Source organism: Mus musculus, chromosome 6 (genome assembly GCF_000001635.26).
Source record: "Mus musculus strain C57BL/6J chromosome 6, GRCm38.p6 C57BL/6J".
Classification (NCBI taxonomy): domain Eukaryota; kingdom Metazoa; phylum Chordata; class Mammalia; order Rodentia; family Muridae; genus Mus; species Mus musculus.
In genome coordinates, this window is record NC_000072.6 from 26,724,760 (window position 1) to 26,796,848 (window position 72,089).

The following is a 72,089-nucleotide window of genomic DNA, read 5'->3' on the forward strand; positions in this document are numbered from 1 at the left end:
TATTTTATTAGGTATTTTCCTCATTTACATTACCAATGCTATCCCAAAAGTCCCCCATACTCTCCCCCCCATTCCCCTACCAGTATTAAGTTTTATTATGTAGACTGGGATTGGGATCAATGACCCAGGATTATGTTCATTTTTCTCTCTCTCCATCTGATATCTTCTTTTATGCTATATTGATTGGGACTGAAGAATCAGGGTAGTGTGGAGGAGTGACATAAAACTCTCCTTCCTGCCATTTTCAGTGCATCTTTTCTATAATTGTGCTATACATGTTTTATGATTCTAAGCAGTTTACCTATCTCTTATTGATATAGTTTGTATATAATTAGATGTTAAAACTGGTGGTTGTAAGTAGAGCTGGTAGGGCCTACTCTGACATCTTGAACTACCACTATGTAGATTAATTTACTTGGCTATAGAAAACATTCAAATTAATCTTAAATTTCATTTTGACTTGTAATTTTCTACACCCTGAACAAAACTTAATAAAATTTGGTTTAATATCTATTCAAATATATCATATTGACTATTGATTAAATATGCCAATATTTAGCCATATATACTTATGTACTTGAACTTTTAAATCCAGATCACATATCATAATTTCATAGTCACTGAAAAGTGTGAATGTTATACTATCTTTTGGATATACTATGGACACATTCAGAAATATTTCGAATAAGCAATGCATATAAATGATAGAACATTTTTAAGAATTTTATATGATAAAATATTTGGGTATCTTTGAATATTTGTCTGAGTTCATGATATTTTAAGTATGTGAAAGTCACATGGATTAAGGAACAGGAATTTTATATTGTATACCAAGTGAAAGTTCTCCCCTCAGGGATTCCTAATCTTGGTGTGTTAGGACTCTTTCAATCTACAGTGCCTTTGATGATGTGCAGTCTTCAGTAACAGTGAAAAGTTAGTTTCACAAATATTGCAATACTTGTAAAATGTTCTGAAAATAATAAACAATAACAAATAACTATATAGTGTCTGAATCAGGGTCATGGTTTATATTGCTGTGACAAAATGGAATGGAAAGGGTTTATTCTGTTTAAACTTCCAGATCACAATCCATCATTGAGAAAGTCATGACAGGAGCTCAAGCATGGCTAGAACCTGGAGGCAGGAGCTGATATACAGGCCAGGAGGGTGCTGCTTACTGGCTTGCTTCCCATGGCTTGCTCAGCTTATTTTTTTTAATAGAACCTAGGACCACTAGCCCTTGGATGACACCACCCACAGTGGGCTGAATCTTCCCCCATTAATCACAATCTTAGAAAATACCTTACAGCTAGGTCTCATAGAGGCATTTTCTGATCTGAGGCTCCTTTTATGATGACTCAAATTTGTGCCACTTTGACACCCAAACAGCAAGTGCATACACTTGGTTCATAGTTTGAGTTTTATGCAATTGGAAAAATAATAACGACTATAATTTGAAACTGTCCATTATATTGAATAACAGGCATAAACACCATTTATTAACATGCTTATTTTGTACCAAACTTGAAGATGAGGCTATAAACTCGCTGTCTGTAGTGTAAATCAAAGCCCTTATAGGTAACATTTAGTACAATATCATCATAAACTTAGATTTTTATTTCACATTTTGTCATTTCTATATCTGTACCTGATTTCATCACATGAAGTTTTCCTAAACTCTGGTGTAGCAGTAAATGCATGATGTATCAGTTGAAAAGCACTCTGTTTTAAAATAATAGGAAAACACTACTAGCAAACTCAATTTCTGATATTTCTTATAAGTACTTAAAACTAAAATTCCCAAGTGAGTTTCATATTGGGTCAACTTCTATGTAGCTCCTTTCATTGGGGGGGGGGGGAGAGGGGGAGAGGGAGAGGGAGAGGGAGTAGGAGAGTCTGTGTGTCTGTGTCTTGGTTTGTGGGAGCTTCTGGAAGGAGTATTCTATGACAGAACAGTGTTCACAGTTGATCTAGAGCAGAGTGCTTGCCTAGTATAGCAAAGCTCTGATATAAATGCTCAGCAACTCATGGTTCTTGAATTCCTAATTATAAAATTCAACTTTTAGGATAAATCTTGCAGTTCAAGTTATTTACCTTGAGTCTAAAGTTATGATTGCTTTGCACACAACAATTGACTACCCAGAACTAAGCACGGTCTTTATCCTATTTTAACCATTAACTCATTTTGACCAGATTGTAGCAGAAAGCTCTCTTTCTTTAAAACAGATGCTGACGACTTTTCAAAATATAATGTAGTGTTTTTCTTCTCTGAAGTGCAAAGTTTTGATGAATCTACTTTAAACCCAGAGATATTTTCTGAGGCAGCTGGCAGTGTTACACATCCCTTTCATCTCTCCTTTGGGCTTCTGACCTTTGTTAGTAATGTCTTTTTAAGTAGCAGTACTGTTATGGTGAGATGGGCAAGGTCAGATGGTGACATTATGTGCAGGACCAGAGATGGAATACACTCTGATGAGAGTAGGATTTGATGAGAGATGATGGGGAAAAATTGACATGAAGACTTCAAAAGATTTTACAAAGTTGTTTCTGGACACTGGCCAGAACGCCGGGTAGCCTGACACATTTTAAAGTTTCTTTGTCAATAAATGAAGTTTAATTCCAGTATTATGATGTTTTCCTTTCCCTTCCATGTCATTCTCTGAAATCATAACAAACTTTAAGTGACAATAACCACCAAATAAGATCAAAATATTTCATTCAGAAAATGTTTTGCCTACTATTGTATGCATTTTTGCCAATACAAGTTTGTAACTTACTTGGTAATTTGATAATATAACAAGATGGCATCTTATTTAAAAATTAGTTTTGAAAGAATAAGAAAAGTAAGGATATGCATGGGCTATTACAATTCATGTAAAATTTCTTTAAAATTCAGAGATGCTACATTCTAATGTAGCATATAATATGTCTACATAGTTTTAACTAGTATTTAATTTTTATATTATTTAAATTGTTGAGCATTTCTCTCATAATTGAGGTTTATTGGATATTGTAGGTTATTACTTGTTGTTCCATTTATATTTTTATAGAATATATTATCTTCTGTAAATATTTATGGGTTTTGTTTTCCTTTTCATTTATGATTCCATATTTTAATACTCTGGTTATGTGAGTGGAGTTTACAGAATAATGCCAAATAATAGTGGCAATGGTTACATATATGATTTTATAGTTCATTCAAGGTTTAACAATACTGATATTAAGTTGTTAATTGTTGCTGATTCTAGTCATTTCTATTTTGTGTCTTGTGTCATGTGTCAGCATGTGTGTAAGTCTGAGAGCTTACATTTTTCACTTCTCTCATTATAACAATTTATGACTTGACAAAAATTGTCTTGCATTTCTTCTTTTTATGATAGAGATTTATGCTTTAATATATTCTTGAGTTTAATTTTATACCAAATATTCTACAAATAAAATATGGGAATAAATTTCTCTTGGACAGAGTGCTAGAAAAATGATGAATTGTATCTGATTCTGATTGTTGTCTTTCAATTTCTAGTGTAAAATTGTCAAATAAGTCAAATTATCATCTAAAAGGAATTCTCCTTTAATTTTACAGAATAAATTTAACTATTTAAAAAATATTACTTATTTGGCTTTGTTTTGTTTTGTTTTGTTTTGTTTTATTGAAACAAAAATTCTTCTCTCAGACAACATATCCTGATAACAGGAATAGAGGGTGGAGAAACTGTACCTCCTATCTCCCCCACACATCCACTTTCAAAATTTCCTCTTTAGAAAAGAGCAAGCCTCCAAGAGACAACAGCCAAATAGAACAAAACAAGCTAAAATAAGACACAGCAAAAGTCCTCCTATTGATGCTGAACAAGACAACCCAACAGGAGAAAAGAGTCTCAAGGGCAGACAAAAGAGTCAGAGAAATACCCATTCTTACTGTTGGTACTGCCACAAAACACCAAGCTAAGAACCACAAAATATATAGAGATGACCTGATATAAGACCACGCAGACCTTGTGCTTGCCATTTTAGTCTGGATGAGGCCAGGTGAGTTCTACTAAGGTGATTAGGTGGGCTGTGTTCTCCTGGTATCATTCAGTCCCTTTGACTCTTTCCTTCCTCTCTTTAGTGGGCTCCCAGTCTTGAGCAGAAGGACCTAATGGAAATAGATCTACAATGTAGATTCTCTCTCTTTATAAAATCTGACTGTCACTGCAACCACTCTCATACGCTGCTATGATGATTGGATAAGATGCCTATAATATTGTAGAATATTATTCCAACTCATTTCTTTTATTTTATTCTTTTGACAGTTCTTGCTTGACTCTACCTTTGATCTCTTGGCTATACAGTTTTCAGTTCTTGGCCATCGAGGCAGTATCAGACATAGGCTCCCTCTCTTGATATGGGCCTCAAGTTACACCAAGCATTGGTGGTCTACTTCCACAAGTTCTGTGGCACCATTGTGTCAGCTTATCTTACAAGCAGCACATATTGTAGGTAGAGAGTTTGTGACTTCCTTGGGATCCAGCTTTCTCTTTCTGTAGCTTGCCAGCTGAACTTCTCTATGTACAGTGATCTATGTGGCTATTCTCCTAAGAATGGGGACACTGTGTTGGCATTCACAGAATTTTTCTATGTTCTACCATGAGCCCACTTTGTTTAAAGTCTCACTGGAACCCCCTCAGCCAACAACTCAAAAGAATATAACCTAGAACAACCACTGGAAGTTTTGTTCCTACAAAAAGTGCCTACAAGAAGACAGCCAGATCAAACATCATATCCTATATTTCTAGGAGTCCTTACTAAGGTCACCCTTATAGATAACAGAAAGTTTTCACTACACAAGGCTTCTACATCCTGCAGTACTCTCCAATTCCAGCTGTCTCACTCTGAATGCTATCCCTTCATTTTCCTATCAATACCTGCTGCAGTATACACAGAAAAATTATTCTGTTTCTTCTCAGGGAGAACCATGGATCTTCACTAAAGCCCTTCTCTTTACCTAAACTCTCTGGGTCTGTAGATTGTAGATTATCATTTACTTAACAGCAAATTTCCACTTATGAGTGAATACATATTAAATCTTGCTCACCATGGGATACATCACTAAGAATGATATTTTGTTTCTGATTGCATCCATTTGCTTGAAAATTTCATGTCAACCATTTTACCATCTCTGAAATACTAGATTGAGTAAAGGTGCATATCCTTTATCCATGGAGATCCCTAAATATTATTCTATTTGCCCTCAAACATCTAGGTTGTTTCTGGTCTCTGGATGCTATGAAAATAGTTTAACCAGTGTCCATTTTGTATGGAGGACCATCCTTTAGGTATATACCCAAAAGCATTTCATCTAGGTCTTGAGTTAGGTCAGTTCAAAATTTTCTGAATAACCACCATGTTGATGACCAGGGAAGCTGTACAAGTTTGCACTCCCACCAGCAGTGGAGGAGTGTTTCCCCTTTCCATATCCTAGCCAATATGAGCTGTCACTTATGTTTTGTATCTTAGCCATTTTGACAGGTACAAAATGAAATTTTAAACTAGTTTTGATTTGCATTTCTTTGAGGGTTAAGGACATTTGACATTTCTTTGAGTCAGCAGGTTGCAACCTGTGTGGGTCATGACCCCTTTGGGGCTTTAATAACCCCTTCCAAGGGATTTCCCAAAACTATCTGCATATATGATATTTATATTATAATTCATAACATAATTACAAAATTACAGTTATGAAGTAGCAAAAAAAAGTAATTCTGGTCGGAGGTAACCACATCATGAAGAATTGTGCTATGGAGTTACAGCATTAGGAAGGTTGAGAACAACTGCTTAGTGTCTATTAGCCACTTAAGATTACTCTACTGGGAATTTTCTATTTAGATCTGTATCCATTTGGGTTAATTGGATTATTTGGTTTGTTGATGTCTAATTTCTTGAGTTCTTTATATATTTCATATAATAAAATTCTACTGAATATGGAGTTGGTAAAAAATCTTCTCCATTCTCCAGGCTGCCTCTTCGTCTAATTGACAGTGTCCTTTAACTTATAGAATCATTTCAGTTTCATGATGTGACATTTATTAATTGTTGATCTTAGTGCCTGAGCTATATTTATTCTGTTCAGAAGGTTTTCCCACACTTTCTCTTCTATCAGATTCAGTGTGTCTGGTTTTATGTTGAGGTTTTGACTCACTTGGACTTGTGTTTTGTGCAAGGTGATACATAAAAATCTACATGCATTCTTCTACATAGAGACATCCAGTTTGATCATCACAGATTGCTGAAGTTGCTCTCCTTTTATTCAGTGTGCACTTTTGGTTTCTATATAAACATTCAGGTATCCATAGATGTGTGCATGTATGTTTGGGACTTAAAGTAGATTCATTGACCAATATTTCTGTTTTTAAGCCAATACCATATGGTTTCTTATTACTATACCTCTGTTATACAACTTGAATCAGAAATAGAGAGCACTCCCGCAGTTCTTTTATTGTTCAGAATTGTTTTAACTATCCTGTTGTTATTGTTGTTTGTCTTAGTCAGGGTTTCTATTCCTGCACAAACATCATGACCAAGAAGCAAGTTGGGGAGGAAAGGGTTTATTTGGCTTACACTTCCATACTGCTGTTCATCACCAAGGAAGTCAGGACTGGAACTCAAGCAGGTTAGGAAGCAGGAGCTGATGCAGAGGCCATGGAGGGATGTTCCTTACAGGCTTGCTTCCCCTGCCTTGCTCAGCCTGCTCTCTTATATAACCCAAGACTACCAGCCCAGAGATGGCCCTACCCACAAGGGGCCTTTCCCCCTTGATCACTAATTGAGAAAATGCCCCACAGCTGGATCTCATGGAGGCATTTCCCCAATTGAAACTCCTTTCTCTGTGATAACTTCAGCTGTGTCAAGTTGACACAAAACTAGCTAGTACATTATTGTTTTACTGTAAGAAGTTGAGAATTGTCCTTTCAATCTCTATTGAGAATTTCATTGTAATTTTAAAGGAGTTTGTGGTGAATCTTTAGGTTGCTTTTGGTGGGGTGGACATCTTTAATGTTAACACTGCCAGTCCACAATGATGGGAGATCTTTTCATTTTTTGATATCTTTTTCAATTTCTTTCTTCAAAGAGCTGTTAACATACAAGCCTTTCAATTGCTTGGTTACAGTTTCCCCCAAGATATTCTATATTATTTGAGGCTATTATGAAAGGTGTTGTTTCCCTGATTTCTTTCTCAGTCTGCTTGACATTTGCATTTAGGAGGGCTTCTCCTTTTTGTTGTTGTGGTTTCAATTTGTTTTTGTATTTTTCTTAGTTAATCTTGGGTCTAGCCACTTTGCCAAAAGTGTTTTCTTTTTCATTTTTAACAAATGGTTTCTTCTAAACGTTTCTTTTCTCTTTTACAGAAATTTATCAATTGGTTTATTTTGACTCTAAATATAATCAAATACATTTAAGCAAATATTTTTTTTTTTGAATCCTGCTATATACTCTAAACCAAGGGACTTTAAACAACCACTTTGTTAAGGCATGTTTATGTTCATCATAAACTTGAGAAGGGCTTGGGAAAAAACAGAATCATCAAGTTCTACCCTAGCTTTTCTTCTCACATGACTGCCTCCTTAGCTGCTCTCTCCCTGTCCCTATCCCTATCTCTGTCCCTGTCCCTGTCCCTCTCCCCCTCGTGCTCCCCATCTCCCTCTCTCTACCTCTCTTCCTCTCCCCTTTTCCCTTTTTTTCCTTCCCCTCCTTTCTTTCTCTCTCTTTCAGGTTTCCATGCAGCATTGCTGCTCCCAAAATTGGTGTCTATTGCAGCATGATAACCTCCTACAGTAAGTTCTTTTCACGGAGCTTGGTTTCCCCTAGATGGATGTTTCAGAGAATAAAATGTGGAAATGTCAAGTAAGTATAGGTTCACTTTGGCTTTTCTTCTATTGGTAAAAACAGTCTGATCCACACACTTGTTCCCTAGTTGAAAAAAAATGAAAACACACTTGTGGCTCATTTTATTACGCCGCCACTTTCTTCAGCTTCATTTCCTTCTCTTATATTATTAGTTCTGTCTTATGATTTATAGTTCTATGGCTCTTGTGTTCATTGTCCTGCAGGTTATTTGAAGCAGGGTCTTTCTCTCTTTTTTATTGAACAGTCTACCCAGTGTTTATTTTCAATATATTATTTTAAAATAATGTCTGTTCCAAGCCATCAAATAAAATATGGCCTACATAAAATCAACCTTTTAATTTTTGAAAACAGTCCATATAAATTTATGTTTGCTGTTTTAATGTTTCCAAATCAAATTGGTTTATTGAGCTGTTAATTCTAATGATTTCATTGATTTCCCTTTATTTTAGGTACTTACTTTTGATTCTTTTGAATTTTTAAATTAAGTTTGACTGGTTCATTTATTAATAACCCAATTTTTCCCTAATGTGATACATTATTGAAAACTTTACTTAGTAACAGTAAAATCTATCCTTTTCTTATTTATCTGGTTTTGAGTCATTTCTCATATTGGGCAGGCTGATTTTGAGTTCCTAATTGTCTTCATAATACAGTCTCCCAAATGCTACATTATAAAAATACAACTTCATACTATCTATCATTATATATTCTACAGAGAATTATTATTTACCTACCTCTTTTATTTGAAATGTTATCTTTCAAGTGACTGATCTTATTACTTATTTTTCTGTTTCCATAAAATGTAAACCTTCATGTAAATTAAATTAGCTATTCAAAACATTTTTGAGGGCTGGAGAGATGGCTCAGCAGTTAAGATTACTGACTGCTCTTCCAGAGGTCCTGAGTTCAATTTTCAGCAACTATATGGTGGCTCACAACCATCTGTAATGGGATATGATGCCCTCTTCTGGTGTGTCTGAAGACAGTGACAGTATAGTATAAATAAATAAGTAAATGTCTTAAAACATTTTTGAAAATATGAATATTTGATCTAGTGAGAAATAATCAAGTGGAAAACATAGAAAGATTCAATTAATATTTAACAATTGTCTTACTAAATATTTTACTTTAATAATAATTTCCAATTTTTATAAAAGCAAAATTATAGCTGCTTTGATAATGTGATTTCCATTTCTAATTTTAAATAATACTATGACATCACAAATTCCGAGTTACAAATTTGAATGAAAGTAAATTATCTACTATAGATAATTTAAAATCACATTTTCCTGAATACATTTTTTTTAATTAGAGAAAGAATGAATTTAATAGGATATGAGTAAAGTGCTTACAATCAGTAAAATTTCTTTCTGAAAAAGTGAGTATACTTATGATTTTAAGATGACTTAACTAGAAAAGTAAACAAACTATTTGATAAATAGTCTTTTTCATTTAAAAATATCTCAGTGTGATTCCTATATGCATATAGGCACAGAAATACCACTCTGTCCTTAGCAGATCTAAAGTACTTGAATGCAAATTAGTCAAACATTCTTGCATGGGTGATGAACATTTAACCTACTGTGTGAATTCAAAACCCATCATCAAAGCTGGTGCAGTAAAAATTAAAGTAAAATCACTGTGAGCTAGTGAAAGACCCACAACATGAGGACTCTCCCACGTTCTGACTCAGGAGAGGTTACACCCCAAATCACTCACGAGAAACAGTCTTGCTGCAAACTGCAAGAGGACTTTTTATTTCAAGAGCGCTCTCGGGCCCACAGTCATACACCACCCAGGGGTAGAGGACCATGGTGTCCCGAGTAGCTGGGTAAGGGGGTATTTAAAGGAAGAAACCACAACTCAAGGAGGTGGGGAGGGTGTTGTTGGAAAATACCAAAAATACCAGTTAAGAGTCACAAGGAAGTGCAAAGTCACAAGAGTCACAAGGAATACCTGGTAATTGTACAGGTTATTTCTCAAGACAGTTTCTATGAGCCCCTAACAATAGCATATTTGCATAGCGGGTTCCAGCAATGGCCAGGGCGGGTCAGGGTGACTTTCTTTGAATGAACACTCCTTGAACCCAGGAAGCTGGTGGTTAGAGGAATGTTGCTATCTGTTTTATGATTAGCATACCTTGGAGCATTGAGTCACAGAGGTCACATTCTCAAGCCTGGGCCTAAAAGCCAAGAATTTTGCTTTTACATTATACTTTTTCACTAGTATGTCAGTGTGAGAGAAGGAGATCTGCTACAGGGAGAGGAGTATGGTAGATAGAAGAGAACAAACAAGAAGAGAGAAAAGCAAAATAATAAAATGTTGCAGTAAATCTCCTCCCAGTATGCCCTGGCAATGAAAACACAACACAGTTGATATGATTACATGCTGTGTGCCTAGATTGGGCAGATCTACTGCTACACTATTATCTTCGACATTTATGAGACCCCTTAGAACTTGTGGTTTCTCCAGGTCATGTGCTTCTGCTCAGCTTTTCTTCTTCTTCCTCCTATGCATCCTCTCCCTCTTCCATCTTCTCCTTCTCTCCCTCACCTTCTGCTCCACCTTCCCTTTTATCTGCCTAATCATCAGGTCTCCTTTATTTTACAAATTAAGGTGGGAAGCAGGTTTACAGGAATTCACCTGAGTGCTGACTCATTCCTTGTTCACAGCCACTCACAGGAGAATGGAATTAACATCAAATATAATTAGTCCCAGTGCTATCCACATCAATAGGATGTGAAATAAAAGGTATATTTGAGGGAACTATAAATCAACAAGATAATATTAAATAAAAACGTATGATAGCCAAACTCTTCATGTGGCTTATACGTTAGTATATCTTCTACTGCAATACATATTGATATTTATCTGTACTTAATAAATCAGTGGCATCTTATCTCTAGAATTTGTTTGTTTATAGAATTAAGGCTTATTCTTCAACATCTTTCTTACATCTATTTGATGTTTTAGCATTAATGACTCAACCCAAGATTAACAATATCTGCTATAAAACTACAGAGAGAAAGTTTGGAGACAAATGTGGCCTCCAAACTGTATGTCTTCTAAATTTAAAGACAAGACAGGACATCAAGTGCGAAAACTGAGGGGAAACAGCCAGAATGCTTTCATGTAGATAGTAAGATAAGAAATGGATTTGATTATTATGTTTGCCACAAAGACTGCCTGTTAATCCCACACATGGCCCCCAATGAAGGAGCTAGAGAAAGTACCAAAGAAGCTAAAGGGATCTGCAACCCTATAGGTGGAACAACATTATGAACTAACCAGTACCCCGGAGCTCTTGACTCTAGCTGCATATGCATCAAAAGATGGCCTAGTCGGCCATCACTGGAAAGAGAGGCCCATTGGACACGCAAACTTTATATGCCCCAGTACAGGGGAACGCCAGGGCCATAAAAGGGGAGTGGGTGGGTAGGGGAGAGGGGGTGGGTGGCTATGGGGGACTTTTGGTATAGCATTGCAAATGTAAATGAGCGAAATACCTAATAAAAAATAGAAAAAAAATATATAGTATATATAACACTAAATATTCAGTAAAAAAAAAAAAAAAAGAGTGGTTTACTGTATATCCTCATATAAGAAATAAAAACCCATAATCAGGAGGCAGCAGTCACTCCTTAAAGAGCAGACTGTCTTACTTCAGTAATCTTGTTTTCAATCCTTTGAATTTGTGGGCATCTGTTATAATGTCCCTGAAGCAATCCCATGGGGAAAAGTGCCATTTGTTGGCCATAACTCAAGGAGAGACTTCTGAAAGGGTACTTTGAGATAATGTAGTTTCTGCAAGACATATTTCTAGATATCCATATCTGCAATTTTGCAATAGCCAACAGTGCATGCCAGTCCAATGCTCACTAAAGGAAGGAAAGAGGCACAGGGAACTGCTCTAAGAACATTCCCTTCTCTTTGATGGGGAGACTTGGGGCTTTGTTTTGTTTATGTAGAGGAAATTGAGATGCATTTGGTTACCACAGAAAAGCCCCAGCTGCTTCTTACAGAGAGGAATACTCACTGTATGTTCTTCCTCCCAGCCAGGATATAATGTTCTTTTATATATTCTTCCCATGCCATGCCTTTGTTGCTGTGCTGGACTGTAACTTCTACTGCATTTTAAAACTGAGAAGATAACAAGCCTTTATCAGTATGACTGTTTCATTCTGATTGTAGATACATGTTGTCAGCTTAATGTTCTCTCCAATTAAATACTGTTCCACTCTTAAATTTTAATACAGAAAAAAAAACCACCCTTATCTTAAAATTACTAAGTTGGATTTCTAAAACTCCTACTACTTTGAGTTTTGATATTTATTCATAGGTTCATCATATGCTTTATCCCTGAAAATGTATCCTATGTTACTAAAGATATTAAGCTCCTCACCAGTCCTTACCATTCTGAAATCAATGCTCCTAACTGTAGCCTTCTTTTCCCCACACTATCAGTAGCATCATTAGCCTGAATGGTTTCTACCAACATTAAAACAAAAGTTTAGTCATAATCTGTTTCAAAATGTGAACCAAACGCCTTCCTCTTGCTATTTACACACTAGCCTTCTGATTCTACATTGAAGATTTATGAAGGATTAGTTGATGCGCTGATACAGACCTTTCATTCTTTCTGCCTTCGTCTCTCTCGATCTAGACTACAACTACATGCCTTAATAGATGTAGCAGTCATTGGCGTATCTAAGGACTTCTGGATGCACTCAACTTTACACATGAAGAATTTCTCTATAGCATGCTTTTGATTTATAAATGCCTTTATTCTGATTTTCTGAGAGTTTGTCAATCTTTAAGTATATACTGAAGACGCACAAATTCAGGGAGATATCTACTATTCTAACATCCAGCTTGAGAACCACATATCCAGGAATCCACTTGCCATTTTACGTACATACCTAACAGATACCCACACATGCACATGTACACACACACATGTACACAGCACACAGCCATACTCCAATTCCATCCATGTTATCCATATCTGCACACTGCATACCTTTCCTTAGCTCCTTAAGCCTGTGTCTGATATACCCAGTTTTCTTAATTTTTCTGCCCCAGTGACTACAGTTATACATCCTTTATACTCAGTAATTACATAATTCTGAAAATATTACTGTTGAGAAACTAATATCTCCATTACTGCAACAATAGTCATGTCTCTCTTATGAAGAATAAAAAAGTCTAATCTTCATAACATGAAAATCACTGCTTGGAGTACTTTCTGCATCTATTTTGACCTCATTCTACCCAGCCATACCTACCTTGTTATCATAATCTTTTATCTGATATTGTATGATAATTGAATTCAGTTGAAGGAAAGAGAGTTGAAAATTCAATTTCAGCCTTAAAAACAAGAATCTATAATCCAATACTCATACTTTGGGTGACAAAATTGTTATTACTTAATTCATGAGCTTGATTTTATTTGGACATTGAAGGAAAGTATAACTTTTGCCTTTCGTATTTCAAAAACTAGAAATATTCATAAGAATTTATTGTTATTATAGGACACAATTACATTAATTTTGAAGTAAAACATTCATGGTATTGACCAGTGTTATATTTTTAGATCTTCACTAATATTAAAGTTTCATTTAAGCTTCTTTGTTCTGATTATACTAGTGTATTACATAAGCGATCAATATACACTACACATTGTACTAAAGGTGTTATATTGTCACATGTCTTCTACATTCCCTTACTCTTTGTTAAGGGAATTTCTTAAATGTCTTATAACATCCTACCTAATAAAAATAATAGGTTATTCCTTTTATTTTATTTTCTCATGGTTATACTATATAATTTAGTTTAGAAAACTTACAATTCACACCATTATTTATACTCTGAACTTAATTTTATTTCTTGTTCTAAAAGCAAAGTTAGGGAAAGGACAGAAGGACCTGAAAAAGTTTGCAACCCTATAGGAAAAGCAACAACATCAACCAACCACACCCCCCTGAGCACCCAGGAACTAAACAACCAACCAAAGAGGGACTCATGGCTCCAGCTGCATATGTATCAGAGGATGGCTTTGTTGGGCATCAATGGGAGGAGAGGCCCTTGGTACTGTGAAAGTTTGATGCTCCAGTGTAGGGGAATGCTAGGGCAGGTCAGCAGGAGTGGGTGGGTGGGTAGGAGAACAGCCTCATAGAATGAGGGGGAATGAGGAATAGGATAGGGGGTTCAGGAGGGAACTGGGAAAGGGGATAACATTTGAAATGTCAATAAAGAAAATATCTAATTAAAAAAAGCAGGCTTCTAACTGATTCTTTTGTAACAGTAATTTTCTCTTCACCTTTCTTATATCTGTTGGATTTTGTGTGTTTTTGAGGAATCTAGTCACAATTTTAAAATATTTAACCTACTTTGAATGAAATCTGAATACATAAAAATAAATGCGAAAGGTCCAGATATAATAAATATGTTTATTGGAATTGAGGTCTAAGAAATATCTGATCAAGTTTCCATAATCTATACCCATACTCCCAGGATTTGGGAGATGGAGACAGTAGGGTAACATATGCAGGGTCAGTTTGGACTATATAGAAAGATCCTGTATCTGAAAGACAAATGAGTTACCATAAAGTAATAGAGTAAAATAATTGTTTTATGCTGCTTTTTAATTTAAATAATTTATTTGAAACATATATGTTCAGTAGTTGGGCATATTTATGGAGCATTGTGTGATGTTTCAACATGCATATAATACAGTGTTGAACTCTGGGCATCTAATCCATCTACTCTGACACATCTTATTTGCTTATGCTGAAAACATTCTAAATCATGCCTTTCAGCTCTTTGGAATGCATATTATTTCATAGTTATCTATATCCATGCTGGATTTTGTTCGGTCTTACTCCATCAACCTGCAATTTAGAACCTGTCTTAGTTTCTTTTCCTTTTGCTATGAGACTATAAACCCTGAAACAGGCAACTTAAGGGGTAACAAGTGTATTTTGTCTTATAGTTCAAGGTTATAGACCATCATTTAAGAAAAATATGGGTTATAGCAACAGGAGCTCTGGCTAGCTAGTAATATCACAACTTCTGATACATAGTAAAGAAGGAGACAAACGCATGCTAGTGTTCAGTATATTCTATATTTAATAGAGTCCAGTACACACTGTCCAGAAAATAGTCTTGCCCACAATTTGAGGTTCTTTCAATCTTAATTAAACTACAATTCAAATAATCACCCACAAACATGCTCAATAGTCCATCTCCCTGATGACCATACATTGCTAAATTGACAAATAACAGGAAGCCTCAAGAGAAACATATTAATCTATGTTCCTACATTTTCCCTCTTCCAGCATTCTAGAGACTCTGGTCATCACCATGCTACTTTCAGCTGCTACAAGGGTGAAACTGGTGCAGGTTCCTCATATTAGGAAAATCACATGAAACTTATACCTCTCTTCTTTAACAGAGGACCTGTAATTGTGATTCCATTATTGCAGAGAATGGAATTTCATATGTTCTGAGAAAACAAAACAAAACAAAAACATAATCATGTATTTGGAAGAAACAGGAATGAAGCCCTGAGGGTCAGCAGAAAGAATGGAAATATGCAACTCCAAGAGTTGGGATATTGGGGATCCTTTAGAATGTTCCAGAGACTTTGGAGGTGAGAGACTCTCATGATTCAAAGTGAGGGACCTTAGATGAAATGTCCAACAGTGGAGAGAGGGAAGTCATAGAGTCCATGTCTAGCAGGGCATCAGGTAGAGGGACAGGGTTTCCATCCCACAGTCAAAATCTCTGAGCTAGAATTGTTCCCATCTAAAAGAATGGCAGGGACAAAAAATAGAGAAGAGACTGAGGGAGGAGGTTCAGTGACCACTCCATCTTGTGATCCATATCAAGGGTAGGCTCCAAGGACTGACACTATTACTGATGCTATGGTGGGATTGCAAACAGGACCTGACCATGGCTGTCCTTTCAGAGTCCCAAGAAGCAGCTGACTGAGACAGAAGCAGATACTTACACCCAACTAATAGACTGAAGTCAGGGACCCCTGTCGTTTAACTAGGGAAAGAAGTTTAAGAGGAAAGCAACCCCATAAGAAGACCAGCAGTCTCAACTAACCTGGACCTCTGAGATCTCTCAGATACTGAACCACCATTCTGGCAGCATAAAGTCGCTGGTCTGAGGTCACCAACACATGTACAGCAGAGGATTGTCTGGTCTGGCCTCAGTGAGAGAAGATGCTCATAACCCTTGAGAGACTTGAGTCTCCAGGGAGCATGGAGGCCTGACAGCCTGGGGTAGTGAGGACAACCTCTTGGAGGCAAGGGGGTGGGAGGAGTAATGGGATGAATGGGATGAGGAACTGTCAGAGGGCAGACCAAGAGGAGTATATTGACTGGACTGTAAAAAAAAAATATATATATATATATATATATATATATATATATATATATAAAGATAAAGATTTTAAAAAAATAAGAAAGTTGAACCTATACAATGCCTTGCACATTGCAGATTTAAGCATGTTATCAATATTCAACAAATTTATATTGAATGACAAGATGCAATGAGCTGCATAATCGTATTAATTTTAGACAAGTCACAGCTTGTTAAATTATTAAGAAAACAAATTTTAAATGAAAGACAAAGATATAAACATATAGGAGGCTTAAATTTCATGATGAATTTAGAGATAATCTTTTTCTCATATATTTCATTTTCTCTTCCAATTGATGTTATTATACATTTTTTATTATTTAAAAACATGACTTTAAGAAAGAACATATAATCAATTATCAAAATATTGCATAAGGAAAAGACTCAAAAAACATATATGAAATAGCTATGATTTTTTTGAACTTTAAGATGCTGTCAATGAAAGCAAAATATTACAAAATATATTACAAAAATATAAAGCAGTCTTTTTCTCTTGCTCCTCTCTATCACATAAATAAATAAAAAATATTTTTAAAGTAATTATATATAATGTTTAGATGTTTTACTTCTAGAAAGTATGATTTAAAAGAATGGCTTGCTCACCTAATGTATAAAAGAGGTTGATATATTCATGCTATTGAGTATAATAGTAGTACATATCAACTGTCTACATATATCACACAAGACTGATTATTATTGAAACTATTATGAGAAAAAAAATGAACAGCAACAACAGAATAGCAGGTCTGGTGAGAGGACTCAGCAGGAAAAACTGCTTTTGTGACCAAACTTACTGATCTGTTTTGATTCATGGGATGTATATTGTAGAAAGGAAAAACAGATTTGGATTACGAAAAATTGTGCTCTGACCTCCAATTATATATTGTAGGACCTGTGTGAATGCTGTCACACTATCAAAAATACATATGTAGAGGCAATATTTTTAAAAAGGGAACTGTGAACTCAACTACTTTCTTATTATAAAAATTGCATTCCAAGTCTAGACTAGGCTAACAGTGACTAACACGAGAATTGTTTACTGGAGATGATCAGAAAGAAACACAGGAAGTATTTCATAGTAAATTTTGAAAGCATTTTTAATTAAGCTAAGAGTTAAGGAAAAAAAATCTTTCAAAAGAGTTGACCTCTCCACTTAGTATATGTACAGCATGAACTGAACTAGAAATACATGTGAGAATCATCTGATAGTCATTAATAAGAAAAGAATCACTGAGACAAACGTAATTTTACAAGTACATTGAATGAAGGGAGCCAAACACAAAAGATGACATGAAGTATGATTCTATTTATAATGTATTCAATAATCTGGGAAACAAATCTGCAGTCGTAGAGACAGAATACTTATCTGTCAACAGGGTATTAAGATATATTGGAAGTGTTTTTGACTGTGTGAATTAACCACAACCCCAATCTCCTTACTTTCTAATGGAGGTGGACTCTACAAGGTCCCTCTCCCCACTGTTGGGCAATTCATCTAACGTTCCTCCCTTTGAGTCCTAAGAATCACTTACTTTACCTCCCAGCTCTCTTGTGCATTCTAGAGGGTCCAGCCATCTCCTGCTCAACTGGTATTGCATATTTCCACTCTTTCTGCTGGCCCTCAGGGCTTCTCTCCTGCTCAACCCCCACCCCCAATACCTAATCATGTTACCCTTTTCTCCTCTTCCTCCCCTCTACTGCCCAGGTCCTGGTCTAACCTCAGTGAGAGAAGATGTCACTTACCCTCTAGAGGGAATGACAAGGCCTGGAAGGGGGTAGCAGTGGGGACATTCTCTTGGAGACAAGGCAGAGGAGGAATGGGATGTGGAAATGTCAGGAGCACACCAGGAGGAGGTAATGACTGGACTGTAAAAAATAAAAGCATTTTTAACGCATTTTTTAATTAGATATTTTCTTCAGTTACATTTCAAATGCTATCCCCAAAGCCCTCTATACCCACCCCCAGCCCTGCTCCCCAACCCACCCACTCCTGCTTCCTGGCCCTGGCATTCCTCTGTACTGGAGCATATGATCTTCGCAAGACCAATGGCCTCTCCTCCCATTGATGGCCTATTAGGCCATCCTCTGCTACATATGTAATTAGAAACACAACAATATGAATTAACCAGTACCCCCCAGAGCTTGTGTCTCTAGTTGATTTTTTTTTAATTAAATAAAAATAGAGGTATTAGAAGAAACACAATGGAACTTTCTGGAAGGATTAGCATAGTGGATCTTGGGTAGAGTTTTTATTCCAGGTGTTGATATATATGTGTCAGTATAGTATGTGTATATAAGTATACTCATCAAATTGTACCCATATAATACTTTATATTAAGTTTTACTCTTAAAGCTAATGCAATTAATAAAAGGGGTATATTGCACAAGTTATGTGTGAGAGTTAATAATTTGAAAAAAATTGTCTTCACTCCCCCCCTAAGATACCATTTGCCATAAAAATTACCTAGCAGCCATGGTACAAAATATTTGACTATGAAAATTAAACACTCTCTCTTCAAAGCAAAGTTAATACACCGTACACATAGATACTGCTATCTATACTACCACATTGATCAAAACTAGGTCCTTCCTCAGACCATCACCCTTGCTACCATCTTCCCTATCTGGTCCTTTATGCATTTGGGAGAGAGGGAGCATAAAAGAAGTGGAAGATTGGAAGAGCTAAGGCAACAAAATGACAAATATTCACTGAATAAAAATAGAACAGAAGGGAGTGAAATATTCTGTTGCCTCATTTGAGTTGCTTTCTTTAACAGTCGGTACTTGGATAAATACGTTTTACATATTTATGTGTATATACTCAACTCAAAACTTCCTGTTCTGTTTGAAAATTGGTCAAAGCTTGCTTGTGTACTCTGCATTGTCTGTTTTTTCTCTCAGAACAAAACTGAATGAATTGTATCTGTCATGTTTGATATTCTCATTAGAATTTTTGTTACATGACAATTTATGACAAATATCTCCCTCCTTTTCCAATTTGATTCTCTGTAGATTTAGAATTTCTGGGAAACTGTTACCATAGTATACACTTGCTGGTTCATCTTTGTAATTGTCCATAGATGATGCAAACAATTCTGCTGTTGAAAGAACAGTTTTAAAAAGACAAATGGCTAATGATTTATATCAGAAAGAAAAGATTATGGCACTGAGTGTGGGAGAACTCAGTTACAAAATAGTAATTATTCTCTCAGAACACCTTGCTGGAGCAAAGCAGCGGCCTTATTTACATCACAAAGGATAAACTGATTATAATGAAAAGCACTGGCTATTGTCAAATCACAATCACATATCTAAAATTGCAGGGGATTAAAAGATTTATGATCTATATTTTGATCATTATTATTATTATAATGCTATTATTTGTAGAAAGAATTGTTTCTCTGCTTGCCATAGGATGACAGAACATATTTCAATAATCCAGGTAACTTCTTTCATGAGGACATTGAATTTAATTTTAACTTTAAGATATTAAAGGATTTTAAAAATCTTTAGTGGTATGCGTTTATTTAGTGTATTTTATTAAGACATTTTAAAATATAAAGATTAGTAGAAAGTGATTTAAAATTTATGCTGTAGTTATTTTGATGTTTGGAAAAACATCCCGAAAACTCAGCACTGATTGCTCTATCAAGTTTTAGCACTTCACAGGACAAGTGTTTTATAACTTTATCAATTATATTTATATTTTGATTTCAAAGGGTGATGTCAAAGTCTTTTCATTTCCCTAAACTGCATTTCCCTTCTCCTTCTTTCCTCTCCTGAGTCCCTCTTTCCTTCCTCCTCCTCTTGACCATGATTCTCAGGAATCCTGGATACCCTCCAACTTCCCTTGCTTCTGCAGATGACCTTAAGTTGCTCCTGATCCTGCTGCTGCCATATCGTTAGTGCTGGGTTTGTGAGTATGGACCACCACACTCAGTTTATAAAGTGCTGGGAATCAAACCCAGGGCTCCATGTGCACTAGGAAAATCTGTCAACTGAACTATATTCCCATTGCTAGCTTTACTTCTTAAGGTCATTTATGGTTCTATAAGAAAACACCGATTCAGTTTCTTCCAATTTTAATTCCTATACATCAAGACCACTATGCACATATATTGCTCTTAAATTCGCGCTACCATCTCTGGGCAGCCCAGCAAGAAAGGACAGACCTGAGAAGTAATACTTTCTTTTCATGTAGCTATAAAACACTATCTGATATTTACCTGTAGTCAATATCCTAGGGTTACTGTGGAATGGTGTTGCCAAATTAATTCCTTCCAATGAGCCAACTATCAATATAAGAACCACAACTGTGCCTGAAAATGAATAAATAAACTTGCTTCATAAAAGGAAAGTGAACTATATGATATAGGTGTGGGATGAGAGAATATTTATTATATGAAAAGAAAAAAATTCCAAAAGTAATGGCATACTTTACACTATCACTCATTTTAATTGCCTAGATTTATAATTATCAACAAAATTAAAAATAAAAAACCTGGAAAGTAAAATTTTTATTAAAACTTTTTTATACATTTATAAATATATTTTTTTAAAGCATACAATTTGAGGGTTCAAGTCCAAAATCCAAGTGGAAAATTTCACAAGATCCTCTGAGGTGTATACGCTCTGAAAATATCTTGTAAGAACTCCATATTAGGATTCGTGTTGGGATGGGTTCAGAACAGGATCAAATGAAAGCGATAGGACTCTACGGATAGGTTTAGGGTTTCGTAGGTGGATGGGCTATTTGTTTGACACAGTGCTCTAGGGAAAACAATGACCCCACCAAGCCAAGTATTGTATCTATTTCACAGACTGGTCAGACACTGTAACAATAAGGGAAGGGTTATTACTCTTTGCAACAGAACAAGTTTTGGGCAATGTCTCAGCAGCTCACAATATTATGCACATTGAAATTTGGAAAATTGAATTCTATGTCTTTTCTTTATAAATAATTTCAAAACTTCTAATGCTTCAAAGAAATAGATAAACCCATCATGTCTGCTAAAACATATTGATGTATTTATTCACTATTCAATGGAAATTCAAGCTGTTCTTTTAGCTCAAATGCCTTACTAATTTTGTTTCCTTAGAAAGAATATTAAGGCACCCAAGTTAATAGAAGAGTTTGAGAGCAGCCTAAGTATAACCTTGAGGATTTTAGTACCTTTTGTCATAAGCAAAAATAGTAAAGTGTTTAGTGAGGGAAGAGAGCGTCAGATTGTCAAAGAACTTCTGTAATATCACTTTTCAAAGTCACTTTGTCAAATGTGTTTGGGGGGGATCTTTCTAAGATTGTGCTTTGTTAAATAAGCAAAAAGCTATTTTCAATCAAAATCTGCTCTGAGAAATGTTGGTTTTATCCCACTTCAAAGAGAATTTTTTTTTTAATGTACCTGGCCTATTTGCATTTTGAGATACAAGACAGAAAACAGCAGCAAATTGGCATACGTGAGTTTAGAGGGGAGCTGCAAACGGGATGGCACTTCAACTCACAGCTCTGCATGAGACAATCTCCATTTAATTGTTTACTGTGGAATTTCTGTCTACGTGATTTTAATTGGGGAAATTCTATAATAAACTTAATTTTAGTGTTCAGTTTTAGGGTATAATATATAAAATATATTTGTATTGACATAATCTTTTTTTGACTCCTAATATCCTTAACTCTTTAGAGCACATTTCTAACAAATAGAGCACACAATTTCTACATAATGCACGATTGTATATGAACTTATATGTTTCTTTAAAAGGTTGTTTCATTCTTAAAACCATTGTTTGCTTCAAATATACTGAGTATAGTCTACCCACAAGTACAGAGTGCATTCTCTCAGATTCCTGGTTCGTATACTTCCTGGCTTCCGTTGTTCTGCATCCCTCACAAGTGTTTCAACTCTCCTTCTCTGGAACTCTCTACCCTCCATTGAGAATTAATTTCTTTTCTAGATTCTGTGAGCAAATAATAACAAAATCGTGAATTATGTGGGTAGGCTATAGTTTGAGGACAAACTCCATCATGAACAGAAGACATGCCAGGATTCATAGCTTTCAGCTCATTATCATAGTGTCACACTGCAGGATGGCATCACAGTTCTTCTCCCTCTTTTTCTGCTCTGTATTCTTCCACCCTCCATTCCCCAGTGCACCCAACATATTAGGGATGACAGGGCAAATGTCTTGTTTTTAGACCCGGGTTTGGCATTTTGGGAAATTTTACTTTTACTTTTTTAAAAACATTTTTAACTAAAATATAATTGCATCACTTTACCAATTCGTTTTTCTTCCTCAATCACTTACCTGGCATCCTCCCTCCAACTCTTGCCATATCTCACACTCTCGAAATGCTAGATTTTTTTTATTATTATATCACATACACATGCATGTATATTTGTACAAATTGTATAAATAAAATCTGCCAAGTCTGCTTTTTTAGTGTGTGTGTGTACGTGTGCATGTGTGTGTGTGTGTGTGTGTGTGTTTGTGTGTGTGTGTGTGTGTGTGTGAGAGAGAGAGAGAGAGAGAGAGAGAGAGAGTATGTGTGTGTGTGTTTGTGTGTGTTTGTGTGTGTGTGTGTGTGTGTGTGCTTTCAGGACTGAGTACATCATATTGAATACCTATTAAGAGGGGCTCATCCATGCTCAGGGCTAATTATCCCTCTCCCAGCAGTAATTAATTACCTGTACTTCTTTGTGCAGGGGTGGGACCTTGTAAAAAATTTTCCCTTTCCAAATTAACATGTCTATTGATATTGCTATTTTCCTAATCTTGTTTATGCACATATTTTTTGGAAAGAATGTTTCCTAGGAGAATTTTTGGTATTTTGCCTCTGATAGTTTCCACACTCTCTCCTGAGATGTTCCCTGAACTATAGACACAAGAACAGTGATAGGAATTTACCTACTCTGGAGGGGCTCATCAACATCCATTGATCCTCTGCCTTGTGTGCAGTTGTAATGTTCTGTAATACAGAACATTAAAGAGAAACTTCATTCTCATGCTAAAGTATACTTAATAAGAAGAATTTTTTCTTTGAAAAGAAAATTACCATTAACTTTCCACTTCATTAATTTTACCACACACACACACACACACACACACACACACACACACAGCCATATATATCTGATTTATTAAATGCTACAATTTCTTAAAATTTATCTGTGGCCTAACTTCTTCAAAACAAATTCCATAAACTGGCCCATGAGTTCCTATATATGACTTTGAATTAAAATATATCTTGTTTTCTCTTTAAACAAAATGGTAATTGAATATTTTAAAATTCTACCTGTGTTAAAAAAAAACACAAGAGGAATTTCCCTGCTACTGTATACATCTGCATTTTGATTCTAAGGAATATGGTTTGAATTTAAGAATAAGAAACTCTATGGATAATGTTTAAATTCAAGGCTTTACTAAGATTCGTTTAAGAAAAAATATTATGCTAACAAAATATGCTAACAGCATTCAGGATTTTATTGTTATATTTTTAATGTTATTATAGAATCATATCCTTTCTCCTTTTCCTTGCAAACCATCCCATATAGCCTTTATTGTTCTCTTTCTAATTCATTTTTATTAATTGCTGTTATATGCACACTACACACACACACACACACACACACACACACATACATGCACACACACATGCACACACACGTATTAGGGTTCTCTGGAGTCACAGAAATTATGGGTAGTCTATATATCATCAGGGAATTTGTTAATGACTTACAGACTGTAGTCCAACTCCCAACAATAGTCAGCAGCAGCTGTGAATGGGAGTTCAAAGATCTAGCAATTGCTCACTCTCACAAGGCAAGCAGTAAAAGAAAAGAGAGTCAATCTTCTTTCTTCCAATGTCCTTATGTTGGCCTCCAGCAGAAGACTTAGCACACATTAAAGGTGTGTGACATCACTCCTTTAATCCCAGACGACCTTTAACTTGGAGATCTCTCGGTCTTCTGGAATTCATAGCCACTATGACCTCCATGCTAAGTTCCAGGTCAAAAACTTCTATCTGCCACCTCCAGATTAGGATCACTGGTGTGCCTTCCAATTCTGGATTGTAGTTCATTCCAGATATAGTCAAGTTCACAAGCAGGAATAGCAACTGCAATATATATTCCTATTATATAACCTGCTCAGTCTACATGTTACCTGTATGTATGTTTTCAGGGCTGACCTTTGATATTGTATAACTTTTTTCTTAACTATTGGTGTAATATAGTTTTCTGTAGTTTGGGTGTAGTGTTGAAGCATCTTTGTTTTTTCTTGTCCACTTTTTCAACTCATGTATAAGCAGTCATATTGGTAAGACTTTATGAGTGTTACAAGTAGACCTGGTCTTATACCAAACTCAGTGAACCTCTGGCTCTTACAATCTTCCCACCCACACTCCTTCTACAACGTTTCCTGAGCCTTATAGGCAGGAGTTATTTTGTAGATGCACTCATTCAGATTTGGCTCCAGAACTCTGCATTTAAATTGGTGGTGGTCTTCCGTAATTGTCTCTTTTGTTGCAAAGGGAGGTGTCCTTGATAATGTATTATACTTACCTATGGAAATAAGGACAAATAATTTGAGTGTAATTAATAATTTTGCTGTTTTTTTTTAAATTGCTGTTTATTGATTCTCCTCCCAGATGTATAACTTCATGAGTAGTCCTGGGTATTTGACTAAATTTTCAGTACTAGGCATGTTTTTCTTCATTTTTTAAAAACATTCTATCATTTATTTATTTAAAACTCTAGATTTTATTCTCCTCCCTATCCACCCTCAGACTGTTCTACATCTCATACCTCTCCCTGCCCCCCTGTCTCCACAAGGATGTCCCCACCCCCTATCGCTACCCTACCAGACTAAACTCCCTGAAGCCTCCAGTCTCTTGAGGGTTAGGTGCATCTTCTCTGACTAAACCCAGACTCAGCAGTCCTCTGTTGTTTATGTTTTGGAAGCCTCATGTCAGCTGGTGTATTCTGCCTGGTTGGTGGTCCAGTAGCTGAGAGATCTCTGGGATCCAGGTTAATTGATAGTGCTGGTCTTCTTACATGGTTGCTCTCCTTCTAAGCTTCTTCCAGCTTTCCCCGAATTCAGCCACAGGTTTCAGAAGATACGGTCAATTGGTTGGGTGCAACCATGATAGGTCCTCAGTAATAATGTCAGGTCTTGGCACCTCCCTTGAGCTGGATCCCCTTTGACTGTTGCTGGACCTTCTCTTCCTTAGACTCTTCTCCATTTCCATCCCTGCAGTTCTTTCAGACAGGAACAATTATGGGTCAGAGTTTTGACTGTGGAATGACAATCCCATCCCTCACTTGATGTCCTTAGTGATCAGAGAAATGCAAACCAAAAATGACCCTGAGATTCCACCTTACACCAAGCAGAATGGCTAAGATCAAAACCTCAGGTGAGAGCATATGTTGGAAATGATGTGGAGAAACAGGATCAGTCCTCCAATGCTGGTAGGGTTGCAAACCTGTACAACACAATCTGGAGGTTCCTCTGAAAATTGGAAATAGATCTCCCTGAAGTCCAAGTAATTCTGCTCTTGGGAATATAAATACCTAAAGGATGCCAAACCATGCCATGGGGGCATGCGTTCCACTATGTTCATAGGGACCATGGGACCATGTTTGTGATAGCCAGAAACTGGAAACAACCCAAATGTCAGAGACAGAAGAATTGATACAGAAAATGTGATTCATTTACACAATGTAATACATCTATTAAATGAGGAGATCCTGATTTTGCAGGCAAATGGATGGAACTAGAAAATATGATCCTGTGGAGAAAGAGGAACACCCTCCATTGCTGGTGGGCTTGCAAGTTGGTACAACCACTCTGGAAATCAGTCTGGTGGTTCCTCAGAAAATTGGACAAAGTACTATCAGAAGATCCAGAAATACCTCTCCTGGGCATATTCCCAGAAGATGTTCCAACATGTAATAAGGACGCATGCTCCACTATGTTCATAGCAGCCTTATTTATAATAGCCAGAAGCTGGAAAGAACCCAGATGTCCCTCAACAGAAGAATGGATACAGAAAATGTGGTACATTTATACAATGGAGTACTACTCAGCTATTAAAAACAATGAATTTATGAAATTCTTAGGCAAATGGATGTATCTGGAGGCTATCATCCTGAGTGAAGTAACCCAATCACAAAAGAATACACATGACATTCACTCACTGATAAGTGTATATTAGCCCAGAAATTTAGAATACCCAAGATACAATTTGCAAAACACATGAAACTCAAGAAGAAGGAAGACCAACGTGTGGATACTTCGTTCCTTCTTAGGATGGGGAACAAAATACCCACAGAAGGAGTTACAGAGACAAATTTTAGAGAAGAGCCTGAAGGAATGGCCATCTAGAGACTGCCCTACTTGGGGATCCATCCCATAAACAACCACCAAACCCAGACTAGTCAGATGCCAACAAGAGTCTGCTGACAGGAGCCTGATATAGCTGTCTCCTGCGAGGCTCTGCCAGTGCCTGGCAAATACAGAAGTGGATAGTCATCCTTTGGATAGAGTACAAGGTCCCCAATGAAGGAGCTAGAGAAATCCTAGGGAGCTGAAGTGGACTGAAGCCCCATAGAAGGAACATCACTATGTACTAACCAGCACCCTCAGAGCTCGTTGGAACTATTCCACCAGTCAAAGAAAAGACAAGGTGGAACTTGTGGCTCTAGCTATATTTGTAGCAGAGGATGGCCTAGTCGGTCATCAATGGCAGGAGAAGCCCTTGGTCCTGTTAGGAGCAGGTGTGGCGGCAGTCCTAAAGGCGCCAGGGACTGTAGCTAAGTCGTATGACTTGCACCTGACTTCCTCATATAAGACACAAACATCTTGAGGGCTGCGCAGGTGTACCAGGATACAGGTGAATCCATTTTGATGGAGATTTGCCCCTGCTGCCCTGATTAGCTGAGGCTGCGTGCCTGGTGAGGCGGCGTGGCCTGCTGTGCGTGGATGAGAGTATAAAAGGAGTGAGAGGCCCAGGGTTCGGGGGAGATATAAACAAGGGAGATATAAAAACAAGGGAGATATAAAAACAAGGGAGATATATATAAACAGGGGAGATATAAACAAGGGAGATATATAAACAGGGGAGAGATATAAACGAGGGAGAGATACAAACAGGGGAGATATAAAAACAAGGGAGATATAAAAACAAGGGAGATATAAACAAGGGAGATATATGGAGAAAGAAGAAACAGGACTGAATAAATGTGTGCAGAAGGATCCTGTAGCAGCGTCGTTCTTCCTGGCCAGTTGAGCGCGTTTAACAGTTGGTGCTGAAACCCGGGACGGGACGAGAAGACCTAGGACGAGAAAACCCGGGAAAAGAAACATCTTCAGGCATGAGTGAAGACCCCCTGCTACAGGAAGGATTCAGAACTGCATCACGGGGAAGGAGCGGTTAATAAAGTGTTTTCGTAAAACAGACTGTTGAGAAGGATCCGGTGTGGATTCAGAACTCTTCAGCTGGGGAACGGTACTGGTAAGTCTCCCAGATTGATCCCCGGGTTAAAGGGGGATATTTTTAAGAGAAAGAAGAGAGATGAAGACTGAAGTTTGCTGAATAAACTGCTGTTAGAAGGACTGGTGGTCGCATCGTTCTTGCTGGTCGAGAGCAGGCGCGACAATTGGTGGCCCGTACGGGGAACTGACTCCCCCACCGAGTTCAGAACTTTCAGCAGTCAGTGGTTGCCGGCAGGGTAAGTTCACGGTGAGTGAAACTTGCGACCCCAGGAGTTTAGGAAGGACCTCGGATAAAATAGAGGTGAGCATAAAGTTGCCAGGAAGTAGGCACAAAGTAACCCAGGATTTTGGGAAGGACCTCGGATAAAATAGAGGCAAGCATAAAGTTGCCAGGAAACAGGCACAAGGTAACGAAAGGTTCCCAGCTTTGGGACAAGTTAAGGTTCCTGGCTTTGGGACAAGTTAAGGTTCCCGGTTTGGGGACAAGTTAAGGAACTATGATAACCTCAGTGTAGTGATCAAGAGATCCTCGCTGTGTAGTTATGCTTTTTTCTCCTATTGACCCTTTGTGGGTAGGTCTGATAGTTTTGGTCTTGTTTGTTCTGATATATGGACTCTGTTACTGTTTGAATCGAGAGGCAGTCAAGACAGGTCAGAAAATCCTTACAGAGCAACAAGAAAGTATGTTGGAAGAGGAGAAGGGCTTAAAAAGAAAAAGGAAAAAGAAAGGAGACACAGTGTTATCAGGTGGACAGAAAGGACAAAATAAAAGAGCCGAGGCGGAGGAGGAAGGCGAATTAGCTTCTATGCCTCCTCCCTATGCCTCCTCAGCAGCCACCTATAGGTGGACCTTCTGTCCAGAGATTTGGCGTATTGACTCCCCAGATGGACACACAGGTGATTGAGGTTATGGTCTCATCACCACGAGGTATTGTGTCCATCCCCCCTGGGATTGACAGGATCAGGTGTTGACGTGGGCGAGAGGGTCTGTTTGTGTGTTTCCACAGGACCAGACGGAACCTCTTTGGGTGCCGGAGAGATTGGTGAGACGCTGCAAGAATGAGGCTCCTGATCCAGTTGCCCCTGTGGATGTGGTGGATATTCCCACAAGCACAAACAATGGAGCCGAGATGGGAGATCCTTTCGGTATTCCAGAAGCTGATACCAGCTCGACATGACATTCAAATTTTTCCACGCTTTTTGATCCCTGAATTCCCCTTAAAGAGATAGCCCCGCTGGCCATCTATCCCTTGCTTCAGGGAAGATGAGCAGGGATGAGAGCCCTGGGATGTATGCTTGTTATAGTGTGTGTGTGTTTGGCACATGTGTTAGGTGCAGAGTGTGCGGCCCGCACTTTCGCCATGGTAGCATAGGCTTTTGCTGTAGTGGAGGCGGGACAATCTCCTCAGATTCAGTTTGCCGCTCTAAAAGAAATTATGCTGCGTTATGCCATGGGGTGCGAGGCTAAGCACTGCACAGAGGATAGCTTGCTGTTGGCATCCTGTGGAAGGCATGTCTGATTGCATGAAGGTTCAGTGTCCTAGTTCCCTTCCCCAAGGAAAAACGACACGGGAGCTGGCCAAGACCTCTCTGGGTGATGAGCCTAAGAGATTGTTTTGTGTAGGGCCCCTATGCTTGCACACTGGGGATCAGACCTCTACCTTCACCCATGAGGCTTGCTTGCAGCAATTAAGATCTGGCCATAGGTTAATTAACATCCTGGCCTTTTGATGCACCTGCCACAAGCAAAACACAATCTCCCCAGGTGTGGCTTGGCATGATTGAGAGGTAGTCAGTGATAAGACTCCCTGGGCATGTCACCAACCTAAGACAGGGATCAAACCAATGCTGTTTGTCACCCAAGGACGGGTAAGGGGCATGGCTGCGGGGGGCTATCTACAGACATTCTCTCTGCCAGAAAAGAAAAAAGGGGGAGATGTTAGGAGCAGGTGTGGCGGCAGTCCTAAAGGCGCCAGGGACTGTAGCTAAGTCGTATGACTTGCACCTGACTTCCTCATATAAGACACAAACATCTTGAGGGCTGCGCAGGTGTACCAGGATACAGGTGAATCCATTTTGATGGAGATTTGCCCCTGCTGCCCTGATTAGCTGAGGCTGCGTGCCTGGTGAGGCGGCGTGGCCTGCTGTGCGTGGATGAGAGTATAAAAGGAGTGAGAGGCCCAGGGTTCGGGGGAGATATAAACAAGGGAGATATAAAAACAAGGGAGATATAAAAACAAGGGAGATATATATAAACAGGGGAGATATAAACAAGGGAGATATATAAACAGGGGAGAGATATAAACGAGGGAGAGATACAAACAGGGGAGATATAAAAACAAGGGAGATATAAAAACAAGGGAGATATAAACAAGGGAGATATATGGAGAAAGAAGAAACAGGACTGAATAAATGTGTGCAGAAGGATCCTGTAGCAGCGTCGTTCTTCCTGGCCAGTTGAGGGCGCGCAACAGGTCCTGTGAAGGCTCTATACCCCAATATAGGTGAATGCCAGGACCAGGAATGGGAGTGGGTGGGTTGGGGAGCAGGGAGAGAGGTGAGGGGATAGGGGATTTTTGGAGGGGAAACTAGGAAAGGGGATAACATCTGAAATGTAAATAAAGAAAATATAATAATAATAATAATAATAATAATAATAATGAAACTATCGTGAGCAAGGTAACTCAGAGCCAAAAGGACATACATGGTTTGTATGTACTCACTAATAAGTGGATATCTGAGGGGAAAAAAAGTACTGAATACCCAAGATACAGCCCACAGTACACAAAAAGGTCAACAAGCTGAAGGGCCCAAGTAAGGATGCCTCAGTCCTACTTGGGAGGGAAAAGAAAGCAACCACAAGGGGGGAGGCAGGGACCTGGGAGAGAAAGAAGAATGAGGGGGTGGGGAGAGGGGTACATGATCTTCTAAGGGTGTGGGAAAAGGACTGAAATTCCTGAGGGCCAGCAGATAGAATGGAAACATGCACTCTCAGAAGATAGGAGGCTGGGGGGACCTTCCAGAATGCACCAGAGACCTTGGAGGTGAGAAACTCTCAGGACACAAAGAGAGAGAGATTAGATGAAATGCCCTATACTGGTGTGAGAGAACTTGTGGAGCCCACCTCCAGCAGAAAGACAGGGTTTTTCTTCATTTTTAAAAACAGTTTTAAGTCCAATTGCAAAACTTTTGGTTACCACCAAGGAACATGTTCCCCCATTGAACCATAGGGCTAATGTGCTTTATGTGTTGTTACTGTGGCTCATTGGTGTCACATCTGAATAGGATTATTGGTTTCTTCCTGCCTTTGAAAGCATGCATGGAAATTTCTGGTACCATGAAAGCGAGTTCTCAGAGAGGATGCTTTCAAGTAAGGTTCAACTTAGAGGACTCTAAGCCTTATTTCTGCAGTATATAGTGTCTTCATCAATAGGGATTAACTTCTACCTCTGAGGATTACCAGGGTAATTGCAATAGGTGGTAACGTTTTAGTGGTCTTTTGGGCAATCCTGACTACTAACTTCAAAGAGGGCTTCTCATGCCTGGAGATAGGTGTTAGTTAGTTGGTCTTTGGTTTGTGGAGGTAGATGATGAAATTTCATTTAAGAGGTGTGTGTGTGTGTGTGTGTGTGTGTGAGAGAGAGAGAGAGAGAGAGAGTGCATACACGTGCATACACTCACACATACATATTTACATAGCACTTACATACTTTATATCTATACACATACTCTCCCACTCACATGCAGAGTTATGTGTATTATTTATTTAAACACAAAGTATTTTAAAAATAATTAAACATTATAATTATTGCCTGTAATACTGATTAGCACCCACCATCTTCTTTTCCAACTTACTCTTCATACCTAATATTTGTTGATAAATTTCCTGTAACACTAAGTTTATGGGAAAATCTATATAATTTTTGGGTATTGTTGTGGCTGTGCTCTAAGAAATTCCACATGGTCTTGTATGCATGGTTGTATTTTTACAAATTGTATTGGGTTTTTGTTAGGGAAAGCAGAAACCAGCTTACATTATCTCACTTAACCTCATAAAGAAAACTGAATTCATGAAACCATTTATGTCTGTGAGGATATGATAGATCTTATAATTCAAATGTCAAACTAAGAAGGCATTCTTTCCATTAAACCACACTGTGCCCTTCAAATAAAAACCCTATGAGGAATGGAAAGGATTTGAACCCACAATTAGGAGTCCTGAGTATATTTTGTTGTGAATATGAAAAAGGGGAGGAGAAATATCTTAAATCATCTTATAACTGAGATGTTATTGGATATGCATGCTCTATGCTAGAAAACATTTTAACTAAGACAATGTGGTAGCCACTACTTATGGTTACGTGTATCTATCTTATCTCCTTTACAAGCAATTTTATTAAATATTCCTCTGTCCTCCATTTGTCATAGTTGTGAGGATCAGATGAGATAGTGTATTTAATGAGATTTCGAAAAGCTAATGAACTGACAGGTGTTTATATGGATAAAAAATTTGTGGAGTCCCATTTAAAGCCTATAGTTAAAGTATGATAATGGCTTCTTCAATTTTACTATCTCAGCTAAAAATTTTCAGTGTTTGAATATTAAGAATGTAGGAATAGTCTATACTCCCTATACATAAACATATATAGATTATCTTAATTTATTACAGTTATATTGAGATTTATGTTACACTTTATAGTGGTTTACATGTAGCAGAAAACCTTTTTTCTTTCCTCTCAATTTTAAACTAGAAAAACAGTGACAAAGTATGAGCACAAGCAACTCATCGCTCCTCTCACTACGGTACAGCACAGAAAGATCAGCTACTTGGAAAATTGTCCTATGGCTGTGTGTAAAGAGGGAGGGAGGGATTAGGGCAGCGAATTCACAATTTGTCACAAAGAGGTCTCTAGTACCTTTTGTTTTTCAATTAAATGGAGAAGTTTAATTTCCTCATCAAACCCAGGGACAAGGTAGGGGAGGAGGAGAGAGAGAAAGGAAAAGAGGGAGGGAGAAGGAGATGAAGACAGAGCTGGAGAGGGAGAGAGAGACACACACAGATAGAGGGACAGAGAGTCAGAGAGGGACAGACAGAGAGGCAGAAAGACAGAGGCAGAGAGAGAGAGAGAGAGAGAGAGAGAGAGAGAGAGAGAGAGAGAGAGAGAGAGAGGATTTTGTCATTGGAAAGTGAAAAGCAGTAGTGTCAGTCCAAAGGTTCAGCAAGTATCTCACAGAGACTGGAAAGTGATCAGGCACTGAATAAAAACAATTAAGAAGATGAAACAAGCAGAATCAGATCCCCATCGCAGAAGAAGAATGAATTGAACTGAACTGACTGAATGTATGCAGGGGTCAAAGCAAAGCAAAGAGACAAAATACGTGTGAATTTTTACCTTGAGCTTCTGGACAAATAGTGTTGCATTTTACCAGCACTGGGGTGAAGCCAAATTAAAGGAGAAAATAACAATTGTTTGACATTGTTAAATTCTGAAGCATATTTTCTGTGCAATTTGTGGTACCCAGCAGTAATAAATTTCAAAAATGTACTACACTGTGTGTAGTACTACAAAAATGTACTACATTGTGTTATGTTTTCTTAGCTTGGCTCTTTGGGAAAAAAAAGTAAAATACTACTAATGTACTGAGGACAGCTGGGGTCACACTTGTGAGTCCAGTCCTCAGGCACGAGCTATCACTGACACTAAATATAAGATGTTGGTAGATCTTGGTGTGGGTTTCAAAGAGAGTCTGCTTTCTGTCTAATAACTGCATGGATGAACATGCTTCTGACATTTTTCTCTCCAGTACAGTAACGTTCCATGTTATTTGTACTGTAGTAGCTTATTTTTCCTTCGTGCCAGAGAGAAGACTGTGGCTCTGGAGCCAGATGTGCCACATCTCTTTAAAAAAGAGATCAGTAGATATTTAGCCAACGGAAGGCTCTCCATTCTTAGGAACTGAAGGCTACAGTGCAGTAGTGATTGTGCAAAGTCAGACTGAGAAGCAGTTTCCTATGAAAACCAAGCACAGTAGTCCATACTCCACCATGGCTATACTTGCAGACAAGCTGTATGATATGAAAGTCAAAATGTCAGGCTGACAGGTTGCCCTAGTCTGAAACGTATTCACTATATGTTTAGTTTAATCCAGTGTTAGATCAGTATTATAAGAGACATAATTCCATTCTACACATCTTTATCATTCTCATTTCAACAAGATATGAGATATAAATCAAGATATGAGTATAAATAGAGTATACTGGAAGTTTAAAGAGCAGTAGGACCAGACTTGCATATCCTACAGTTAGTTTAGAATGTGTTGAGTTCCCTGTTCATAGACTGTCTGAAGTCCTCTGGGTAACAGACTCAGAAATATGTGAAACCCATAAAACACAAGAACAGATTACTAGCTTCTATCCAACTTTCATAGAAGGAAGTTTGATGTAATATTTAAAATGAAAGGGAGGTATATATATATATTCATATATATTCAATGAATTTTATGTCTATGCTATATGTAAGGAGGTAAATAAGCAGGTGAGCAATCATACTCACCTTTTTTTTCTTTTTACTAATTTCTTATAATCTGTATCCTGTGTGAATAACACTTGAGTGTTATGACCAAACTCTTGAAAGGAAACAAATTAAGAAAAGATGGGATTATTGTGACTTACAATTGGAGAAAATATAGCCCATTATAACAGGGAAAGCATGGCAAAGGAACTGGACACAGGCGGTGGGTGGTCATACTGCATCTCCAATCAGGAAGCAGAAAAGGTGGATAGCTGTACTGAACTCAATTTCTCCTTTTCTTTCCCCCTTCCTTCCTCTCTTCCTTCCTTTCTTCCTTCCTTTCTTTTCCTTTCCTTTCCTTTTCCTTTTCCTTTTCCTTTTCCTTTTCCTTTTCCTTTTCCTTTTCCTTTTCCTTCCTTCCTTCCTTCCTCCCTCCCTCCCTCCCTTTCCCCCCCCCCCTCTCTCTCTCTCTCTCTCTCTCTCTCTCTCTCTCTCTCTCTCTCTCTCTCTCCCTCTCTTCTAGCTAACTTGTCTATGTGTATATATTGGTTGTGTGGATTCATGTTCTGTTAATATTGTGTATCTGACAGCAGGTACATGGGTGTATTTGGAGGCTGTGCATTAGACAGACATCAATTACTGGTGTTATTTTTTCAGTAAGCATCCACTTTGGTTTTCAAGATGGGGTATTTCACTGAGACCTAGGATTCAGTTTGGCTGGGCAGGAGGTCTACTGAGCTTCATTGAGCCTCTCATCTCTGCGATAAGAATACCGGGATTGCAAATGTGTTGCTAACTTTCCTGGAGGTGCTGTGGCTTGAAGTCTAAAGGTGTACCTATGGATATGGCCCAGAGTGTATCCTTTATATTTAGTGGATTGAATTTTTATAAAGATTGTGTATCAAGGATCTTTAGTTTCTCTCCTCTAGAAAATACTCAGAGCCCTAAAACTATGTGTTGCTACTTTCTAAACATTCACATGTTTAACAACTAGCACAACTAAAGAGATAGATATAAGTTATAAGTTATCCTTGTGGTAGCTTGGAAGATAAGTGATGATAGGCTTGAAAGGCAGGACACCACATTATCTACAGAACACTAAATGCCTAAGTGTGTGTGTGTGTGTGTGTGTGTGTGTGTGTGTGTGTGTGTGTACATGTGTATATGTTTATACGATTTCAAAAGTTCTCTGTAATTACATGCTTTATATACTCCAATGCATATTTATGTTTTTATTTTAATTTTATCTTGCCCTTCAACGCCTTTTTAACCAAGTCATTGTAAGACAGTCAAACTAATGAGGGTGACCACTGATCATAACATCCATATTCTAATATAAAATTGTTTAAGAAGAAATGCTTCTGCACTTGTTGCTACCTTTTCTAAGTAGACACTTAAATAAATTTGTATTTGTACAGCAAGTACTTACACCATCCTTTTCTTGTTTCGGATATCATTTTACTTTGATTGAAGTGGAGAAAAGAATCTGTATGAAATAGATAGACACGCATAAGATGCTTCTGTGTTTTAACGTAGGATACTATTAATGTTCCTACACATATTAATTTCGGTGTGTCTTTACATAGGTTAATTTTGTGTTCATCTAGCCACATCTTTTTCATAGGTAATGAAACCTATTTGTAAGCTCTGTAACTCAAAGGTTGTGATCTGTTACCAATGGAATAGGAATTAAAAATATCATCAGCTAAGACTGTATGTACTAACTCAGTTTGATTAGCCCCTTGCTAAAAGCAATTCATGCAATCAGGCAGACGGACGATCAATAATTAAAGTATAATTGCTTGATAAAACCTTCTACTAATTTTCTGACTTTCATTTTATGGAAATGGTGTGTTTTTCTGAAGCTGAATTATAAGAATCTGGGTTATTTAACAATTTTAATACTAAAATTTCATTAATCAGTTCTATTTACATCTAGGTAATATAATATGCAGGTAAAATTACTAAAGGAAAAATAAGTAGGAAATGTTGGATTTAGCAGATTTCATGGGGTTCGTGGCATCTTGGGGAAAATAGAGTTATGAGATGAGTCATGTATGAGATATCCAAATCTGTACTATGGTATCAGACATTGCTATATCCCTATTTATCTTATATCACCTAAATGAATATCATCAGTAATGTTTCAAATGTGTGCATGTGTGTGTGTGTATGTGTGTGTGTGTGTGTGTGTGTGTGTGTGTGTGTATGTGTGTTGTTAATGGATATTTTAAAAATAATTGTAATGTAGTGATAGGATTCTCATGCATATATAGCACAACTTGCTAAGAAGGTAAATTATATCATATACTCTATTTGCAATAATAACAAAGCTTAACTTTATCTTATCATGTGTACTTCTGGAAATTGTTCTTTTTGTCAATGTTAATAAGCCACCTTGCAATGGCACAGACAATTCCTCCATAATTAATATGCCGGTGTCTAAACTAAATAGTCCATAAATGTAAAAAACTCAATGAAGAAAATTAATAATTCTTATCCTAAATATAAACAAATATAAGTGAATTTGAATAACGGTTTAAAATTCAGAAAATCCTCACACACTTAGTTTTGTTTTGGCATTACTTTTTTTGTAAGTAAAGTATATCCACTACATTTTATGGAGGAGCACCAATATTCTGTCAAAAATTTTGGCATGGTTATAAGCATACAATCTGTATAGAGTTGGCATGAAAGGAATATTGAGCTTGGAAAGTTGACTGGGCATTGAAAATCTTTGGAAACGACAGCATTATGTCTTTGCCTGCACTTATTGATGGAAAATACTACTCCCAGGGTCTAATTTTCATTTTATAAAAAATCATCTTTCCTCTAAAACTAAATATTTCACTCTATTTTAGGAAAGCTTGTCTGAGCCAGACTTAATTTTTCAAAACATGCCTCTTAGTGGCCCATACCTTGGATAAGAATGTGAACTAATTTCTATCCAATTATTTAAAGATGTTCAAATGATATTAGATTGGCAGTTCTTATTGTTATGGCTTTACAGTGCCCAGTGACTTGTCTTTGTTTCATAACTTGCCTCAAAACATGCTCTTTAGTTATATTGATGGATGTACACACTACCATTAGTATTGAATTTGTGCTGTTTTCATTCTCCTTTTTCTGTAAATTTTGATTTACAAATAAATCCACATATTTAAATTATACATGATGATGGTTTATTATATACTATAAAATGATTGCCACAATAATATTAAATATGTTAGCACATATTGACCTTTATGTGATGAAACGTAAGAACCCAATGTAGCCGGGCAGTGGTGGCGCACACCTTTAATCCCAGTACTTGAGAGGCAGAGGCAGGTGGATTTCTGAGTTCAAGGCCAGCCTGGTCTACAAAGTGAGTTCCAGGACAGCCAGGGCTACACAGAGAAACCGTTTCTCAAAAAACCAAAAAAACCCAATGTAGCAAATTTCAAGTATGTAATATACCATTGCTGCATTACTACTCTATGTATTAAGATTTAGAGAAATTATTTATCCCCTGGGTAAGAAATTGGTAGTCTTTGACTAATACCTCTCCTTGTTTCCTGTACTCCTAACTCTTATAATCACTAGTTACACCATATTTTTTTAGAGTTTTAGTTTAGCTTACACACAGGTTTAGAGCTCATATTATTAAAGCTTTTAGTATTTACTAATATGATGTGCTTGGAGTCAGAGGTCACCAAGCACATATGCCTTAATTTTTTTAAAAACTGTCAAAAATATGTTTTCACAATTTTAGTTATATTTTAACCCGATCCCCCACTATTGTTAAAACAGTGAAGCATCTATATAGTTGCACTAGCCAAAATGTGATTCTTTTTATAAGTCTGTTTATTTTGGTCTCTGCTTTGTCTGTCAGTTATACAAACTGTACTTCTGACAGAGGTACCTGAAATAGCTTCTTTATTTCTGAGTCTTCTTACCTTAATTCCAATGTCCCATTGACATTTCTACGAGATTGTTACAAAGCCTTTGAGGTGCAACTTCAGCTATGATATTGCCATACTGTCCCTTGCCATAGTAATCTCTGTATTTCTGTCTCTGTATATCTCTGTGTGTGTGTGTGTACGTGTGTGTGTATGTGTGTGTTTATGTGTCTGCATATGTGTGTAGATGGAATACTTTACATTGCATTGTCAAGGTTAATTGTAAAATATACAAATCAGACACATCTTAACAGCTGTGAGATTTGACTTCATTGATTCATCCTCTCCATAGGAATGGGCATACAGATTTTAAGTCACCATTGGGTGAAATCATTGCTAAATCTAAGGTTATTCCTCTGTTTAGTGTTTTGTAAAATCTCATACTTATTTCTCATATTGACTGTACTCATCAGAAAATAAAAACTGTACCAGGAGAAAGAATGACGTTACACAGTCAACACCATGGCCAGTGTTAGGACACACAGAATATTATTGGCAGAACTTATCTAGATAACTTTGAGCCTCATATGTTTGGCTATTTATGTCTCCACCCAGATTTTAGAAATAACTTTCATTATACATGCGAATTTTTTCTTCATTTTAAATTGTCTTTCATTATTCATTAAGATTCTATGATGCAAATAGTCACAGTTGATGATTGGTGTCCTGTAAATCCTGTAGGCTTTACTTCTTTGGGGCGTTTTCCTTGTAGTCACTGTTTGGATAATTGACAGCCAACTACTGTTGAGTTCTGCAATGCCTCTGTTCGGTAAGTTGGTTGCTGAAAACTTTCACTGATTTTTTTTTAAATTAATTTTGCCACTGAGTTCATTAGCTATCTTTTGTTTGTTTCTTATCTCAAGCATCTCTTTGGTAAAGTACTGGATTTTTCCTGATTATGCTAAAGTGTTTCTGTTCTCTTGTAGTACACACAGTTTCTAACAAATGATTATTTTTAATACTCTGTCAGGCAGGTTGATCTTCTACATTTTGTTGAGTTTGATTATGAAGGTTTTTTGATATTTGAATACTTTGTGGATTTCTGAGTTCTTTTCATGGACTGGTAGACATAGAGCAGATTTGTTAGATGGTTCTGAATTACAAGGTGCCAAAGCAGGAATGTGCAGTGGTTTCAAATTTGGAAAGGCAGATGCCAATAATATAAGCATGATCATGGCCCTTGATGACAGGAGCTAAAAGGTGCATGGTGATCTTGGGCAAACTTTTGAGTTCAGTGACAATAGACAGTGCTTTGTGGCTACAAGAACTGTGACTATAAGCATGTCTACACATATCCACAGAGCTTTATTTCAAGGTCTCATGAAGCACTCTTGGTCAGATAAATACTAGGTATATATACTATTGCAGATGTCAAAGATCGCAGGGTACACATGTATTACCATATTGGCCAGCTTCACATGTGCAATCAGTGATTGGGAGTTGAAAGGCAGGATTTGTTTTTTTTTGGTTATTGTTAAACACATTTAGCTATGAGAGAAAACATGGGTACTGATGAATATTTGGTGTTGGGTCTTGTAGTCAGCCTTATAATTTGGTTAATATCTATGATTGAATATGGAGGTTATTTAAAGAAGTGTAAGTTTAGTTAAAATACTATTTACTAATAATTTTATTAATGTACCATGTTCAATTTTCCCCTAACTCTATTCCGACAGTTGCCTAGTCATAGGAATCTAACACTGTATTCTAGATTCCATGGGCAACACCATGTACACACATACATACAAACACACACACACACACACACACACACACACACACACACACACACACATGGAGAGAGAGAGAGCTACAAAGTAAATATTCTAAAAAAAAAAAAATCCTCAAGAAGGAAGGGATGGGACAACAGCTGTCAGTTCACCTCAAAATATATTTCCTATTTTCACTTCCTCTTTTCAAAATTGCATCTAGTCTGTTTCCTATAATTTCAACAGCTGTGCAGTATCTTCTAAAATATCTGATTCTGAGCTATGCCTAGCTTTCTCTATGTGATTTAGTCTTGCCTGGTAATGAGTTTAGCAAAGTATAATCCTCAAGAGACTTAAGTATTAAGGAAAAGATTAACAAATGATAGACCGAACACACACACATACACACACACACACACACACACACACACACACACACACACACACACAGAGAGAGAGAGAGAGAGAGAGAGAGAGAGAGAGAGAGAGAGAGAGAGAGAGAGAGATGCACACATGAAAAGCTGCACTAAAAATCAGGGGAAAACAGTCTAATTTTATGAATTATCATAATTAAAAGTTTCTTTTACAAAGCCTTCCTTGGTAGATAAAATGTGAGATCCTGTGACATGTAGTGACATAATGATTGCTCAGATTGCTCAAATTCCCACCCATAAAAAGGAAAATTGGGTAATCACAGAACTTTGACAATTGTTTAAGAAAACACAATTATTAGAAAGACATTAACATATTGTGCTTTTTAACAATATTGGAAAATTTGCATAAGGAAATGAAAATTCAAAGAATTGATCTAATAGCAGAGTTAAAGATGACATTCCATATTTCACATATGAAAAATTATAAATTCCATTGCCTCCATTTCTGTAAAGCTGAGGGTAAAGTGAAAAAGTCAAATCAATTGAGCCATAGGTTTTCACTAAAGAAATAATATGCATATATGGAAAGTAATATGATAGACATATTTCCCCAATTCAAACATTATATAAGCTTTACATGTATCAAATCTTCACCGTATCCCATTAATATGTGAATTTTGTTTTTATGTATCATCTAAAATAATGAAATGTATTTAATTTAATAAGTAAACACATATAGATTGCAATATAATATAATAAAATGATATAAAAAGACACATAGTATAATATTATTTCCTTACATAGATGCATGTGTATCTATGTTTTTCAGAAGGAAAAAAAAAATGGACCACAAACTAGTATATAATAATGATGCTACTGGAGAAAACCTTAAGGGACATGAAATAAATGTCTTTTTCTTTACATTTTACTTTATGTATTACAAATTAAACAGATTTTAGCAGGTTAAAGGTATTGAATGCAATTGTCCTAATGTAGTATAACTAAAACAGGAAATGATAATAAACAGGCGAGAGGGAGAGAGAGAGAGGGAGAGAAAGAGAGAGAGAGAGAGAGAGAGAGAGAGAGAGAGAGAGAGAGAGAGAGAAAAGTAAGTTGGCAAGGCATGTAGATATCTCCATCACAGGGATGAGTGGAAAGAAAATGAGTCAAAAAGGAAACAGGAAGGAACTGTCACTGTCAGAGTGTGCAAGGGAAATGGGGACTGAGGTTTCCCATATAACTCATAGAGAGAAAAGACAATAAATACACTGGAATACTTAAGTGGACAAGGCTGTAAGGATTTCATGAGCTCAAAGTTGAAAAGATGTTGAGCAAGGTAAAAGAGACTCGAGATATCAGAGTTCATGCTTAATGATTTTGTCCTAAGCTCATGCAAAAAAACTGTATCTATTAAACTGGTTTTCACCCCCATGTTCAATGTTAACACCATGAAATGACAGTGCTGGAAAGCAGACAGGATGCAACAAACAAAATCCCAAATGATAGTTTAAATTAGTCTCTGCAGCAGAATTTGTTTTCTGTTTCACTTACCTTCTCAGTGTTCTGTTTTGAATCCAGAATCCCCCACACAGGCTACACTAATTCTCTAAAGTCCCCACAGTGGAAATCCTTTCAGAACTTTTAAGTCATTTTCTTATGCACTGTGTGCTTTGCTCTAAGCCCATTGTTTGAAATGTCTGTAGCTCTTCAGGCCACAGAGGAACAAATCTTTCAAAGTGGCCGTGCTGGCTTAGCCCGCAGAGAGGCAAGTTGACACGAGGAGTTCAAGTACTGTGAATTTAAACAGAGAAAAAAATGTCTTTCTAAAGTCCCAGTTATGTTCAACTAGAGGGTATCAACATCTCAAAATTGGCACTTCCCTATTTTAAATTTACAATCATTCCTTTCCTGCTGTTCACCCAGGGGCTCAGCCAGTACCACAGTCACATTGTTCTGCTCTGTGGCAAGGAAAGTAGTCACAGTGACTTCAAGGCAGCCTTTATCTCTGCAGCCAGATCTACATCTAACACTGAGCAAGGCTGCTGATAAGTATAGAAAAAGGGTGACAAATTGATGAATGAGTAGACAGTGTATAATATAGCTATATTGTTAAACAATGGTAGTACACTTTAAGATATGTAGATATATAGATACATGGGTTGAACTTATAGTAGGTTGTAGAGAGATGGTTCCTGATAGATCATATTTGGCATATTAAAGATACAAAACCTGGCACTGGATAGACCAGGGACCTAGGGGAAAGCCGAATACTACTGTTCTGCTAATAAAAGCAAGCAATTAAATGACTTCTAGTGATATTCTGCTATACTGATAGATTAGTGCCTTGCTCACTGTCTTCAGAGAAGCTTCCTTCTGCAATAGATGGTAACGAATACAAAGGCCCACAGTCAGAGAATGGGAAAAGAGTGAAAGACCTTACATCATTGAATTCTAATTGGGTTGCCCCTATTAAGTCCCTCCACTCAGGCCTCTGGGAGGTACTAGAAAGAGATTTTTATCTAATAATGTGTTGTTAGCACTGATTTTCTTTCTCTCTTCCTTCCTTCCTTCCTTCCTTCCTTCCTTCCTTCCTTCCTTCCTTCCTTCCTTCCTTCCTTTCTTTCTTTCTTTCTTTCTTTCTTTCTTTCTTTCTTTCTTTCTTTCTTTCTTTCTTTCTTTCCTTCTTTCTTCTTTTAACCTTTGTCAATATAAAAATAGCTCTAATTTTAAAAGGAATAGAGGATAGTTTACATTGGACCCATTTTCAGTGACCAAACCCTGGGAACAATGGTTTAGGTTATTCCAAATTCCATGTCCAATGGAGAAGCAGTTTCATGAATTTTTCAGTTTCACAGAACAAAGAATGTCATAAATCAAGACAAGTTTAAAATTCATTTGTTGGCAAAGAAAAAAAGAGTTCCACCAAAATGTGGGGAGAATTCTACACAACTAAAATGCTATATAATAACATTCTTAGGATTGTCAGAAGCTAATATACTGTTTTTTTTTATAGCATTTAATAGTTTTTTCATTTATCACAAGGTAGGAAGGAGTGGCAAGTAACAGTTGTTGTGGAAAACTGAAATCCAATCAAAATAAAATAATTAATTTAGCCTCTGAACTTGCAAATTTCTAATCTGTTAACAGTATTAGAATTGCTGGTTTACCTATGTGTGAAGACAGATTCCTCCCAGGGGTTTTTCATTCACAGCCAGACACAACTTATTTTCTGTTATTTTTACTCTCACCCATTGTTTCTATGGTGGTTTGAATAAAACTAACCCCATAGACTTATATATTTCAATGCTTAGGGAGTGACACTAGGTGTGACATTGTTGGAGTAGGAGTGGCTGTGTTGTAGGAAGTATGTTGCTGGGAGTGGGCTGTTCAACATTTTCTCTTCCTCTTCTAATGTGAATCTCACTCCTTCTCCAGAACCATGTCTGCCTGTCCACTACCATGATTTCAATGGACTTTGAAAGTGATAAGCCAGCTCCAATTAAATGTTTTCCTTTATGAGGTTGTTTGGGTTATGACAGTTCCTCACAGCCACAGAACATTGACTGAGACAAGCCCTTTGTGTGTGTGTGTGTGTGTGTGTGTGTATATATATATATATATATATATATATATATATATATATATATATATATATATATATGTAATAGTTTCCAGTTTTTGATTTATGGAATTTCTCTATATGTGTTCCATCTGTTTCTTTTGTTGTTGTTCTTTTTACTTCTTAGTTTGTTCTGTCCTATTCTTTTTAAATTTATATCATAATAATTATTACTTTTTAAATATTTTTATTGGTGATGATGTCTGTATTCCAATGAGAGATAGAAATAAAGTGCATGGATTTGGTTGGATGGGGTGTAAGGACAATCTGAAAGGAGTTGGAGGAAGGGACTGTATCATAATATATTTTATTAAAATTCTATTTTCAATAAAAAAAAACAAAAAGAGAACATCTGATGAAGGAACCAAGGATCAGGACATTAATTCACTTCAGTTAGCTGAACTCTTTCTTAATTACTCAACTTGTCGGATATACCATTAAAATGGTGCCTAGTTAAGAAAAAAATCATTTGGCGTGCAAATTATAAAATCACTGTTGAGTGAAGTCATACTGGGGAAACCACTGACATTGGTCAAGGCTAACATGGAATTGTCAATTACCCATAAACAATATCATTGAGTAATTTTATTTGTAAACTCACTATTCTTGAGACCAAAGTTGCAATACATAATAAGAGGAATGACAATAGTTAGTCTATCTTATTAGTATATCTAGATTTTCCAGATTTCCCTCTATTATATCTTTATGCCTTAGTCTTGCTAATAATTTTAAATTTATATCACTATATAGTCTAAGAAGGAGAGTAGCTTCCATTACATGCTAGGCATGTCAAATACCTACCTGCTTTGGTTAATATTATACTGGCTTCCATAGTTTTAGACACACACTCACACACACACACACACACACACACACACACACACACGTATACACAACAATGATCAAATTGCAGACTATGTAGCTTCTAATAGGTAACACCATGCTTGTTCTTCTTTCTATGGTAACTAGAAATTAAAGAAAACCTTATTAAATTAGAAATTTTTTCTTTAAAAAATTCTATTTTCCTGCAAAATTTTCTATGTGATTTACTTGACTTCATCAATAGAACATCACCCAGATAGTAGATAGTTGAATAATTAGGCTCTATTTTACACATTCTCAAAAATGCAGGTATGAGCAATGCACTTAGAATTTTTACTACTTATCATTTGCTACGTCTAAATAGCAAAATATCACCACTATAGCAAGTGAGCAAGATTGTGTAAAATATATTATGCTAATTAAAAAATCCTAACCATAAGTGTAATAGGGGAAATAAAATAATAATAAATAAATGGTACATACATGCAAGCTTATCTTATATTCCTTACTTATGGAGATGTTCATGGCAGCACTTGGCAGGCAGAACTGTAGCCACACTCCAGGTGCCAGAGTTATAAGGATCTCCCCCAGTAAAATACTGTTTCCAGTAGAGCAGCTGCAATTGTCTATGCCAACTCATTAAGTTCATAAAAATGTACTGTTAACTTTGCAAGTACATTGGACTTATGCACAGGCCAAGCAGGTGCCATGAACGTGAATGTGAGAAGAGTCAGGATTCTTGCAAATTTGCTCTATTCCACATTTTTGCTGCTGGCTGAGCTCTTCTGATGAGTTTCTGCATTCCCCTTGCAATCAGACAAAACCCAAAGTATGATTAAAGCCTTAGGAACTTGGTGACTCCAGTCTGCAGTGAGGCTTTCTGTACCTTGAGTACTCTCTTAATGGAATCAAGGCTACATGTTTAGTGGTATTTTGCCTGTCCTGGGCTTAAGCATTTATTATAATGTGTTTTAAAAACTTGTGCATTCCTTTTGTCTATCCCTTTATGTCTTTCTTTGATCCAAGACTTCCCATGTAGTTCACACTCTCTAGTAGTGATTGAATAGCTAAGGTGTCTTCAAATGCACAGTGATCCTCATGCTTCAGCTTCTTCAGTGTTGTTATTAAAGGCGTCCACCACCACTGATTATGCTCTTCATAAGAGCTCATGAGTCTCCCATGAGATCAGGCTAAACGTATATATGATTAAAGAGGGCTTAGTGACTCCAGGGAGACTTTCATCCCCTGGATATGCTGAATGGAATGAAGCTGCATGTTTGGTGGAAAACTGCTTGATACGGGTTTATCAATGTAAAACTAGAAAACTTGCTCATGAAAGCAATGCATAGAATTTTGTTGTCTACATCTAAAGCCTGCATCTGCCCTCACTAGTTATATCAGCATGTATTTGGCCTCCTAAAAACCCATTCACTTCTATGGCACATTGGGATGCCAATGAAAATGTTGAGCCCTCTCTGAAAGTGACTATATAGTTGGCCACAATGGCACTTTAGCTGCATTGCTGTAAGAGCTGGAGTTCCAAATTTTTTCTGTACTTATATGGAAAAGAGAGTAGAGTGCTATCTGCTACATGTCAGAACCTGGTTTAGATATTCAACAACTCGAAAATAACAAATTTACTAAAATGTATAAAGGTTACCAAAATGATGTTGAAGTATTTCAACAGGTTGTCATATGTCTATTTTTGTGGTTATGAATTTTATAATTTTCAATCACCTAGAGTGACAGACTTTTATAGTACTATATGTAAATCTACTTGCAGCTATATCACAATATCTAAACTAGTTAAAAAGTGCTAGAAGCTAGCATCACAAACTATGAAGAGGTTTATGCCATAAAAAACATGAGAATTTGCTTTCTTAACATAAAATATTACTAATAACTATGGAAATAGTAAGTGGTATAAAATATGCCTAGTAGTTATGATAATTAATATTGTGTTGAACCATATATGCATAGTAACTAAATATCACAGCAAAGTTTCTTTTAACTGAGATGCTATTAAAATGGTACTACTTATAGAGATTCTGAATTCATTTTATGGTATCTGATACTAGCTCCAAGAGTGTGGAGTTATAATTATTAAAAGACCAATAGTGCTACAGACAAACATGATGCAGTACAGAGTGAGCAATGATGAAAAGTACTGAAACCATGAGAGAGGCCATTACCCTCCTCTCAGTGGAGAGTAGTCTTAGGTGTAGCATGTCCTTGGAAAGGGGTAAAATGATTGACTTTTTTTTGTTAACACAGAGCAAAGCCTTATTTTAAGGAAGATAGATAATCAAGAATGTAGTTCATGCATGCAGTGCAGAATATAGGGACACATATCCAGGGAACATAACACATGGTTTTCTCAAACATAAAAAAAAATGCAATCTAAGATATTTTATGCATTTTTTCTGCTTAAAATGAGTGATTATCAACATTAATTCATACAATGTGAACTAGAATTGCACATTTTAAAAGGTATGAATATTAAGTTATGAAAAATTTATAAACTCTCAATATACATATGGCAATAATGTCTTTAACAGATGCTATTACTGTTCCTCTGATCACCTCTGAGCCTCTGAATTCTGATCTCTTAGAAGAGTTTGTTTTCAGCAAAGAATGTGGATGTCAGTGCTAATGTTTTTGTGGGGCAGACAGGAATCTTAGCCTTTTTCCCTATAGTACTAAACCACTCTTCACTACAGGTATTTGCATTTTTGTTCCAGTAATCTCAACACATTTCCCCTACTTAATTAATACTTATTAACATATTAAGTTACTTACATCTTAATGCTGTGGTTTTCTTTAACTCTTTGATAGATTTGTTTTGATCCATCAAATTTAAAATGACACATTAATGCTCATGTAACAGTATGATTTGTGCCATTTATAAACAGACATTTTTATTTCCACTTGTCTGAACGATTTCATGAACAAAGAATTTTCCATTTTCCTCCTAAACATTGCATCAGGGCCCTGGATCTAACCGCATTTAGAAGTTACATATATAAAAGTAAGTCTCTCGGAATTGAAATATCAACCTCACTTGAGCCGTATTTGCATTTACTCTCTTACAACAAATTTCCAAATTGCCATAAATACCCAATTCTGTGAATGGTATCTTAGTCTACTGGGGAGTGTAATGTTCTTTTTGAAGCCTTAGAGTGGCTTTTCTTATCTCTAATGTTTTTCCTGACATCACTCACTCTGTACAATACAGGTGCTTTATGGTAGCATTATTTGTCATACTAAAAAACATAATTCTATATTTTACAGGAAAAGTATTTAGAGAAAGTTAAAACCATTGGTAGCACTTAAAATGAAGATACACTGGTCTGATGGTGCTTTGTTGTATAGTAATTCAGTACACTTCAACGTACATCAATTTGATTTGAAAATTTCACTCATCACCCTTCTTTATTTTGCATATTTGTACTCTTTTTTAGTAAACTTTTAGTATTTTCAATATTGTTAAGTTAGTAAGAATTGACAAACTTTTACAATTCTTAGAAGTTAAGTTCACCTTTTCTCAAGAAAATAAGATTTCTCGCAGTGTCTTTATGCAAAATTCTTTATCTGAGAGTGTTTAGCATTACAAAAGCCTGAGAAAAGTCATATAAAATGAGTTTTTCTAGGATCATTGAACTCGTGAGAGAATTAAAGGATGTACTAAATCCATGTCTATCAAACAATATTCATATTACTTACATCTCATATGGAAAACTTTTACAATTAACTCTGGGTAATTAAACAATTACAGTGAATGAGAAAAAGTAAAGAACTGAATATATAGTCATTTGTCAGGTAGGCAGTAATGTGAAGCCCTCTAAGGGACAATGTTAGCTGATGCTGGACATAATAGCAGCACATTTGACATCAGCACAAACAAACTTATAACATTATACATGATGAAACACAGTATATTGCAAAAAATACATTGATACTGCAATTTCAATTACAAGAATAGAGGACAATCAGAGCCTTACCATGAAGACAAATATGCATATAATAGAAATGACTGTGACACCAAGGAGAGTTTATTTGCCATGTCATGAAATACTTTAGGCACATTTGATTTCAATGTTATAGTTTGATGAATGACAGCAGTGATAATGACACAATAATACTAGTAGCATGTAAATTGAGTCGAAATTTCTCAGTTCCATTATCAGAATCAAACTGCACAACTCAAAAGATATAAAACATTTAGGGCATAAGTATAAACAATATGTAGCTGTCTTCTTTCTTCAAATAAGGTCGATTTGACCAAACAGTATATCTTCATAGCATTGGTTTCTGTCATTTAGGTCTTCTGGAAGCAAAGAACATGCCTCTGGGCTTTCTAGGTCAGTACACCAGATGTGTTGTATTTCAAAGTCTCCACATTTAAAAAGCTGAAGATTTTTCATTTATTATATACTTTGATGACATGAATATCTAAATATAACTGACAGACCTTGGTTCTCACTAGGTATTTTGTTTCTAAAGAATAACAAATTAGGTTGTAGAGCTGCTAAGCAGCAAAAAGCACTTGCTCTACAAGCATAGGATTTGAGTTTGATCATCCACAGGATGTAATAAGGTGGCACTTATCACATCACTCTATTTTGTAATAGGTGGTTTCACTTATCTATAATCCAAGCATTGGGATGGAGACAAGAAGAAGCCAGAGACTCAGTAATCAGCCAGATTATATCCTTCTCTGTAGACATTGTCTCAATCCTTGACATCTTGCTTTGGAATCTTCATGTTTGCTGAACAGTGGTATAGGGACTTGCCCTCTCATAAGTCTGTCCTGATATGTCCTGGGTACATACATGCTCACTATACACACATACACCAAAATGAATGAAAATCGATATTGTTTTATGATCAGAATTTTCTAATTGTATATATGGATGAAATATATGCTTTCGTACTCGAAACTTGTATCCTGTGCCAACAAAAGAATTTATTGTTGGCTATGTACAACAGACACTTTAAGAAAACATAGGCATTGTTGTTATGATGCAAAATGTTCTCTTAGTAGAGAGTTCAACTTCAGGAAATAACTTTTTAGTATCTCAATATTTCAGGCAAATGTTATCTATCAGAACTACTAATATTTTTATTTTGTCAGTGATGGAAAACATAACTTAGGCCAAAGCAATAGTATTATAATTGGAGGTAACTGACCTAGCGATTCTTCTAAATATGTACCTTCTTTTGTCTGAGGTTGTGCACTAAAAGACAAATGGGTGAGCACGGAGTTAAAATCAAAATTAATGATAGATTATTTAATACCTAACTGAATGTCTTTTTTTTTCAAGTTAATGGAAACACATCTTTATTAAGTAACTTTTAATATCAGAAAAATAAAATTCATAATTCTCCTTAAAGCAAATATATAATATCAGTGCTTTGGCCATCTTAATTTAAAGGCCTTTTATCATAAAATATATGGTTTTAAACTTTACTCAAATTGAATTTATAATTCCTATGACTTCCCTGCATATGCATAACAAAAGAGTGTAGTAAAATTAGCACACACTGAGCTATATTGTTAATTTATCACTCTTTGTGGATTTTAGAAAGAGTACAGGCACTTAATATATGTTGATTCTTTGGCTTATTAATTGCAGTTTACAATGCAACAAAATACAAAACAAATGCTTTGTGGCATTTTCCATATCTACAAGATGGCAGCTAAAGATTAGGACTCAATACTGATAGTCAACTACCCTACAAGCTATTAGCATTACATCATAATATGCCATTAAGGCAACTTTTTTATACTGAAAAAAAAATCAAAATAGAAACCATCATTTGTAATCTTATATGAAATGTTACACTTCAAGTGGAAATAAAAAAATAAAATTTTGTGTATTTACTATGGAATGCATATAAAAGCTCAATTTTTGTTATACTGAGGGAAAAAAAGCTCTTCTGTGTTGGGAAAATAATGCTTAAAAAATAATTAGTAGAAAAACCCACCAGTATAATGTTTTGTCTTTCAATACCAGCAAATTTGGGGACATACTGAGGATAATGTTGAAACATCCACAGGTGAAATGTACAAATATGTCATAAAGAAATCTTTCCTTGTGATTAGAAATAGGTTTGAAATGAAGTAAATTGATTGGAGATTGTCACGGCTGCTTTTTTGAATCATGTCACAGGCATTTTTTTCTCCCCTGCCTTCCCAACCCCTACATTACTGAAAAATAAAATTGCATTTATAATGTGCAAGACAAATATGGATTGAACAAAAGAATGTTTCTCCTTTTGAGCTAATGTCTTGTTTTAGATTTTTATGTGAATTTAAATTAATTAAGGAGGAATGTTTTCTATAACAACAGTAACAAGTAAGATGGGTCTTTTGTTTCTGATCATGATGATGTGGATAGACCAGTCTCACCACATAAAAAGATTGAACAAAACTAACTTCACAGTGCCTTCCATACATTAGTCAACATAGCAGAGTAAGGAAGGATCCCACAGACTTAACAAATATAATGAGCCAACTTAACCAGTCTCCTAGCCTAGACTATATCCTGAAGAGTTTCCTACCAGACCAGGAAAGAGGAAGACAGGAAAGAGTGAAAACAATAGAAGTACTGATTCTCAAAACAATTTGAGATTATGTTAATGAATGTAAGAATTCTTAGAAAGATTTTATAGTGAGAAACAGTATATGTAGTTATAGATGCACTGGGTAAATCCTCAGACCACCTTAGGACTTTAAAGGACCAGCCAGCAAAAGACTCTGTGAAAACTGAGCTGCCTGGCAACTTCAAATGATAAATGAGTGCACAAAACTAAAGCTGCTGCAGACCCTTTTGGTCCCTGTATACATAGAACAGGTCTCTAGTTGCAGGTGGACAAGGAGTCGGTGAATGACAAACAGATGAGACATGAGAGAGTGTGTAGAATCTGAGTGTATTCTCACAAAGTGAACACCAGTCTTATATAATACAGAAAACAAAGGGGTAGGCAAAGTACATGGAAGTTACCTGACACAAAACAAAGGGATAACTTCAAAAGGACGTACAGGGACTGGGTAGTATTTACAGTAAAGATAAAACAGCCCTGCCTAGGGGCAGCTAATGACTGATAAGGATTTGACACCCTAGTCACAATTTGTGCTACTCCTTTGAGCCTTGTGAAAGCTAGCACCAGGGGGTTCTACTCTAGTCGACCTTCTCATGAATAACAAACCTCCTTTTTCCTAGGCCTTGGTAAATTCTTGCACATGAAGGTAACTTGGCTGTACTTTTAAGTATCTGTGGGGAATTTCCATTTGACAGAAGAATTCACCAACTTGCTTCTAGTATGCAATGTAGCCAGCTATACCTGGCTGAAGATAAAATCCATGTCTCAGTGGGATTCCCTACCTCTTACATGGTAAACCCACCTATTTGCTAGGCCATTGTGAATTCCCTTGTCTGGATAAGACTGGCTATTGTAAACACTCTGCAGACCAGCCCAGAGCTGGAGCTATTCAGTTTCCTTTCTTTGTAATGCCTAATTAGTTTCACTGTCTCTACCAGAAGTAAATTTGAATGTTACTGAATAGATAACCTTCTTACTGAATTCCTACTGAATTCCAAGTTTGTCTGCTTCAATGATTTTCTAGGATGTTGGAACACTGGCGAAGGCTTAGGTATGTCAGAATTCAATCTTTAAAGGCACTTATAAGAAAATAATACTAAAAGAGAGCACGTGGATCCATACACCAGACTAACTCAGGGATAGGGTATGAGTATACGGGATATGAGAATGCCAAGGTTCCAGGAGGTTGAGTTTCCTTGAAACTCTGTGCCTTGTGCTTCCAGGCCTCTTGGCCTTGTGCTTCCAGGCCTCCTGGCCTTCCAAGCAGACTTCACTGGAGTGTGTGTAGCATAAAGCAAACACTCAGAAGGGTCTTGGAAAATTTGTGTTGGCACCAGAATCACAGAAAAGTGGCAAAGACTGAGTTCTCCAGTTGAACACTGGCTTACAAGGATGATGAATTAGTGATGGACCATAAGAAAAAGTAAAGCCCACTAACAAATATTATCATATTACAACCAAACTACTTAGCTGCATCCTAAAGCAAAGGTCAATGCTATTTAAAGGAATATTAAAATATATGGAAGTAAAAAATGTCAAACTACAATATCTCACATGTAGAGATTAAGAAAAGAGGAAACAATAAGTTGGCACATCTGACAATCCTTAGGAGAACAATAAACAATAGAGACCATCTGAACAGTGATGTGATGATAAAGGTAAGAATTCAGTTAAATATGTGCTGTGTAGTACCAATCAAAAGAGTATGATCAAGATACAAAGAAAGAAGATGTAAAGTAAATATAGTCAAAAGCCAGGTATGAAAAAAAAAAGAATATTAAGGATAAAAATTCCCCTGAATGAAAATAACAACCAGACAGCAACAGTAAGAATGGGGAACCTGAAAAGGGTGGGTGGCTTCATAAACTAACAAGAAACAGTAGCGGCAGAAAATAAAATTGAAGAGAAGGAAGGACTAATAGAGAGAAGATAACAGTAAGGTAGAGAAGGAGGGAGACCACTGCACCAAACATTGCCTCACACATTGGAAATGTAGATACACAGACACAGAATTAAAGCATAGATAAAAATAGATAGGCAGACACAGGAGCGGGTACCTGAAACTTTGGTAGGATCCAGAAGTCAGTCAGCTCTAAACTGTAATTGAAAAATTGCTGGAGTCTCAGAATAGATAAGTCTGAGAGTGAAAGACTTTGGGATGGTTTCTGTCTTTTTCTCATTCACTCCCAGAGAAAATAAGTAACCCATATCCAAAAGGGTCCAAAACAAGACTTTAGAAAAGACAACATAAAAACAGTTTAAATGTGTGTGTGTGTGTATATAATATATATATTATTTATATATTATATCAAATATATAAAAATATAAACAGTTGGAGCTATAACAATAATGAGACTCCTGCACAGACTATGTGAATAGATGAAAACCGACTAAGAAAAGCATTTGCTGAATAGTACATAGAGCAAGATGAATTTACAGGCATTGCTAGCAGAAATTCAAAATGATAATGCCATATAGGCACTTTCGATAATTCCTTAGAAAACTAAACACACCATGACTATGTTATATAGCAAACATGCTTCTTGGCATTTACCAAATTAGGTTAATAAATTTTACCCCCACAAAACCAACAATAGATATATAAACTGAAGAACATCTAAATAATTAATATTATAAAGTGCTAGAAAAAATGAACTATCAAGTTTAAAAAAAAGTGTGGAAGAGACTCTCCTGCATGCTAAATAAGGAATAGCCTACCTGATCACAACTGCATATGTACATGACTCTTCTTATCTAAGTATACGGATGTATGGCCTCTGGAGCAAACTTTAGTACAGGACTATGCATGCAGGTCAAAAAATGTATATCATGGATCTCTGAATGCTCAATAATGCTGTGTTACCTCTGAGACTAAGGACCTTGGAAGCTCAAGTCACTACAGCATCTTTCCAGTCATTGGCATAGCTCTGCATAGGGAATGAAGCCAACTCACTTGAAAGCACAGTGAAAGAAGACAGCAAAAAAGTCACAATTTTTGCTAAGATAGCATATGGATTTCATATTTATTTTGTTTTATTTTATTATGGTTTTGAAACTCTGTTTGAGTTGATTTTATGACATTCAAAGCTTAAGGGCTTCTGATCAGTTTAACTGTCCTGTGTAATTTAATATACGTTCCTCCCTACAAGTCAGTACTTTATTATTTTTGTAGAGTTCATTTCTTAAGAGATAAAATTTATTTATAAGGTTCTTGGAAGAAAAATAGCTGACAATCTCCATAAAAAAATAACCAGAAAAGAATTATTGAAGGGAGTATTTGTAGAGGTACAGCTTGGGTTAGATTGGACAAAAAGTCTTGAAAAATTTACAAACAAGGGGTCACAAGAACTAAGCTCAACTTTAAAATTCCCAGCAGAATAGGGGAGGAAATCTAATAACTGGGGTAGAGATGTGGAATTCTTAGAAGAGATATACCAGGTAAGGCTATAACACAGGAGACTATGTGTAGCCTCCCTCAGCCTTGAAGCAGGCTGATTCAGACTTTACTGCCACTGAATATGAGAACACCTGGGATGGAGCCTTCTGACCTGGATGACTCTATTGTTCTGTCACCTGCCACTGCTCTTCTCCAAGACTCTGCTACCTGCTGAGAGGCTCTTGAGCTATTCCAGAGACAGAATCAGGCAGATCCACCTACAGTCTGGCAACAGGCACCAAGAATGGATTGGTAGGGGATGGGCCTCCCCTCTTTATAAGCACAGACTCTTAGTAAACTTTGCGGGGGGGGGGGGGGGGGGCGGAGAGGAGGCTTGAACAGAAACGTGTCTTGGCCTCTATTATTTCTCTCGTCGTTCTCTCCCATACAGCTCCTGCCTCCCACTCAGGAACCCAGTTAGTGTGGCCTCAGGCGGCTTACAACTATGAACTTTTCCTGTATGTGAGCAAAACCCTATTAAATTACCTTTCATTTTTTTAAACAAGCAGATACATCATTAAACAAACCAGTGTTTTCAAAACAAGTATGTACTTCTGTGGAATAGCAAGTATGTTATAATATAGCTCTAAATATTTAAAATTTAATTCCCATGCAGTAGGTTTCATATAAATTGATACAATGTGTTAAGTGAATCTTTTATTACCCTTCATTCCTGGATTTCACAAAGTTCTTTGAAATCTAAGCAAAAATTATTTGAAGTTATTTTTCTAGTGACTTGAAAACCAATGTTAATATTTTTATTGAGGTATTATTTTATAAATGTGATAGGTAACAATGGGCAGAAATATTTAAGAGTAAATAAGAACTGACTTAGTAAAATGCCATGTAATATATATATAGGACCATACAAATTCTTAGGTGTCTTTATTTATTGCTGTTTTTTTCAATATTAAGGGATGGTATTTGTCTAGATTTCCATCAAGAGATGACTGAATAATAAAAATATAATCCACACATTGGCTTGTTTCAGCCAGTAATAAAAAAGTAATTATGAAACATGTAAAGAATTATACATGATATTTTATATCTCTTCAAATTGGTAACTATTAAAATTCACATACTATATATATTGTTTAATTATATAAACCATGCTAACATACTTATTGTAAAGGCAGAAATTATTACCAACTTAAAAAGTTGAAAGAATTTTACAGGAAAATCTAACTTATCCTTTTCCATGAGAAAAGAAACTGTGACACTGGATGGATTCAGCTGAGGCTGTAAGAACCTATGTCCTATAGTTTACCAGCATCTTGAGCAATCCTGTATGCAGAGACCAAAAGAAGCTGTATCTTTCAGAATAGCATGTATTCTGTGCTTCCCGTAGTTTACTGTTAAGGAAAGACTGAAATATTTTTTGGCTTCTCTTGAACTAAATGTGATAACATTTATCTTGAAATAGAAAGATAAAAACTGAATAAGAAATAGCTTACCGTTGTGTTGCTTGGTATTCTTGTGGGCCTTCCAACATTGGGGATATGAGGGTGTCTCTGACTCTAAGAAAAAAGTTAAAAAAAAAAAAAAGAAAAAGAAAAAAGGAAAGAATTGGCTGGGCGTGGTGGCTCACAGCTTTAATGCCAGCACTCGAGAGGCATAGGCAGGCAGATTTCTGAGTTTGCGGCCAGCCTGGTCTACAAAGTGAGTTCCAGGACAGCCAGAGCTCTACAGAGAAACCCTGTCTTGAAAAACCATTAAGAAGAAGAAGAAGAAGAAGAAGAAGAAGAAGAAGAAGAAGAAGAAGAAGAAGAAGAAGAAGAAGAAGAAGAAGAAGAAGAAGAAGAAGAAGAGAAGAAGAAAGAATTCCAAAGAATTCATGAAAACCAAAGAACCATGGTTGTCTTAGAGCATTTAAAATATCTTGCCTGGTCATGGATAAACACATGTATTTGGCAAAATAATATTATTTTAGGTAGAACAATTTATGGTTTAATCATAATTACTTTCCTAGATAAGACATCATACAACTATTTATGTTCTATGCATTGTTTTGACAGATATTTATATGATATCCTTTTCTTTTTCTTTTCTGCCTTTCTATATCCCTTCATGTCTAATGCCCTAACTATACATAAAATCACATATTTTCATGTACGCTGTAGACTCATTCTGTGACATTTTACTCATCACTTCATAGATATTAATATTTCCTTAGTTTTGAAAGTCTGAAAGTTCTCATGTTATTTTAGGAAATTAACATAGAAGCTTGAGAACTGTCAGTGAACTATTGTTGTGGATGTCCATTATACTTTCAGGATAAACATTCATGGTTGTGCTAAGCTTATTCTAAATTATATGCAAATTCTATATATTTCATGAAATTATTAACATAAATTTGTTAAATTTGGTTATTTTAATTTTTTATTTATTTTTGATATAATATAGTCATATAACTTCCCCCTTCTTTTCCTCCCTCTGCATAATTCTATTCACTCTTTTGAATTCCTGAGTACCAATACTTTTATTCTTCACTTCAATTTTCTTACAGTAGAAACATGCTATATAAAGAATCTTGTTTAACATGCCTGTGTGGTAATCTATTAATAGATGTTCTTTACCTGTTATGCACTGACTCATTAAAAAGACAAAGTCCTCACCAATGCCAGTCATAAAGTGTTTGGGAGATCTTCACCCTCATAGCATATTTAATAAGTTAGTCCTTTAAAATGATCCAAACACTTTAATGGTTTACAAAGTCTAAAAAGAAAGATTAGAAAGCAGCAAAGTCCCACCAAGAAACTGTGAGTTCAAAAACAAAAACAAAAAAACAAAAAACAGCAAAAACAAATCAAAACTAGAAATGCTGTAGAAAATACTATAATACCTAAAACTGTATGGATAGAGGAAAAGAAAGAAGAATGACCATTTTAGTCAGAAAATATTTACAACTAAAACATGACAGAAAACATATAAAGAAAAAGTTCAGAAAGGCTGATTAATATCTAGGAAGCTGTAGTCCCATGGAGTAAATCTGAAGAGAGAGGAACAGGCAGTGGCTTGAGAACATGTTTTCAAAGTATAGTATAGAGTTCAAAAATCTGAGCCACAGAAGGAAGTCTCCCCGGCAAAGGTTGTTATTTTTAAATCTTTTAACAGAAAGGACAATATTTTGAAATGTTTTAAGAGTAGGAAGTTCAGGTACTACTGTTTATAACCGATATCCAGGCAATTAAATAGTAGATTGAAAAAGATAACTTCCATCAAAAAAAGAGGAAACAATGGATGCATTCAAGATGAATTTAAGATGTAGAGTCATTAGTGTTATCACTTGGTGTATATTTTGTAGCTTAAATATGAAAAGTTTTTTCTCCATTTGTCTGTCTGTTTACTATATGATTTCTATAATACCTATCTATTCTATACATACAGGCAATGGGGGAACACCATAAAAAGTAAAACAGGAAACAATATATGCTCAAAGGGCTCATAAGTTTAATGTGTGTGTGTGTGTGTGTGTGTGTGTGTGTGTATAATCCCTACAAAATCATTATGAGGCAGGGAACCTCCAAAAATGTCACAAGTATATATTACGTTGGCCACTTAATGATAGGCATTAGACCTGCTCATCAGAGTAGTTAGTAAAAGCAGTTAAGACTTCAATGAAAAGAACTAAACTATAATTTGCAGTCAGCATTTAGAGATTACTTAGGGGTTAGAGATGGAGTCTGTGTCCATGTTTTTTCTTATGGCTGAAACTCCATTTGACTAAGACCAGTGTGTGCCTTGATCATACTGTCAGTTTCTGTGAGTTGATATGTACATCAGTCCTGGTATGTTTAGAAGGCCTTGTTTTCTTGGTGTACATCCCCTTTGATCCTTAAAATCTTTTTGCCTTTTCTTCTGCAGGTTTTCCATAACTTTAATGGGATGGCTTTAGTAGAGGTGTCACATATGGACCGAATATTCAAAATCTTTCATACCTTTGAGTAAGAATTGTCCAGCTATGGTCTCTATTTATTCCTATATGCTGCAACAAGTAGCTTCTATGATGACGGCTGACAAAGCAGTGACTGATGAGTATAGCAAAGTTATTGGAAGTTGCTTTTTAGATACACACCTTTAACAGAACAATAGTATTTGGGTTTTCTTCGGTCCATTGTCTGTCCAGTCTCAGATTCTTGTCCACCTGGGCAGTGTTGGTTGTGGGTTCCTCCTCCTGAAATAGACCTTAAATTCAGTCAGATAGAGGTTGTTTACTCCATAAAGCTTGGAGACACTATTGACCATCACATCTTGCGAACCAGTCATCATTGTAGATGGAAAACATTTGTAGCTTGGAGAGTGTACTTTCTCCTTTGGTAGCATGCAGAGTTCCTTTTTGAATTCTAAGTGTGACATTTCTAGGTAAGGACCAGCTCAACTTCCCCATTTTCAATGGGTGTGTAGATTTTGTCTTCAGCAATACAGTCTTATCAATCATCACTTTGCAAAGGACCACCAACAGCCTGGGTTTTCTTGGAGGTTCTTCTGTGGCACCTTTGTTAAAAACTTGATTAGATGTAACCTAAACCAGTACAGGAAACTTCATTTGTTGATGACAAATGTCCATGTGGGGCTCAATCATCCCTGTAATTTGGCAATACATTTATATCTTCTTCATTATGTACATAGTATAAAAATATTCTACTGTGTTAGATTTCCATAGAACTACTCAAATTGGCCTTAGTTTTATTTGCCAATCTCCATAGTCCCTTATTCTTCCCCCTCTTCCTACCTTCTTCATTCTGACCTACCCATTTCAGGATTTCTATCCATTCATAGCTATATATTCTTTCTTCACTTTATAGAAAAACCCATTTGTAAGCTGAGATTCTTCAACCCACTTTTAATAAGGGTTCTCAAAAGCTTTGACCTCCTCTAACCCATGGTCCAAAGGTATGGGTGAGAAGAAGGACAAGGGGATGCAGACCTGTTTAGAAGTAGTTCCTTGGGTCTACTCTAATTTGTCAGACAATCTATGTTTGTCAGAATAACAGCAGTCCAGTTCAGTAGTGTCAGAATACCAAATGGAAATCAGTCTGGCGGTTCCTCAGAAAATTGGACATAGTACTACCAGAGGATCCCGCAATACCTCTCCTGGGCATATATCCAGAAGATGTTTCAACCAGTAAGAAGGACACATACTCCACTATGTTCATAGCAGCCTTATTTATAATAGCCAGAAGCTGGAAAGAACCCAGATGCCCCTCAACAGAGGAATGGATACAGAAAATGTGGTATATTTACACAATGGAGTACTACTCAACTATTAAAAAGAATGAATTTATGAAATTTCTAGGCAAATGGATGGACCTGGAGGGCATCATTTTGAGTGAGGTAACCCAATCACAAAAAAACTCACATGATATGTACTCACTGATAAGTGGATATTAGCCCAGAAACTTAGAATACCCAAGATATAAGATAACATTTGTAAAACACATGAAACTCAAGAAGAACTAAGACCAAAGTGTGGACACTTTGCCCCTTCTTAGAATTGGGAACAAAACACCCATGGAAGTAGTTACAGAGACAAAGTTTGGAGCTGAGACGAAAGGATGGACCATCTAGAGACTGCCATACCCAGAGATTCACCCCATAATCAGCCTCCAAACACTGACACCATTGCATACACTAGCAAGATTTTGCTGAAAGGACCCTGATATAGCTCTCTCTTGTGAGGCTATTCTTGGGCCTAGCAAACACAGAAGTGGATGCTCACAGTCAGCTATTGGATGGATCACAGGGCCCCCAATGGAGGAGCTAGAGAAAGTACCCAAGGAGCTGAAGTGATCTGCAACCCTATGGGTGGAACAACAATATGAACTAACCAGTACACCCCGGAGCTCGTGTCTCTAGCTGCATATGTAGCAGAAGATGCCCTAGTCGTCCATCAGTGGAAAGAGAGGCCTATTGGTCTTGCAAACTTTATATGCCAAAGTACAGGGGAATGCCAGGTCCAAGAAGTGGGAGTTGGGGGGGGGAGTGGGGGGCATGGGGGACTTTTGGGATAGCATTGGAAATGTAAATGAAGAAAATACCTAATAAAAAAAGGGGAAAAAAAACAGTCGCAGTGGCATGATCCAGGAAAAGACTGCATGGCATCTGCCAAATTGGCATGAGTCCGATGGAGTGCCCAGGGTCAGTTTGGACTCCAGGAGAAGTTCTCTGCCATGTCCCTCTCAACAATTACCATTACAATAATCAGCTAAGTTGAAGACAAGAGACCAATGAAACATTACAAAGCTATCTATGTAAGCACATCATCACTGTCAGTTGAATCTTACTTATATTTCCTCCAAACATTACATGTCCTCCCCTGGGGACTTGCCTCAGCAAAAATCAAGTAAGTAAACTGCACCCTGTGAATCTCTATCAACAAAATACCATGAGTATCTGTATCATCTGATATATCCAGAAACTTCAACTTCATTCATCTTTTCCTATTAGCCTTTTTCTCTACACCCAACCTTATGTTTGTGCTAATTGAAACCTGCTTATTTAAGACTTACTAACTAATATCTACACGTGTATGAATGCATACAACAATTACCTTTTAGAGTATGGACTAGAGATCATTATTATAGCTCCATCCATTTACCTGAAAATTCATATCATTTTAAAAAAGCTAAGTAATCCATTGTGTAAATGTGCCACATTTTCTTGATTTTTACATTCCTGTATTTATACATTCCTTATGTCTAGCCTATTTCCAATTTCTGGCTATTATGACTAAAACAGCAATGAACATTGTTGAGCAAATGTCTTTGCAGTAGGATGAAGTATCCCTTATATATATTTCCAAAAGAAGTATAGTCAGATCATGAGGTAGTATGAACCTACATTTCCAAGAATTTGCCACAGTGACTTCCATATTAGTTATACAAATTTGCACATGCGGCAGCAATGGATGAATGATGCCCTTACTCCACATTCTCCAGCATGCACTGTCATTAGTTTTTTTCATCAATCTTGGCTATTCTGACAAGTGTAAAATGAAATCTCCATTTGGTTTTGACTTGTATTTCCCTGATAACTAAAACTGTTGAACTTTTCTTTAAGTGCTTCTCAGGTATTGCTTTCCTCTTTTGAAAATTATCCTTTTAGATCTACACCCATTTAAAGGGATTATTTGGGTTTTTTGGGAGGGGGTTGATTGGGTGTTTATTTCCTAATTCTTTACATATTTTGTATTAGTCCTCTATTGAATGTCTAATTGGCAATAAATATTTCTCAAGGCTACCCCTTTGATGGAATGATGCAGTCTACTGCAATACAGAAACATCACAGTTTCATGAGATCCCATTTATTAATTGTTGATTTTAATACCTATATCAATGGTGCTCTCTTTAGAAACTCTTTTCTGGTACCAATATGTTCAAGACTATTTCTATCAGTATATTTTATCATGTTATTTTTTTAAGGTCTTTCATCAATTTGAAGGTTTGTGCCTGGTAGTAAGGACCAGCTTGTGTTCTTCTACATGTAGCCATCCAGTTAGACCAGTATTTTTTTCACTACCTATTTCTGATTTGATTATTAAATATATGATGGTCATTCTGTGGACTTAATTCTTTGTCATCAATTAGATTCCATCAATAATTATTTCTAATTTTATGATTAGATAACATGATTTTTCTGTTACTGTAGCTAACTAGTACAGTTCACATTTGGAGATTGTGATACCTCCAGAGGATCTTTTATTATTCAGGTTTTATATATTTATTAATTTAAGCTAACTTGAATTTTCTTATATCTCCATGTGAAGTTTAAAAGTATGCACTCATGATGTTATCTAAAGAAGGGTATAGAATTTTAATGGGAATTGCTTTTTGCAGTATGGTCATTTTTATACTGATCCAAGAGCATGGGCAATCTTTATGTTCTTAAATATCTTCATTAATTTCTTTCTTCAATGTCTTAAACTTTATTATAAAAGTTATTTATCTTGCTTGGTGAGAGTTACCCCAAAATATTTTAGGTTGTTTGAAGCTACTGTTTTTAAATTTTTTTTATTTACATTTTAAATGCTATCCCCTTTCCTGGTTTCCCCTCCGAAAACCCCCATCTCCTGACCCCTTTCCCTGCTTAATAACCCACCCACTCCTGCTTCCTGGCCTTGGCATTCCTCTACACTAGGGGTTAGAGCCTTCACAGGACCAAGAGCCTCATCTGCCATTGATGACCAACTAGGCCATCCTCTGAAACATATGCAACTGGAGCCATGATTCCAACAATGTATATTCTTTGGTTGGTGGTTTAGTCCCTGGGAGTTCTGGGGGTACTAGTTAGTTAATATTTTTGTTCCTCCTATGGGTTTGCAAACCCCTTCAGTTCCCTGGGTTCTTTGTATGGCTCCTTCATTGGGGACCTTGTGCTCAGTCCAATGGATGGCTGTAAGCATCCACAACCGTATTTGCCAGGCATTGGCAAGGCGTCTCAGGAGATAGCTATATCTATATCACAAGGCACCTGTCTGCAAGCACTTGTTGGTATCCACAATAGTGTCTGTGTTTGGTGATTGTATGAGGACTGAATGTATAGGTGGAGAAGTCTCTGGATAGTCAGTTCTTCAGACTCTGCTCCACACTTTGTCTCTGTAACTCTTTCCATGGGCATTTTGTTTCCCCTTCTAAAAAGGATCAAAGTATGAACAATTTGGTCTTCCTTCTTCTTGAGTTCCATGTGGTTTATGAATTGTATCTTGGGTATTCCGAACTTCTAGGCTAGTATCCACTTATCAGTGAGTACATATCATGTGTGTCCTTTTGTGATTGGGTTACCTCACCAGGATGATATCCTCTAGATCCATCCATTTGCCTAAGAACTTCATAAATTCATTATTTTTAATAGCTGAGTAATACTCCATTGTGTAAATGTAGCACATTTTCTGTATCCATTTCTCTGTTGAGGGACATCTGGGTTCTTTCCAGCTTCTGGCTATTATAAATAAGGCTACTATGAACATGGTAGAGCATGTGTCCTGATTGCATTTTGGAGCATCTTCTGGGTATATACCCAGTATTTCTAGGTCCTCAGGTGGTACTTTGTCCATTTTCTGAGGAACTGACAAACTGATTTCCAGAGTGGTTCTACCGGCTTGCAATCCTACCAGCAATAGAGTAGTTTTCCTCTTTCTCCACATCCTCATCAGCTTCTGTTGTTACCTGTCTAATTGCACTGGCTAGGAATTCAAGTACTATATTAACTAGATAGTGAGAGAGTGGGCAGCTTTGTCTAGTCCATGATTTTAGTGGCATTGCTTCCAGCTTCTCTCCATTTAGTTTGATGTTGGCTACTGGTTTGCTGTATATTGCTTTTACTATGTTTAGGTATTGGCCTTGAGTTCTTAATCTTCCCAAGAGTTATCATGAAGGGGTATTGTATTTTCTCAAATGCATTCTCAGCATCTAATGAGATGATCATATGTTTTTCTTTTTCTTTGAGTTTGTTTATATAGTGGTTATATAGTTACATTGATGGATTTCTGCATATTGACCAAACTCTGCATCCCTGGGATGAAGGCTACTTGATCATGATGGATGATCATTTTGATGTGTTCTTGAATTCAGTTTGAGAGAATTTTATTGAGTATTTTTGCATCAATATTCATAAGGGAAATTAGTCTGAAGTTCTCTTTCTCTGTTGGGTCTTTGTGTGGTTTAGGTGTCAAAGTAATTGTGGCTTCATAAAATGAATTGAATAGTGTTCCTTCTGTTTGTATTTTGTGGAATAATTATTTGGAATAATTTGAGGAGCATTGGTATTAGGTCTTCGCTTAAGTTCTGATAGGACTGTGCACTAAACCCATCTGGTCCTTTTTTGGTGGTGTTGTTTTCTTTTTTGGTTGGGAGACTATTAATGACTGTTTCTATTTCATGAGGGTATATGGGACTGTTTAGAACATTAATCTGATCCTGATTTAACTTTGGTACTTGGTATCTGTTTAGAAAATTGTCCATTTCATCCAGGTTTTCCAGTTTTGTTGACTATAGGCTTTTGTAGTTGGATCTGATGATTTTTTGGATTTCCTCAGTTGCTATTGCTATGTCTCCCTTTCTTTTCATTTCTGATTTTGTTAATTAGGATGCTGTCCCTGTGCCCTCTAGTTAATTTGGCTAAGGGTTTATCTATTTTGTTTATTTTCTCAAACAACCAGCTCCTGGTTTGTTTGATTCTTTGTATAGTTCTCTTTGTTTCCACTTGGTTGATTTCAGCCCTGAGTTTGATTATTTCCTGCCCTCTACTCTTCTTAGGTTCATTTGCTTCCTTTTGTTTGAGAGCTTTCAGGTGTACTCTTAAGCTGCTAGTGTAAGCTCTCTTCAGTTTCTTTTTGGAGGCACTCAGAGCTATGAGTTTTCCTCTTAGCACTGCTTTTATTGTGTCCCATAGGTTTGGGTATACTGGGGCTTCATTTTCATTGAACTCTAAGAAGTCTTTAATTTTTTTTTATTTCTTCCCTTGACCAAGTTATCATTGAGTAGAGTATTGTTAAATTTCCACATGTATGTGGGATTTCTATTCTTTATGTTGTTATTGAAAATCAGCCGTAGTCCATGGTGTCCGGTTAGGATTCATGGGATTATTTCAGTTTTCTTGTATCTGTTGAGGTGTGTTTTGGAACTGATTATAAAGACAATCACAGTCAATTTTGGAGAAGGTAACATGAGGTTCTGAGAAGAAAAAAAAGATATATCCTTTTGTTTTAGGATAAAATGTTCTATAGATATATGTTAAATCCATTGTCATAACTTCTGTTAGTTTTATTGTGTCTTTTTTAGTTTCTGTTTCCATGATCTGTCCATTGATGAGAGTAAGGTGTTAAAGTCTCCCACTATTATTGTATGAGGTGCAATGTGTGCTTTGAGCTTTAGTTAAGTTTCTTTAATGAATGTGGTTGCCCTTGCATTTGGAGCATAGATGTTCAGAATTGAGAGTTCTTGGTAGATTTTTGTTTGATAAGTATGAAGTGTGTTTCCTTATATTTTTTGATAACTTTAGGTTAAAAGTCGATTTTGTTCGATATTGGAATGGATATTCTAGCTTGTTTCTTGGGACCATTAGCATAGAAAATTGTTTTCCAGACTTTTACTCTGAAGAAGTGTTTGTCTTTGCCACTGTGGTAGGTTTCCTGTATGCAGCAAAATGTTGGCTCCTGTTTACTTTACCAGTCTGTTATTCTATGTCTTTCTATTGGGGAATTGAGTTCATTGATATTAAGAGGTATTAAGGAAAAGTTATTATTGCTTCCTGTGATTTTTGTTGTTAGAATTGGAATTCTTTTCATGTGGCTATCTTCTTTTGGGTTTATTGAAAGATTACTTTCTTGCTTTTTCTAGGACATAGCTTCCCTCCATATGTTTGAGTTTCCCTTTATTATTCTTTGAAGGGCTGGATTTGTGGGAAGATATTGTGTAAGTTTGGTTTTGTGATGGAATACCTTGGTTTCTCCATCTATGGTATTTGAGAATCTTGCTGGTTATAGCAGCCTGGGCCAGCATTTGTGTTCTCTTAGGGTCAGTATGACATATGCCCAGGATCTTTTGGCTTTCATAGTCTCTGAGGAGAAGTCTTGTGTAATTCTGATAGGCCTACCTTTATTTGTTACTTGACCGTTTTTTCTAAAGTATTTGGTCTTCTGTAGGCTTCTTTTATGTACATGGGTATCTTTTTTTTTTTTTTTAAGTTTAGGGAAGTTTTCTTCTATAATTTTGTTGAAGATATTTATCAGCCCTTTAATTTGGAAATCTTTACTCTCTCTTATACCTATTATCCTTAAGTTTGGTCTTCTCATTGTGTCCTGAATTTCCTGGATGCTTTGGGTTAGGATCTTTATGCATTTTGCATTTTCTTTATTGTTGTGTCCATGTTTTCTATGTTATCTTCTGCACCTGAGATTCTCTCTTCTACAGCTAGTATTCTGTTGGTGATGCTTGTACCTATTGCTCCTGAATTCTTTCCTAGGTTTTCTATCTCCAGAGTTGTCTCCCTTTGTGATTTCTTTATTGTTTCTATTTCCATTTTCAGATTCTGGATGGTTTTATGAGTTTGGTTTTGTTTTGTTTTATTTTGTTTTTTTTTTTGTTTGTTTGTTTGTTTTGTTTTATTCCTTCACCTGTTTGGCTATGTTTTCCTGTAATTCTTGAAGGGATTTTTGTCTTTACTCATTAAGGGCTGCTACCTGTTTACCTGTGTTCTCCTGGATTTCTTAAAGGGAGTCATTTATATCCTTCTTAAAATCCTCCATCAACATAATGGGATATTATTTTTAACCTGAATCTTGCTTTTCTGGTGTGTTGGGGTATCTAAGACTTGCTGGGCTGGGAGTACTGGATTCTGTGGATGTCAAGTGGTCTTGGTTTCTGTTACTCATGTTCTTGCCTTTCACCATCTGGTAATCTCTTGTGTTAGATGTTCTTGATGTCTCTGGCTGGAGCTTGCTCCTTCTGTGAGTCTATAAGCCTGTGTAGCCACTCCTGAGAGACCAGCTCTCCCTTGGGGGTGGATGGTGGCAGGAAGGACCCCGTGCCAACTGCTCTGCCACTTTTGCTGCCTGTGCACTTCTGGTTGGTCTTGCCTTAAAGAGTCACTGGAGAGAAAATGGAGATCTCACCTGAGATCAGGGTCAGACACTTCCTTGAGACAATCTCTCCTCTGGCAAGAAAGGTGCACAGATGGCTCTGGAACAGCCCCACCTCCTGAGTGCAGATGGAGGCAGATAGGATCCTGTCCCAGCTGCTCTGCTGCTTCTGTGGCCTGTGTGTTCCTGACTGGTCACCAGAGAGAAAAAAAAAATCTGTTTAAAGCTATTGTGTAGGTTGTTTCTTTGATGTCATTCTTGATCAATTCGTTATTTGTGTATCAGTGGATTATTGATTTTTTTAAAATTAATTTTCTATCCAGCTACTGTGTTGAAACTGTTTATCAACTTGAGGTGTTCCCTGATAAAATTTTTCTGATCCCTTATGTAACTATCACATCATCTGCAAAACAAACAAACAAACAAACAAACAAACAAACAAACAAATAAATGTTTTGACTACTGTTCTACATATTTGTATTGGTTGATATCCTTCAGTTGTCTTATTGAACTAAGACTTCAAGTACTGCATTGAATAGCTATAGACATTCCTTCACTTGGGTTGATATTAGCTATGAAATTTCTGTAAACTATATTTTACTGAGGAATATCCTGTGTATTTTTATAATAATTAGGACATGTATCATGAGGTGGTATTGTATATTAACAAAGGTATTTTTGGCATCTAATGAGATGACCAGGTGGCTTTTGTCTTTCAAGTCATTTATATGGTAAGTTACATTTCTCAATTTATGTATGTTTATATATGTTGATACCTGCATCATTGGTATGGTGCCTACTTCATTCTGGTGGATGATCCTTTTGATATAGTTTACAAGTCTTTTATTTAAAATATTTATACCTATATTCACTGTAAAAATTATTCTGTAATTCCCTTTATTTGTTGGATCTTTATGTGCTTTGGATATAATGTTATCTTTGGCCTTGCTTGTACTTCAAATCTCTGGATTTCATCAGTGCCTTCTTTTATACTTATTTTTAATTTAGATATTCTGTCTGACATTTATATAATTTTGCTAAAGGACTGTTAACATAATTGTTAGCCTAATGATTTTCTCAAAGAATCAAGTTTTCATTAACAACTCATATTGTTGTGTTTCAATTTTTATTGATTTCAGCAGAGATTTTCATTATTTCTTGCTATCTATTCATTTTGTGTATCTTTTTTTCTTTTGTCCTAGATTGTTCAGTTGTGCCATTAGGTTACTAACATGAGATATCTCATATATATATATATATATATATATATATATATATATGGAGATCATATTATATATATTACACACACACACACACACACACACACACACACACACACACACACACACAGACATGCCCTTAGTGTTATGGATGTTCCTTCTAGAGCCATCTTCACTCTATCTGGGTATGTTGTATATTCTTTTACATTCAATTCTAAAAAGTCTATATTTTCTTTTTAAATTTCTCTATAGACCCATTTTTTGAGCCAGTAATAAGTTGTTTAGTTTCCATGAGATTCTAAGTGAGATTATAAGTGTTTGGTTGCTTCTGTTGTTGTTAATATCTACCTTTAACACAAGACGGTCTGACAGGATATAGGATATTGATTCCGTTTATTTATTTATTTATTTATTTATTTATTTATTTATTATTTATTTATCTGGTGAGACCTGCTTTGTTTCCAAGTATTTGCTCAACTTTTGAGAAATTTCTATGAGCTCATGAGAAAAAGTTTCCATGTTTGGGTTAAATTATCTGTAAATATCTGTTAGTTCCACTCTTTCTCTATTTAATTTTTGTCGAGATGACCTCTCTAGTGATGGGAGTCAGTACTGTAGTCACTTACTATCATACTGTGAAGGCCAGTACATGATGTTGAATACAGTAGTGTTTCTTTTATGGGTACCCTTTGGTTCATAGATGTTTAAAATTGCAGTATGCTCTTGGTAGTTTTTTTTTTAATTTGATGCATATGTACTAACTCTTATGATTTGTTTTGTTTTCACGTCTATTTTGTCAAATATTAAAATGACTACTAGCTTGCTCCTTAGGTTCATTTGCTTGAATATGTTTTCCTATCCTTTTACTCTGAGGAAATATCTAGCCCTGATATTAAGATGCATTTCTTAGATACAGAAGAAGGTTTGCTCTTGTGTTTTTAAATTCAGTATGTTAACCTGTGTCTCTTTATTAAAGAGGTGAGACAAATGATGTTGAGATTTATCAGTGTAGAGTGTTTGTTGATTCATGTTATTTCATTATGGTGGTGTCAGGTTTTTACCACTCTTTTTATTTGCTGGTCTGAAGTTATTTATTCCTTGTGTTCTCTTGGTTGTGGTTAACCTCTTCCGGTTGATGTGTTCTTCCTAGTGCCTTTTGTAGAGCTGGATTCACATATACATACATTTTTTATTCTGTTTTATCATCAATTGCCTATCTTATAGTCAAATTAGCTGGCATCCTTGGTATCTTAGAGATGGTAGAACATTTATCTAGGCACTTACTGCTCTTTTCGTCTTCCTTGAAAAGTCAAGTGTTATTGTAATATGTTTTTCTTTATGTGTCACTTCGTCTTCTTCCCTTGCAGTTTTTAAGCAGTCTTCCTTCATTCTGTACATTTAGTATTCTAATTATTATGTCACATGGGAAATTTATTTTGTGGTCCAGTCTATTTGATGTTTTGTATGTCTCTTATGCTTGATAAGCACTCCCTTCTCTTAGGAAAATTTAATTTTAATATTTCTTTGTAAATATTTTTGTGGCTTTGGCTTGGATTTCTTTTTCTTCCTCTATTTCTATTATTCATAGATTTGGTCTTTTTGAAGCAGAGGACAAAGCAATGCTCCCAGTTAATTAGTTCTTTTCTCTTTTTGTAAATTTTGCACAAAACAGTCTGAGACCTTTATAGTGAATATGTATGTAAAGTTGAAATGTTTCTGTGAATAAAATGAATCACTTATGTTGGCATAAGTTATATTAAAAATATGTGAGTATACTGCACTGGAAATAATCTCAATTTTTCTTAGTAACTATTAAGGTATAAGTTATTTAAATCAAGAATAATATATTGTCATTGTATGGGTCTTCTAAAAGTAACCAATGAACATTTTAATCCTTTGAATTATGAGACTTCTGTATCATTAGAATACTTGACCTCTTTTGTTTGCTTTATACATTCAGTTTCATAATTAGAAAGAAAGAGAGAAAGAAAGAATGAATGAATGAAAAAAGAAAGAAAGTAGAACAACATATTAGATATACAGAAACCTTGTTTTGCACAAGTGATGGCTAACATTGTCAACTTGACTACATCAGAATCAACTAAACCCCAAACAGTTGAAAATTCGTAAAATGGATTTTCTTGATGGGATTACTTGGCAGGAGAAGACATATACTAAATTTGGATCACATAAGGTCATAAGACTTACTGTAAATCCTAGCAAATCTGGTTGCAATGTATATAAAATATCATTGTATTAATAAACATTGGTATGCTTGCCCTCACAAGCAAGAAGCAAAAGTGAGTAAGTTAAGCAAGAAGCATGATTCCTTCCACAGACATCTTTATATCCAAGTTAGTACTGGGAGGTTCCCCGTATACTAGGTGAGAAGCTTTGCTCAGTTAACTCTTCCAACATATGCTTCTGCAATCATGGCCATTCCAACATATGCTTCTGCAATCATGGCCAGAGTCCAAGAAGTTGACCATCAGTGTTAATCATCACAATGTTAATGATATGTGTGTATCGATAGATAGGTGATAGACATAAATGTCAATATTTTTAGGAATATTTTTGTTGCTTAGGATTCTAAAATAATAGTAAGAATAATACCTCAGCTTTTCTATAACACATTATTGTTTTTGAAAACCGAAAAAATTTCCATTGATCCTGTGTAAAGTATGTCTGGTGTTTTGAACTAAAGTTTCTGTTTATAAACACAGAGTAAAAAAATGCATAATTGTCATAAAATAGACATATTTCTTATGAATAAGTAAAATCAGTAGTGGACAGTTTCTTAGAGAAAGTTAAACTTAAAAATAAATAAAGACTTCCATAAAGAATGAAAAAATTTCTTGAACTAGCATTTAACTCTCTAGGATTAAATTGTAAAAATTAATAACTGATGTGGGATTGCACATGCATTCACACACACATACACACAAAGGCTTTATAAGAACATTTACTTATTATTTATTATTTTTTTACATTCCTTTTCCAGTTCTTCTAGAATAACCTATATTTTACATTTATCTTCTTTAAATGTAAAGAAAGAAATCTTGAAGATTACTTAGCTGTTTGTATTTGACAAAGTTAAGCACCTGTAATTTATGCAAATAATTGTTAAGTGTATTTTCGTGTACCATCTAATATAGCTTCAAGAACTTTGACCCAACCTACTTCTTACATCCTCAGAACTGAATGAGAAAGATTGGCTCTTATAATAATTTTATTTTATAAAGTATGAAGGCAGTATCTATTTTTTGTCTGTTCAATTGATATCAGAAGAATTTCATGTCACTAGCATGAATATGATTTCAAGAACACGTGGAATATGCTCAAGGACATTAACTGTGTCATCTATTTCTGTCAAGCAGAGAAATCTACTTGATTGACTTAGCTTACAGCACATTTACAAGTCTTAACTTCTTAAAATGTCTAAATAAACTGACTTCTATGAGAGAAGTCAATT

General features: G+C 36.2%; 1 long non-coding RNA gene across 3 annotated transcripts; it reads right to left on the bottom strand.

The window, feature by feature from the left end:
• Nucleotides 1-15,017: 15,017 nt before the first annotated feature.
• On the bottom strand, nt 15,018-42,136 carry Gm30779. Of its 3 annotated transcripts, XR_377379.2 has the most exons (5): nt 24,050-24,317; nt 23,218-23,278; nt 20,541-20,633; nt 18,058-18,180; nt 15,018-15,388 (listed from the first exon to the last, which is right to left on the bottom strand). It is a non-coding gene; the product is annotated as a predicted gene, 30779 (long non-coding RNA). The 3 variants fall into 3 exon arrangements; XR_868824.2 differs by lacking the exons at nt 20,541-20,633; nt 23,218-23,278; nt 24,050-24,317 and adding exons at nt 35,746-35,802; nt 41,889-42,136; XR_868823.1 differs by lacking the exon at nt 20,541-20,633.
• Nucleotides 42,137-72,089: the final 29,953 nt, after the last annotated feature.